The sequence below is a fragment of the Vigna umbellata genome, chromosome 4, assembly GCF_029865625.1.
Source record: "Vigna umbellata cultivar VRB3 chromosome 4, Vumbellata_1.0, whole genome shotgun sequence".
Lineage (NCBI taxonomy): Eukaryota > Viridiplantae > Streptophyta > Magnoliopsida > Fabales > Fabaceae > Vigna > Vigna umbellata.
The window spans coordinates 31,255,108-31,306,672 of record NC_142168.1 but is presented as its reverse complement, the minus strand read 5'-3'; the positions used below and the strand labels follow the sequence as shown (position 1 = coordinate 31,306,672).

The following is a 51,565-nucleotide window of genomic DNA, read 5'->3' as shown; positions in this document are numbered from 1 at the left end:
AACATTTAAGTTCAATAAGGTCTATGGTCCAACCTCAACTCAAGGTTATATTTCTCTATAATCTCCATTTTATCATAAGGTTTTGAATGCATGAACTTTTACAACTTCATAATATAATATCTATGCATGTTGACTCCATTTCTTCATTTGGATTTTCTCACTTGAATGATGTAGCTGGGGTGTATGCTGACATACAAGCCTTCATACGATCAGTATTGGATGGGTATAACGTATGTATATTTGCTTATGGTCAAACTGGTTCAGGGAAAACTTTCACAATGGTATGCAACTTTTTCTCAGCATATTGTCATTGGGTTAACCATATATGTTTTCGTTTTCATCACTATCTCAAACTTTGATCTTGTTATGTTTTTATATATGTTGCCATTGTTTTTCAGAGTGGTCCAAATAATGCAACACCCGAGACTGTTGGTGTTAACTATCGAGCTCTTAATGATCTCTTCAGCATATCTACAAGTAGAAAAAGCTCCATAGAGTATGAGATTGGTGTTCAAGTAATTGAGATATACAATGAACAAGTTCGAGACTTATTAACAACTGATGCTTCAAAGAAATATCCTTTTTCTAGCATGAACTTCTTTTCTCTTTCTCTTACTTTTTTAGAGAAAAAAAAATAGCATGTGATGTCTCTGAACGATGATTTCCTTGATTTACACACACTTGGGATACTGAGTAATGCTCAACCAAATGGATTAGCAGTGCCTGATGCTACCATGCAACCTGTGAAATCACCTGAAGATGTCATAAAGCTAATGGACATTGGTCTGAAAAATAGAGCTAAGGGTTCGACAGCTATGAACGAAAGAAGTAGTCGTTCTCACAGGTTTGTGTTTTCACTCTCTTCACAATTTAACAATGTAATAATAGCTTTCTACCATAATGTTTCATTAAATGTGTGTATACAGTGTTGTCTCAATTCATGTTCGTGGGATGGATAAAAAGGCTGGTTCCTCTCTTCATGGTAATCTTCATTTGGTAGATTTAGCAGGAAGTGAAAGAGTTGATCGCTCTGAAGTAACTGGGGATAGACTCAAGGAAGCACAACATATCAACAAATCACTATCTGCTCTTGGAGATGTCATTTTTGCACTTTCTCAGAAGACTGCTCATGTGCCATATAGAAATAGCAAGCTCACTCAACTTCTGCAAACATCTCTTGGTAAAATCATCATTTCTTGTTGCCAAGATGTCTTGTCTTGTCTAACTAGCATCCTCAAAAAAAAGTGAAAAATTAAGGTTTTCTGTATCAATTTTTTCTGATGAGGTAACATTCTATTTTTCGTCGCACAGGTGGTCAAGCAAAAACACTCATGTTGGTCCAAATTAATTCTGATGTAAAGTCTTTTTCTGAATCTTTGAGTACTTTAAAGTTTGCTGAGAGGGTTTCCGGAGTTGAGTTAGGAGCTGCTAAAAGTAGCAAAGAAGGAAGAGATGTTAGAGAATTAATGGAACAGGTGCTTAAATTTATTTAGATGGTTCTTACTTCCTTTTCAACCGTCTTAGAAGAAAGATACCATGAGATACGCTTCCATTCATTTGATACAAAATACAAAAGTAAAATGATATAAAAAAATAAACTTTTATATTTAAGAAACGGTATCATAAGGCACTTTTACATTTATTTTGTTAGAAATCCAAGTATGAGTCTTAAGTCTCACATTGGATAGAAATAAAAAAGTAAAACATTATATAAAGATAAAAGACCCATTAATCCATTGTCTTAATGTTTTGGATAAATAATGATATCATTCAGATATATAATTGGTTAAATATAAAAAATTTATGTATGTCAAAATATAATTATAATTTCCTATCGTTTATGAATATATCAAATACATTATGATATGGCATCTATTTTTTCGTAGTCTCTTATAAGAACTTGTTCAAATTTATACTTGAATTTTCAGGTGGCTTCTTTGAAGGACACTATTTCGGTTAAAGATGAGGAGATTGAGAAGTTACAATTACTTAAGGATCTAAAAAATGTATATCCTGGTGCTAATTCTGAGAACGTTGAAACTGCCTAATCAGTTATGAACTTTTCTCAATCAAACAGGATCATTTAGAAAGAGAAACCAAAACCATAAAAAAGTGGAAAAGGTAAGAACTTTGAAGGTAGGTTTATGATTATTGATTTGCACATGATTAGGGTTTTTTTTTTCTTTCAAAAAGAGCATACAATTATCTAATATAGTAACGACTTTTAGTTTGCTTATTTGTATTTGAAGTTCAACCCGTAAATATTATATATATTTAATCCTGATGTCAATAATAGTTTTAAATATGTTTTATATATCCTAATTTTGAAATTGTAGAGAGGAAAAAGTGTAGATCTAAGGACTACAATTTGATTTTAAAAAAATGTGAGAAAAAATCTTTTAATTTTAATATGTTGAGAATTAAAATAAAAAATTAAAATTTCTAGTTATAATTATGAAGCTTTTATTTGTTAAATGCTAATAATTCTTCCCTTCCCAATAACTACAATGGTTATAGAATTAGATTCTATCACATTTGTAACTAAAATTTTCACCGTGTTTAACTTTTTTTATAAACTCTTCTAAAATAGAAAAAAAAAATCTTTCTCGTTAAATTGAGTTTATATTTAAATTATTTTTTATAAATTTCCTCACCTAATTTTTATGAATTTTTATTTTTTTAACTTGTGCACATAAAAAACTCAAATATTTTTTTTTCTGTTTTAAAAATATTTATGGAAAAAATTGTTTTCTAGATGTCTGCTAGTTCTTTGTTTGTTAGAAAATTCTGCTAATAAAGAATTCAACTTATTCCACAGTTTTTTTTTTCATTTCAGGTATTTGAAGCAAACTTTAGAACTGAACACACCATATCTTCAAAACTGTAGCAGCAAAGTAGGAGGCAATGTACATATCTTCAAAATTGTAGCAGTGTATATATATATATATATATATATATTGAATTGTCAACACAAGTTTTTATATACATCTGAATTTTTCTCTCACTTACCCTACTTCATCGTACATTTATTTTCTAAAAGAAAACGATTTAAGTTTTTCTAAATAATTAGAAAAATAACTATGCGTTTTAGAGAACTAAAATGATAATTTGTTGAATGACTACAAATTAATTATTTTCAATTAATTAACTAAAAATATATTTAACCCAATTAAGTATATTTACCTTAAGAAAATCATATAGTTATAAAATTATGGCAATATAATAAAATTTTCCTACATATAATTTTTCCGCTTATTAATGCAACATTTATTTATTTAGTTTCTTTTTCCTTGTTTTGAATTTAAAGTATTTTTAAAGAACTTTTCCATGAAATCGTAAATTTTTAAAAGATAATTTTTTTCATGAACTAAAAATAACTTATTAACAAACTAAAAATAATTTTTTAAAAAATATACGAAATAATTTTTACAACTTAATTTATTATTAGCTTAATATGAACATACTAATTTTATTTTTTTAAAATTATTTAAAAAAAATTATCCAAACAAATAGTATTCTCATTAAAAATTATCAAGTACATCTTATTTAACATAAAAGTTCAACAAATGACATAAATATGTATTCTAATTTTAAATGTTAATATATTTAAATTAAGCATAGTTTTAATGTATAATTTACATGTAGAGTTGCTAAAGTTAATTTTGTTCATTATATACGAGTTTCATGATATTCCGGACAAATACTTTTATGATTGTGTTGTGTTTGTTGTGTCTTTTTCTCTTATAGTTATAAGAGACTAAAAAATAATAAATTTTATTAAAAATAAGATATAAATAGTAATAAATTTTATTAAACTAAAATAAATGTAATAAAATTAAGAATTATTCCTCCATAAACAATTTTTATCCATAAAATTAAGAAATCATAAAAATATGAACAATAGTAAAATAATTTATCTATTTATTTATTTTTTAATTATATTAAATATTTCTTACATTAACTTTTCTCTAAAAAAAACATTAAAATAAATATGTCCGGAATTCGAAATCTGGCTATCTCGCGGTTATGAGTTTCACTTGTGAATATGTATAATTTAAAAGTTATTCCAGATAAGAATCACGAACAACATGATTTCGTTTGAACATGTTCATGGTTTTTCTGAAATCAATGATTATATTATATAAATAAGATCAACTAGCAATTTAAATGCTAAGTAACACAATGATTATGTAATGGTGTTATACAGTAAAATGGCTTCCAAGTATTTACGGAAAGCCATTCCCTATTATTAAATGTTGCATAGCTAATTTAGTTATTAATAACAACATAATTAGGAGAGTGTGTTTTAAGTCTCTTTCATCCTTATAAATGTTTGTATATATTTTTTTAAAAAAATTAATTAGATAAAAAAACAAATTAATACATCAACAAACAATACATTTTATTATGATAAATTTTAATTCATGATTTTTAATATCATTTAAAAAATAAATTTAGATAGTTTAATTTTAAAAAACTTACTAATAAAATAATAATTTCATTCACTTATTATAAATTAATTTTATCTTTGAAATTTTCAATATTTTACACATAAATTAATATATAAATCTTCATTTTTTTAACTAATCGATTATGATAACTTCCATGAATATACGCATATAGTTAATCAAATATCTAATTAGAAAATATTTCTTTTAGGCAATTAAAAACTCGTTTTTTCTTACTTTTTGAAAAAAAGAGTAAAAGATAATTGACAGAGAAAGACACTCTGAAAACTTCACAAAAATGCTACAAAAGGTCATATATATTGTTTTAAAATATTCTCGTAGTTATTTAAAAATAATGCATAGAATATTTGAAAAAAAAAAAATAATTGTAAAGGTTACTTAGAATTATTGATAGTCCACAATGTTTATGAATCCGTGTGTCTATATAATTGATAAGATGGATAAAAAAAATTTTAAAAAAATATTTGTAAAATTTTGTAGGCGGTTTAATTGATAGGATAGACAAAATATAAATTTTTAATTAATAACTTTTAAGATTATTATTTTATTTTTGTATTTAAAATCAATTTAGAATAAATGATATTAAATTATTTATACATACTATTTATGTTTAGTTATAGCGTCATTTCCATTAGAATCTAGAAAGTCGAGTAAAAAATAACTACGAATTATTATCTTAAAACACTCTAAGATTGTGGTGTTTTGCTCTCAATAGTAACTTTCACTTTCATGCATATCAAGTATTGATTTAAATCTTTTTAAGAATACATTATGATAATTTAAAGATGATTAGTTTTAAGCTATGTTTAATGTTCAGTTTATGTGTCTTCATCAATGTAAGTTTATTTCTCTTAGTAAACTCAATTTGAAATGAAAGCTCTAAAAACTTATGTTTCAAAATGAAGAGCATTGAATATATATGTTTTTGCAAATTATTATGAACTATTTTTATTCATTGTTTTAAAAATTCAACATTAAAAAAAGGGAAATAATCATAATTATTTAAGAAAAGGACATAACTATCAGAAGACGCCAAAAGAAATAATGAAGAAAATAATTGAACACAAATAATATAATCAATGCTTATTATTAGTTTCTTAATCATTTCCTCTATAGTATTTCTTTCTCCCTCTTTTAAAAGCAATATAGTATTGATATATGGGAGAAGATAAACACATATTTTTTCTCCCATTTCCTCTATATAGTTATCTATCTTTAATTAAGAACAAGATAATTATATATATATAAGAGTAATATTTGTTGATGAAAAAAACACCTACTAATTAATTTACTTATAATTTGTTAACAAAAAAAAATCATCAATTTTTTAATTGACCTATAAATAAGAATTCAAGAATATAGAAATGACAATGTATTTTTTTTAAAATAATATACTTTTCTATGAATGCATTTTTAGAAGGTAAAACTTAATTAATTTAAAAAGTGATGAGTGTTTTCCTATTTCTTCTATACAAACTTTTCTTTAAACAAAAAGGAACTCATGCAAGGTAGAGGAAAAATAAACATATTTAGTAATTGACCTATCATTTTTTTAAGGAAAGATGACCTATCATTACTTAATTAAGAATTCAACTACATAGAAATGGTAATGTATTAACATATTTTTAATGTAATTTTTGTTATTAATTCCTTTTAAAAGGTGAAGTTATTTTAGAAAGTTATTTACTTTTCTTCAAAAATAACAAAAACAAACCATACTATAAAAATACGCAAGCTTAATTATTCATTTCCTTCCCATAGCCGGATAAATTTAACCTTTTAGATTTTACACTCAATTTTAGTATATACACATACTATTTTCGTTTTTTAGTATCTATAAATTTAGAATATAGAAATTAAAAGAGAATAAAATAAATTATTTTACGTAGAGATATTAAAAAATAAAATTTATGCATCCTCAAGAATTAAACGTTAAGAATCTGAACTTTTGTAAACTTCTTGATATAGGTTTAATTAATCTCTACAAATAAAAAAAAAACAGTAATTAGAAAAAGGAAACAGTTTTGTGATAGATTTTACATGTTTTAATTAATAATTATCACGTAACTCCTATGATATAGTCGCAATCTAATCTTACACACTCATTTTTGTATCTTTCTAAGAAGATGATAATGACACGATGTTACCAAAAAGAAAGAAGATTATTCAACTTGAATAGTTAATTGCAATGCAAAAATTCCTCAGAAATTTCTCAGAAGCAATTAAGACAGTAGCAGCAAGCACCACCAAACAACGCGCTTTCTCAACTTGCTTCTGTAAACCCTTTATTTATACTAATAAATAAATGAATGCATCATATCACAACCATCACCCACCAAACAAACAAACCCTTATGCATGCCACTTCCTTCTTAACCACTTTCCACCCATCACAATAAAGTAACAAGCACACGTTTCTGCATTTGTGCTTGTCACATTACATACCCCACCTTCTTTTTTTCTCTCTATATGCTTCAAAATCACTTTTTTCGTCATTTATCCAACCAAACAGAACTTACTTATTTCTCCCACTCACCCTTTCACACCATTGCACAGACACCTCTTCACATCACCAAATAGTTATCAATCCACATTCTTGCATCCTCAAAAATTCAAAAGAAAAGTCTATCATAGTATCTATCAAATGAATTTGCAGACAATGAATAAAATATTAGCAGACAAAAGCCTCCAAAGCTGACCATATCATGGTCTATGAAGCTTCCTATGATTCTCTTACAATAACAATTCATTATTATTATTATTATGATTATTTAGTTTTCCTCATTAGACTAATGACCCGTTACCAGTTGTAAGACAAGCAATATTCATCTCTGTCTTTTGATCTTAAAGTTTTGATCTTTTAAAGGAATACCATGAATAAAGTATGAACAATATTTCTTTCATATATTGAAACAGGTGACACCTGCAAATAGGGCACCCACAAAAAATATATTTTACAAAGATTCCAAAGATAAGTCCTCAATTTCTCCTCCACAATACAATTACAAAAGGAGGAGCTGAGCTTGAAATGACATGAAAGTTACAAACTCTGGATCCATGAAACTCACAAGAAAGTTTCATTCCCATCATATATATAGACCTAACAAGAGAGAAGAAGAAGACTTTTGCTTGCCTTTTTCTTTTCCTTGATTTGTTGTTGTTGTTGTTCCCTTTTCTTTATTATTCTTCAAAAAGGATAAAACTAGGAAGAAGAGAAAATTTCCACCATCTCTCTCAATTATACATGACGACACCTTAATTAACTCATCAACAACTTCCATAAGACCAGTATATACATATAATACAAATAAGATTTAAAATTAAGATTAGCTCCTTAGTCCCAAAAATCTCCTCTGCTCTTAGAACTTTGGTGATTCTTAATCCTCCTTTCTGACTCTTCTGCTTTCCTTTTTCTCTGTTTAAAATTGAATTAAGCAACGGCAGAAATGCTGCAGTTGCGCCTATCCCTGCTGAGGCAATCAAAACCTTCGATCCTCACTGCAGCTGGTGTGTGACCAAACTTCATCCTCACACAACCTCTGGCTGAGGAAGATGGTGAAGGGGGTGCCAAGCTGAATGGACCAAAATTCTCAATACCATTACCAAATTGCTCATCTTGAATCACAGGGTTTGAGGCTCTGCTGGGTGGAGATCCACAATAAAATGGGGGTGATGAGGCCAATTGCCCTCCAGATCTCTGCAAAACACACCAAATTAAACCAATCTTTCGTTAGATTTCACACTTCTTTCACTCAACAACAACAAAAACAACACCCAAACCACATGATGGAGATGTTATCTCAAAGAAAGAAACTTTCTTTTCAGATTGAGACAGAAAAAAAAAATATACCTTAGGGAGAATGATGTCCATAAGCTCAGCCCCAACTCCTGAATCTTCAATTTCTGATTGGTAGCTGTTGATTTTAGCCAACAATTATAAAGTCAGAAATTTTACAAAATGAATTGATTAGACCAAAAAAATCCACAGCAAAATTAAGAAATTAGATATATATTTTTTAATTAAAAAAAGAAAGAAAACAGAAGAGTGAATACTTGATAAAGGGTGGCCTGAAGGGTCTGATGTGGTTATCAAAGGTTGAGTGGTTCATGAGGCCCAATCTTCGAGGTTTAGGGCACACCACTGATTCCATCCTCATCTCCTCGCAGGTTGTCAAGGTCTTCTTCTGCTGATAACCACACTGATTCATGTTTTTTCCTTTTTTCCCTTCACAACTCAACCGAGGATCTTGACAAGGAACACCTGCAACATCAAACACAAACAAATCAATTATTTTTCCCCAGGTTGCTCTCAAATCTGAACAAAAATAAACCAAATCTAAAAAATTCATCAACCAAAACACACAAAGAAACCCCTTTCTTCGAAATTTTATTTCTTTTCTCCCCAAAACTTCTTGAACACAACAAAATCGTAGAATTTGAGACAAATAACAAAATACTCAAAGACCCTTTGTTAAAAGCCTTTAAATTCAAGACCTTGAAGCAAACAAAATATTCCCAACAACCTTAACCCAGATTTGAAATCTTTGCAAAAGCATAAGCTTTCAAAAGCTGCCTTAGTTTTAGAGAGAGAAAGAGAGAGAGAGAGAGAGTACCTGAGCAGACTCAGAGGCTCCTCCAAGAGGAAAAGAGGACAGAAAAACTGGGTGAATGTATCAAGGGAACAACCAGAGCGAGAAAGGGAAAAGAGGTGGCTGGGTATTCATAGCAGATGACTGTGGGAAAAAGAGAAGAAAAACACGGGAGAATGATAAAGTGAAACAGGGTGCAGGGGTTATAACATGAGACCGCATTCATAGACCATGTGATAAATCAACAGTGGGGTTAGACTTTTGATAGGGTGACGTGGCAATAGATGAGACATGTGATGGAAATGGCAAGGGACAGGGAGTGTGTGTTTTTTCCTTTTTGACCTTCCTATATTCATGAACCTCTGTGTTGTGTTGTGTTCTCTGTCCTCTTCTTGTACGGTGCATAAGGAACACCGCAAAATATAGAGATATCAATGACAACAAGATGCTCTTTCCTATTATCATAAAACCTTTTTTTTCTAACATTTATTTTTATATATTCACTCTGATTGTAGTATATTAGACCTATGTCTAACTTCACATCAAATATAAATTTAATTTTACATGATACTAACAATTTTTAATGTGAGATTGAGAAATAAAAAAAAAGAATAATGAAAAATCTAATTATCATAAATTGAACAATTATTTAACACAATTTTTTTCGCAAAAATTTATTCAATAAATATAAAGTGTTACGTACAAGGTATTTTAAATTCGGATTTACTACACATGCTAAATTACTCTATTTACAACTAATAATTTCCTTTTTCGTATTGTAACAAATGTAATTGGAAAACATTAATGATTATTTTGCTTTTATAAGCATTTAAAACGAGAAAGAACTATATAGAGTGCGCATTGAGTTGTCTGTATCTTTTGCTGATGACAATTTTGGAAACATCATCATAACGTATAAAGGAAATTATGCTTATCAAATCTCTTTAGTGACATTTCCTTTGAATTAAAACATGCTAAATTGATTATATGCACAATTAATCTATGTAAAAGGCATTGTAATCTATTATAAGTTCTAATTAATTTACCTTCTAATACATTCTACACTTCATTGATGTTAAATTTAATTGCTCATTTTTCATAAGAATTGAAGATTTAATATATTTTTTCCTTTCATATATCCTGAGCAAATTATATGTATAAACTAATAGAAAGATGTAATTATATATCTATAAAAAGTAGTAGCTGAAAAGGAAATATAATTACACTCTATTTACTGACTCAATTAATTCCTGACACTATTATTCACATTCAATAACGTGTAAAATAATTATATACACAGTACCTTCGAATAAAATTTATAATGATAAAAAAAATATTAATAGATAATAGATATAAGTAATTTTGTAACGGGAGGAATAAAAACTAACTCATCTTCATATCAAATATTCTTAATCTATTTATTAACTAAGTTGATTTTGTAATATTCAATTAAATTTTAATTTTAATTTTAACGTTAACATGATATCAAAATTATAAACTAGAGTCTATAATAAGTTTTTTATTAGATTTATTGTTTTATCAATTATCAAATTGTTTAGTCACACGTTATATATATATATATATATATATATATATATATATATATATATATATATATATATATATATATATATATATATATATATATGAGGTTTGCTAAAGCGCGTACGCCTGTTTTTCAGTTGGTACATTTTAGCAATGTGTACCGGATTTTAGTAGACAAAAATATACTTATATGCCATGGATTCTAAAAAAAAAAAAAAGAAACCCCCAAACCCTTACTCACCTCTCTCATTCCTCTCAACCCTTTCTCTTTCATCTTTCTCACTCCAATCTTTTCTCTGTCATCCTACTGTAGTCCCAATTGAAAAAATCAGAAACACCCTACTGTAGCCCCAATTGAAAAAATCAGAAACACCCCAATTGAAAAAATCAGAAACACTTGCCGTTAAACAATCTTACAAAAAAATGATTTTATAATGAGTTTTGATCTTATGATTTTTGTCTCATCTAATTTTATCCAATTTTCACAAACATAAAGTAATTGGTAATTGACCTGGAAAAGATCAGAAATACTTGTTGTTAAACAATTTCTTACAAAAAAATGATTTTATAATGAGTTTTTATTTTATAATTTTTGTCTTATCTAATTTTATCTAATTTTCACAAGCATAATGACATCAGAGGAATTGGTAATTGGCCTGGAAAAAATCAGAAACACTCGTTGTTAAACAATTTCTTACAAAAAATGACTTTATAATGTGTTTTCATTTTATAATTTTTGTCCTATATAATTTTATCTAATTTTCACAAGCATAATGACATCCGAAGGAATTGGTAATTGGCCTGGAGGGTTTTTTTAGAGATGATGATTCAACGTATGCAGATAATGAAATTAGAGAAATTAGTGAAGATGTTGAAATTGAAGAGATCTTGAATGAACCTTTGCCTAAAGGTGAATATGTCAATGACTCAACTCTTTACAAAGGCAAATTGTTTAAAGGTAAGTATTTCTGATTTTTTCAATTGAGGCTACAGTAGGGATGACAGAGAAAAGGTTGGAGTGAGAGAGATGAAAGAGAAAGGATTGAAAGAAATGAGAGAGGTGAGTAACGATCCGGTACACATTGCTAAAATGTACCAACTGAAAAACAAGTGTACGCGCATTAGCAAATCCCTATATATATATATATAATATTATAAAATTATATTCACATTAATTGTTAATTATTTTATGTATATTTTTTACGATAAATAGTTAGAATAAAGTTGCTAATGGGAAAAATATCATCAATTGAAGATTATACTTAGAGTTTATTTTTGCTAATTTATATGATATTTAAACTAATGAAATTAATTTTTTTTAACAAAAATAAATATATTTACATTAATTTTATTTTGTATTATATCTTAAGATAAATTTTTTATTTAAATTTGTATTTTAAAGAATAATTTTTGAATTATTTTAAAAATTTATAAAAGAAAATTAAAATATGTGTAAAAAATACAAAAAAAAATGAAATTAAATTATTTATAATTTAAAAATAATTATGTGTAAACTGATTTGTAATATCTTAGGTAATTTTTTCAAAATTTTATTTTTTATTTATTTATAAAATATTTTCTTTCAAAAAACACTTACATCTTAGAAAGAAAATCTCTCAAACCCATTATACAATTTATTTATGGTATATTTGAAAAGAAAAAAAAAAGCATTAATTAAGCACATTCAATTTTGTAAACAATCACATCAGGTGTATAACACCTCTTAACCTATTTATGTAAAATGCTAAACATTTTATAATTTAAACTTTTTATTTTCAAAATTGAAGAACTATAAATGTATTATTATTATTATTATTATTATTATTATTATTATTATTATTATTTTAGTCTGTACCTAATTTTGAAGTTGTATAGACATAGTCGATCCATATGGTAAATGAATATATATTATAAGCAATAATATATAATGTGTGATGTACTGAAGAAAAGGAACCAAACAACAACCAGATGTTAGGAAATACATATCAATAGTCACTACATGTTATATAATAAGCCATTGAAGTCCAATCAATACAAACTCCAACAATTAATTTCTCTTTATGTGACTCTGTATTTTACTTTATTTTTTTATTTTGTTTTTCTGTTGTTCTTGTTATAGAAGAATATACTGAGAATGATTTGTAAAAACAACAATATTATTGAATTGAAGATGTAATAATGAGTAGAGGAGTGTGGGAACACCAAGCACAAAAAAACAAAATGAAAAACATCGAATCTCTTATCTGCAAAACCAAAGCCACCATGGTCGCATAAATTAAAGGCAAAAGTAGCATCCCTGCTTAGTTTAAAAAGCTTGCTTCACATATCAACCAATCTTTCATTTAGGTATATCAGTTAAGTAAACCATTCCAAAAAAATAATATCTACATGTTCAATCAATAATGACATTTTTTTTACGGATTATTTATATTTTTGTTAATTTAAATATAATTATACTTATCACACTCGATAGTCTTACATCGGTTAATAGTCAAAATTAAATATACTTTTATTTCTAGTCACTTTTTGAAACATTTTTTTAAAGACAAAAATCGTAATGAACAAATTTTCAAAATAGGCAATTTAACTAGAAGTATGTCAGATTTGGAATAATAATATTTATAAATATACTTTTATTTTAGTTCTCTTATTTCATTTTAAAATAGTGATTACATGTTATAATTTATTGGTGTAATACATGTTGATAATTCAAGTCTGAGTCCAACCATATAAGGTTGAAGATCCATTAACCTATTGTTTCAAGGGATTGACACCACTTTTTATCCAAAATCTTAAGACAATAAGTTGATGAATCTTCAACTTTATAAATACACTTAACACTTTAGTTATCGAAGTTATATTTATTATTATTATTATTATTATTTGGATTATGTTCTCGTTGAGAGGAATTTGTAAGGTTGATTTTTAATGTATATGTGTTACTTTTTCTCATTATTATCAGGGACAACGATAGCTTTTAAATGTTTTGTGTGTTAAGTTTAATTTAACAGTTAGTCTAATCTAATTGTAGTGTTGCAATGTTTCTTATATTTTATATATTTTATTTAATTTTGCAAGTACTACAATCTTCATGGAAAGCTTTCAACAATAAGTCTTTTGAATATAAAATTGTCTATATATCACCGTAAAGCATTTGAAATTGTTTCTATGATAATTTCAATGTTATTTATTCTTACGTTACATTTAATGTTACGTTACATTTTCGACCACCCATTTTGGACATTTTGTGTTTCATAATGCACCTAATGTCCATTGTGTATTTTTTCTATTCCAGCCTTTGTGTTATTGCACATTTTAGATTGTTTGATTTATTGGTGTTCTTAACAAAATTATTGGTTAGAATCAAGTTTCAAACAGAAAAGAAAAAACTCAAGTAATATAATATGAGATACTACTTAAAGTCCTCATCCCTTTCATTAAATCCAATACTCCGAAATGAGTATTGATTTTTGAGGTATTAATTTATTCTTAAGAAAAAACTTATCAATTACAGCCTCCTTAAGTATTAACTTTTTAGGTAATACACAATTGATATCTAGAGACTTTCATATTTAAAATCACTTATGTATGTTTAATTTGGACATATAGTATAATTGATGATTGTATGATTTTCTTATTAAAATACATTGTTATATGGTTATAAATCATATTAATACTAATAATAATACTTCATCAGTCTTGTTGGAAGTCTCACGTCGACTAGAGATAAGGTTAATTCATACTTTATAAGTGGATGCAAACCTTACCCTACAAGCCGGTTTCGTGGGGTTGAGTTAGGCTTAAAGTCCACTTCTAACAAGTCTTGCAAAAATAGTTATTATATGGAAGTTAAAACCATCGTCATTTTGATCAATTTTGAATGACAATTGAATCAACAATAATTTGACTAGTATCATCTAAGAGCTTATTTCAACCATAATTAAAAACTTTTTTTTTTGTTAGATTCTCTTTAATTACTTGTGATAATTTTGTTGATAAAGAAAACTAATAGAAAACGATATTATATTTACGACCCAGACATTTAACAAAATTTAGAATACTAATTAGACATAAGTGAAAGAAGTAATATGAATTATATGAAATTATAGAAATATATATAAGTTGGTCAATTTTGACCCTTTCAAGAAAAAAAAAATCAAGATTGACAATAAAATAAAAAATTAATAGAAACACATAGTTGATGAAAGAATTTACTATTGTCATGAAAAAGAATAAAAAGGAATAAAATGAAAAAAAAGTTATAATAGTTTTTGTAATGTATATGACCAATTACTTTTGGTCCTATTAATATTGATTTCATCCTAAAACAATTTAATGTATAATATATTCTAAGTATCGTCTATCGAGGATTATCACCTACTGAAAGTTATGTATTGTCTATTAGAATCAAGTATTGTCTATCAAGAGTTATGTGCCACTTACTAGGATCATGTGTCACCTATTAGGATCATCTTTCGTCTACCAAAGCTAATAGTGAACTCCTTACTAAGTAGTCTAACCGAGTACATATCGGCTTGTTCGACTACCAATCGATCTATCCGACTACTAATTTGTCTATTCGACTACTTAACGGTTTGTTCGACTACCGGTCGATCTATACGCCTACCTGACTACCTATCGACCTGTATTTTTGGTGAATTTTTCCTTAAATTCTTTTATTATAATATTTTTAGAAGCTTAAAGATAATATTATTCCTTATCCTCACTTTTCTTCCAAATTTAGTATATTTTGGTACAACAAAAAAATGGTTAGTAGCAATCTAAGAATTCTTTTTTCGATTTAAAATTCTTGCTTTTTTTTTAAGGAGAAAGTAGAGGGAGCAATGAACAATGGAAAAGTTTGAGAAGCAATGTGATTATTTGGCTTGACATGGAAAGAAAATTGAGTGTGGAATAAAGAAGAATGTGATGGTACAAAATGATGTATAACTGCATAGACCTAACTTGTGTTAGCTAAGAAATGAGTCCACCATGTTAGGTAGGTGATTGAAGTTCATGTTTCTACCCCCAACAACACCTCACATGATTGCACTTCACACCCTTTCTAATATGCACATGATTGATAATCACAATAAGAAAAAAAAGAAAGAAGATTGTATATAGATATATAGATGTAGGAAAATAAGTTATTTTATGAAGGATATTAATGAGGCATGAAAAGGAATCCAAAGTGTAAAGTGGGGCTTATATATTCTATTTCAAAAGTGGAAATGAAATGACAAATAGCACTTTGAATGTTGGCAATGGCATGTGATTCTCGAATGCACACTCTTTTCTTTTCTCCCATTTCTTCTCTTTTTCTATTGCTTTTATATTCACATCGATTCAATTCCTAGGGACAACTTCCTTTCTACCTTTCACCTAATACTTTCTAACTTATATTATAACTATTATGTTTATTATTCTATATATTTCTCACACATTTTTTACAATTTATATTATTATGTTAAATTTCTACGGATATTAAAACATTTTTATTTCATGAAAACATTCAAAGAAGTAGTAAACAACGTACCTTTTGCAAATAATAATAAAATAATGATATCATTTTAATTTCGTACTAACAAAATTAAAACAGCAATTTATTACATAAGTTAAAATCATGTTACTATTTTGATATGGTATCAGAATAATTTAAATCCTATTTTAATAACAATTTCACTTTGTCTTACCAATTGTATTTGAATCTTTTTTATTCTCACGATCAATGTTCTCGATGTGAACACATATTGTCTTTGATTTAAAAAAATGTTTTAAAAGTTCTATATCTAAAAATTAAACCAATTTATAATAGTCGGGACAAACTTCTTTTATTAAGCTTATCTAATTAATATTGAGTTAAACTTATATTCTATTATTTTAATATGAACCATTCAAAGTTTATGATAGTCAAAATTTAAATTTATTGGACTAATCTAAACAAACTTTATCAGGTAAATTTTATAAAATTGAGTACTTATTTTGTAAAATAGATATATACTTATTTTATTAAAAAAACACTTTTCAAGGACAAACAAACCATTCTAATATTATAATAATTTTAATTAATTGAGAAAATATGTAAAAAATGAAAATTTTAATTATAAATTCTGTTAAAGAAGTTGAATAATTGAGGGCAAAATATATAATTAAGATTAATGTATTTCATTTTTTTAATCTTTGTCTCGAAAAAATATTTAAGTTTATCGTACTACGAAGATTTTTCTTAATTATTTTTATCATATAGGCAACATTTCCATAGATTTCTACCCACCTTACTTCCTATTGTTTATTATATTTGTTCTTTAGAATAAAATGTGACACGTCTAAATCTAATATCTCTTATTTAAAATGAAATTCCTTTTATTTTTTTTTTCTAAATAATTGATGGGCCATCATCTAGCACGTTGGAAGGATTTGTAAGATCTAATTAGTTGAATATTAGATTCCGTCCATCAAATTAAGTGTTGTTTAAAGTCCATAATTATTTTTAGAAAGAAGCTAGTGGAATTTAGATTGAGTCCAAAAGCACTTTTGGAAGAGTCAAACGTGCTTTAATATTCTAATGAATCAATAATTTCGTCGAGTTTCTTTGACTTAATGGTCGTACTTTTACTTATTCAATCTATAAAGCTAAGGGACAAAATTATTCACAAATCATTTTAAAGTTTGATTGGAAAACCTAATTTGAAGACTGAAAAGATTATCTTGTTCCGTTTAGGGTTTTTCATTACCATTTTTTATATTTCTTTTATTTTTACCGAAAATTATAAAAATAAAATTTGTTCAACCAAAAGTACACAAATCCAAGAAATCTTACCTCAGATATCATTACATATCTAAATATCTTCCAAAAAGCTATTTCTTCATATCATATAACATCATAGAAAAATTATGTTCCTAATAAGTCCTATTGAACGAATAAATAGAGTTTCCAATCTTAGAGTGTTTTTTATTTATTTTCTTTTTATGTCTCTTAATTTTATATTTTTATAAATTTTATCATTATTTTACTATTGAATTTTCGATTTTTATTGATCTGTGAAATTTCTAACAGACAAGAAGTTTAAAAAGAAAATGAAAACAATTTTATTACTAGTTACTATTTTTTTAATGGACGTCATATTAACCTTGTTAATTTTACATTATATTTTTCATGACCCGTTATTATTCTGTTCAGAAATTAATGGGACAATAAAGTGTATGAAAATAAAATTTTGATAATAAAATGCTTGGACAAAATTTAAATAGTAAAATGAACAAAATAATATGTAACTAAATATTTTATTCTCACTTTTTATTTCTCATTCCATTTTATTTTGTGAATTTTCAAAGTGAGATTATTTAATTATATTTTCAAAGCTAAAAATAAATTGAAAAAGTATAAATTAAACACACTTTTAAAAGCTTTTTTCAAGGACGATTTCTTTCTTGAAGACAATGCTACATTTGTGGGCTGGGAAAAACATGGTTTAAAGATGGGCCTCAATGGGCCGTCTCAGCTCTTTTTTGTATTGTTTTTTTGTTTAATTTTTTTTTCTGATTAAAAAATAATTATATTTCATTAATTTTGCATGGTTTTGGAATCAAACAAAGGGCACTGATTGAACTTTTACTTTTCTGGTTGCAGGCAATTCAGACTTAATATATTTAAGATTTTTTTTTTATAAAGATAAAGAGTGATTTGATGATTAAAGAAGAAAGATAAAAGAAATGTAAGATTGTAAGAGCACTTGATTGAAGGCTGCTCTCTAAAAAGCTCCTACAAGGAGCTGTTGTTGCTCCTTTTGTTTTATAAACAGTGAAGAAATTTTAAAGTATGGAAGTCTGAGTATCTCAAATACATAAGCAACATTTCACAATATATAGATTTAAGAAAAAACAAACTTGGTCACTAATTAATTCAAGTAATAAACAAGATTATGCACTATTATACAAAATGTGAAACATGATATAATATAGTACTTAAGTTGTTACATTTTATAGTTTTTTTTTAATCTTTGTTGAGAAATCTCATTGATACTCTAAGAATTTTTTAATTATTATTATTTTTTTTTCATTTACTAAACTTGAATTAATGAAAGATTTTGCTTATAGATTTAATTAAAAAGTAAGCGACATGAAAAAATGTATATGACATAGATATATTAGTTGATACCCTACATGCTACGTACTTTGATGCATGATTTATTCCTTTATTATCACCAACTTTTTTCTCTTTGACAGAACTAAGTGGCATACCTTCTGTAATATTATTTTGAAGAAAAAAGAATCACTAACCCTACCATTCCTTAATCTTATGATATACTACTTTTTATTCAATTACATGTGCTTCAGTCTTGTTCGTTCTTCTTTTGATTCAGCTCAAGAGCCTTATAGATAAACCCTAAAAGCTAAAGCACACTAAAGCTGTTCATTCTTGTCTCTATCTTCATTCCTTGCTTTGTCTCTGCTCTTTCACTTTCAACATTCATCAAATGACATAAGCATTCATCTTTACCCTTCTTTTCCTCTCAGTTTGAGGCTCCAAAATCCATGCCACCCCACATGTTTCACTTTGATCTGTAGGGTCCCTCCTTCTCTTTAACCACAAACATATATTTTATTTACAAAACAAAAGGGTGTGTTGTGGATATTCCTTTGGTGCAGCCATGCACATTCATGATCCAGTCACCAAGCAATATACATAAACCTTTTTTGTGGGTCAATGTGCAGGGAAAAAGAGTGGAGAAGAATCTCTTTGTAGTTTTCCTTCCACCACTCTTACTTTCCTCATCTTCTCTTCACACCAATGCAACTTTTCCTCACTTAACTCACTCATTCTCAAAACCCTTGACACCACTTTCAGGTCTATCAGTGCCATCAAAATCTCCATCTCTTCTTCTCCCTTCAGCTTTCTCTTCCTCAAGCATTTTCTCGAACGTCCAAGCTCCTTCACTTTCATCTTCTTCTGCATATACACACAGAAAAGTTGTTCGTGTCAGCTATCATTATTAAACTATAGGATATAAAGTTATACAGATAATATATATAAATATAATGATATGAATACTGATCTGTATGGCACTTAAGAAAATGATTATTTTAGTTAATTAATTGCCTTTTGATTAGCTTTCTTGATGAGGCGTAGAAGTGTTGGATCAACCAAGGGTCTTCGGTTTCTCCGAAAGTAAGCTGCGAATATCTGACTTGGTTTCTCTTTATCAGCCTTCAGAAAACTCATGAATGTTCTGATCCCATCTTCCATTATCGTAAGAAATGAAGCTGATGATATTTTTGACTGAACACCGTTTTCTTCTCTCTCGTCATCTTCTGATTCTATGTTACAGCACACACAAAAGGAAGTCATTAATCAGTTAATCATGCATCACAATGCCATAGATAGTTATCATAAAAAATAATAAACTTATTGTGTATATATATATATCAACTTTTGACTTTAGTTTTAAAGCTAGTTAAAATGATAGTTTTTGTAAAGTTGACAGTCTCAAGAACCAAACAAAAGCTTTACCTCGATATTCTGGTACCAGTAGCAATTTTGGAGCTAAATGCCTCACTCTGGCATAGATCTCTGGTCTTCTACCATGCTCATAAGGCTCGGTTTCTATGTATCTCTGCAACAACACTTGAAATTGTTGTAATCTCTGTGCAATGGTGGCTGGACAACCCACATCAACATCATGACTTCGTGAAGCTCGCTTGGATTGAAAATTCTTGTAGTTCCAATTAAGAGCTTCCCATGTTGAGCAAATTTGTGCAACATATGCTGCCTCAAGTTCATGATATGGGTTGTTACGTGTATCATTTGGTTTCTTGTTCATACTTGAAAACTTGAACACAATGCGCTCTGAAATTGACCTTGGAGATACCTTGATAGACCTTAAAGATTCTGAAATTAATCAAGTTGTTAATATGACAGTGAGATAAAAGTAAGGCACTAAGATCACTTTCCACCAATATAATCCTTTATTTAATCTAAATTAGATGTTGTGCGTCTAATGATAAATGCATTAAAGAAAAAAGATTGGTGGAGATCTTCTTTGTTCTAAACATCTAGAGAGAAATAGCAAGGAATGAAGAAAAAAAAAGACAGTTGATTTACATGATTAGATAATAATGAAATGATAAAAAAAGAAATCAAGTATGTTAATTAAGTGCTTGTAACTATTTGAGTGTCCAAATATAAGAATTCTTATTTCTATCGGTATTTGTTCACATATATAATTCATATTTCTATCGGTATACTGATATTTTTTAGAAGTGAATGGACCGAAAAATGGGAAAAATTACCAATTTCTTGAAGTTTCTGTGCACTAATTCTATCTTGGAATGACATTTCTTCATCATACTTTTGGAAAACTGTGTATGATTCCCACTTGGGACAACTTCTTCTTGATGAGGAAGAAAAAGGGTCATCAGTTCCAGAATCTCTGCAGTTAATAGAGCTCCTCCACTCAGAGGAACTCTTAGAAGTGGATCCAACAGTGCATGAGTCACCGAATATTTCTTCATCATCCTTTTCCTGAACAATGAGCTTCTTGGCCTCCAATTGGGTATGATCATAGACCAAGAATCTCTCATCTCGTGTGAGGCTTTCCTCTTGCAGCTTCTTATTTTCAACAATTCCAATTCCAACACGATCTTCTGCACAGAAAATAGAATCAGCAAGAGTTGGACTGTGTGATAATGTTGCATGTGAATAATGTAACAAACTTTGGTACGTAGTAGATACCGTCACAGTTTTTGTCACGGTCTGGTGAGTCACTTTTGTAGAGGTTCAGGGTGATGGGCGATGTGGGCCTGCTTTCATCAGGGACAGAATTTGGAACAGAATCAGCATCTTCAGCTGGAAATTCTTCTACCTCTTGTACATTTTCTATGTCTGAGACCACAGGTGACTTGTGAAAAGACAAGGTTTCTGTTGAATAGTTTTCTTCTAACTCTTCTTCAACAACGCTATCACGGGGGCTTGTGAATTCATCAGAAGAAGAATGAGTCCTCAGAGGCTGGTCGTTGTGCACAAACAAAAGGGTTTCTCCACCACCAATGATGTCAGCTACCAGGTGATCTGACTCACCAGAATCATGCTCATAAGAGTATCTTTCTTGAATTTCTTCTTCTTCTTCTTCTTCTTCTTCATCGTACTCAGAAGACACATACTCATAGTGGTGATCTCTGCAACATGCAAAAAGAAAAGGTGAGTTAGGTGGTGGAGGCAAGTGAAGAAGAGAAAGATGTGGAAGAAGAAGAGCATAAGAAGACCTTTGGAAGATGGTGAAGCTGGCAATGAAGTTCAAGAAGTTGATAAGCAAAAGGGAAGAAGAGAAGAGGAGGAGGAAGAGAAGGTGGAAGGAGCTAGAGACATTGTAGAAGAGTCTAACAAGAGCTTCTTCTTTGGAACATGGCATTTTGTTTGTGGTTGATCCAAAGGACTCCTCCACTAAGCAAAGCAACTACTAAAAAAAAAGTGGACTTGGTTGCTTTCCTTAACATATTAACATCTATCACTCTCTGGCAACATAGGTAAAAAAAAACAACAGAAGTGTCTAGTATATCCCCACATGTGGTTTTATGTTCCAATTGTAAGATGAAAGAACAAGGGCAAATCTGTCATGTTGTCCTCAATTTTTAGAAGATTGGACAATTGTGGTTCCTCTCTTACAGTATGATCTGCTGGTCTTCTACAGCTGATATATTGGGACTTGGATATGCCTTTTATATGATGAAGGACATTCCCTTGTACAATAGCAAATTTGAGAATTCATTAGTGTGCTTTCACTTGTAAGATAAGTGTGTGTTGAATATTTCTCCTTTATAAAAGAAGTAAATTTTGCTAACCATTATATATTAAAAATTTTAGATGGGCACCCTTCATTCTTTCTATACCTATACACCATCTAACAAAAAAAAATATTTTCCCTTTTATAGCTAAAATAAAAATATTATACCAATGGGTAGGTGTATACTACAAACTCAAGTGTATCATCACTTATAATATACGTCAGAAACAAAATAAATAAAATAGTCTTTTTATTATAAATTTTAAGGGAATTATCTTGATGACATTATATGTTAGAATATTACCATTTATAATTTAATTTTCTAATCTTATTTGTATAGTTAAATGTTTTTGGTAGAGTTGCATAACCATGATCTAATATTGTTATTTATATCAATTTTGTGTTTATTTTTTATTTTGCACTCATAAAAAGGTTTTTTTTATGAAAAAAGATTAATCAATAAATTAAAAATAAATATAAAGGTATCCAAATTCATATACGAGTTTCCTTGTCAAATTTTTTAATTGTCTTCACATTCACTACCATAAATTATGTAATTATTTATGAAAAAAATTCACTAGTAAATCAAATTTTCACTAATGAATTTTACGGATATATTTAAAATGCGTTAATAAAATGTATTAGTTAGATTTTTTGACTAACGATATCTATCGATAATAAATTTGTGAGTACACTAATGTAGAATGGACTTTTCATGAAAGTTAAAACAGTTCTTTAATGATAGTTTTTGAATCATCGTAGATGTTGACGTTGTTAAAAGTTTAACAAAAATAACAACGATTAAAGTATTCGTCGTTAAAAGTCTTAAACGACGACGATTGTCCTTAAACCGTCGTTAAAAGTCACCGAAACAAAAAAAAAGAATAACGCCTTACATATCAAAATGATATTAACAAAAGGCAATTCAACCAGAGTAAAGCATAAAACATAAAACATCTCCATTTGACACATAAATTTTCCATGGAATAACCATTTGTTTGCTTGTGAAGTTGTAAAGATAAATTAGAAATAAGTAAACATTTTTGAATAAATGTAAAGTTCCAACCATAGGTGATGAAGAGGAGACTCACGGTGAGGGTTTTGCGGCACGATGGAGGAGCCTCACATCGTAGTGTGGAGAGCTTCATGAAGAAGCCTCATGGTGTGGGTTTTACAACTAGCATGATACGACAAAAACTTGTGGTGTGTAGAGAGCGATAGTGCTTTTCGATTGGTAGAGATTTGTGCATAGCAGTTTGTGACTAGTAGATGCTTTTATAGGTTCACCATTGGTAGTAGCGACATTGTGAGATGCCAAAGGAAGAAAAAATGAAAGTGAAGGAATAAGAAAGCATTTATTTTTTTTTATGAAAGTATTGCACATTCGATGACAATTATGTATATAACGGTCGTTATTTCTTATATTTTCCACTTTTAATAATGGATCTTTATATAATCGTCATCATTTCTACTTTTAACGATGATTATTTATACAATTATTGATAAAAAGTTAGCAGAAATTGTACTTTTGTCATTATGCATTTTTTTACTACGATGGCTTGTTAAACATCGTCAATTGATATTTTGAAAATTCCTTTTTACATTAGTAAATTCTGTTCGTAAAATTTGTTTATAATATTTGTTAGTAATTGAATGTTTTAGTAATTTGTTTGTAAATTTAGTAGATAAAATAAGTACTGAAGTTCCGTATTTTGGGCTTTGACTATTTTAAAATTCATGAGTAAAATAAACGCCAAACCTAACGAGAAGGAGAAAAAAGAGTAAAGAAGAAGAAGAATAACCAAATTGGGATAATTACCAAGTGTTTATTATCAACCGATTTTAATATTTAGTAATTACCGACATATAAAAAAATAATTTATTATATTTATTGAAAAATATTTTATTGATGAATTTTTTATTGTTATTTTTCAGTTAAAATTTTTATTTTACCTAGAAAATTTTATCATTGTTGACAAAATTTTCTTATTGGTAATTATATTTTTTTTTGTATTTTCTATCTAAATAATAATGAGTTTCATAAAATAGTTATAAGTTCCTCGAAAAAATATTTTACCGAAAAGAAGTAGAGTAAAATTAATGCTGTCAAAATGGTTTGTAATCCGCGAGTCAACCTGACTCACCACGGATTTGAACCGGGTTGAGTTTAAAAAAAATGTAATATTTTTATGGGGGCTAGTTTTCAACCCGGCTCACTTAGAACCCAGCTCACCGAATTGAACCCGTGGTGAGCCGGGTTAGCTCACCAACCCACCTAATTTAATTTAATTATTTTTTGTTTCAATTTTATTAGTTAATATTTTTTTTATTATATTGTAGATGGTGATAAAGAAGATGTTTCAAGAGAGAAAAATATCATAGATTTATCTTTTCAAGACTCTAATATTATAAATGGACAAGTGATACAAAAATTATTAATATTAAAAACTTATTTGTTCGCTTGGATGATATGATACTTTTTTTTTATTTTGAATTTTGTTTGGAGTTTAACATCATTTTAGTGTAACGTTTATTTAGATTTGAATTAAAAAAATTGTAATTTTTTTATTTAAAAAGAAAAACTTATAATTAAATGAGTCAGTGAGTCAAACCGTTTAACCCACCAATCCGTAGTGGAACAGACCGGGTTCGAATTTTTTCTGCTCGCTAATAAGTGAGCCGGGTTAGGTTGGCTCACTAAGTGACCAACTCGCGGATTGAGACAGGTTACACGTTTTGATAGCTCTAAATAAAATGTTGGTGTGAATATGTGAAATTTATAGTAAAATCTCTAAGAAATTGTTGGAGACAGACTCTAGTTATTTATACGATTTTTAGCACTTAATTGAGTTATCATGTGCTGATATAATTACATATTAGAATTTTAACTCAAGTGTTATTAGTAAAAATAGAATAACGAAATTAAAAATCAAAGTGGATGTGTTCGTGAATAAAATTGATAGGTAATATGATATAAAAATATATATTGACTCGTGCATGGCCATATGGTATTACATAATTATGTTCAAGTCTTTTCTCTTTTGTATTTTAAACCATGACTTAGGAATTGGTTTGAAACACAGTTTTCCTTATTAGCAGGAAAAAAAGAAAAGGAAAAACAATAATTTCGACAACACTTTCCACAAAAAACGGGTAAATATTGTTTTTAGTGCACACAATAGCCAAGTTTGTAACAGTGCACTTTTATTTTTATGTGTCACGTACAGAAACAAATGCAGAAAGAAGAGACCAAAACCAAACCAAACACTAAGGTTGACACGTATGAACTTTACTCTGTACAAACAATTATATGTTTTTTATTCGGCACGCTTGCATAAACATACTAAATAATGATATTTGAGAATATATTTTTGACAATATTTTAATACGTGTTCTTCTGTTATTAATTTATTTGATGTTTATAATTATTATTATTGACTCTGAAGTTATTTTGGATCAATCACATAATGACATATAGATAATATTAAAATATTGTAAAAAAAATATTGTTAAAGTAGGATTGTATATGTATTAAATGCTTTTTTTCACCAAATTAAAATATCTTAAAATTTTTGTCTGGCAAAGGTTTTGTCTGTGTAGAGTTTTGAGTGAGATCTTTACCTACCGAAGGAATAAAAGCCTTTTCAAAAAGATGACGTCAATTGCAAGTGCTTTTAGCATTATTAAGAAACTCCTTTAATGGCCACTTTTTAATTTATTGACTTTTATAGATTATTAGGAATTTTTTTTCTCTAAACTAATTTTTTTATTGTTCAAGTACAATTTTTTTTGAAAGACTGAATTTTAAATATTTTTTTGTTAATTTTACAGATTATTTACTACTAAAGTTCTGTTTTTAGAAACGAATTCTTAGTAATATATTTTTTTTTTAATTTTATAGATTTATACACTTATTCATAGTAATTAAAACTTAACTAAACCTAATTATTATTTTGTGATTTTATTTTATATCATAAAGTTTGTCTGGCTTATTAGTTGTTGACACAACTTTGTTTACTACTTTTAAAATGAAAAAGTTGGGTTCACTTGTGTATGACAAAGTCTCCTTAGCACCACAATGTTCCGATAATAGGAATTAAAACTGTGTAAAAAAAATATGAAAATAAAATTGTACTATATGACTGTTTAATCATATCGTCTTATCAGTGTTTATTCAAACAAACAATCATACCATACAAAAATAATATACATAATTTCAGAACCAGACAAAAGTTAATCAACAAGTCATCTATTTTAAATGTTTGGTATATATATATATATATATTCAGCTGTTTTTTATTTATTTCTTTTTCTAATTAAAAAATTGTTTTCAGAAATCAGAATCCAATTGGTTTTGCTAATTTCTCAGCCTGAAAAGGTAAGTCTATGAGTTTGTTCATTTCTTTTGTTAATTTATCAGCCTCTATTTTTCATCTCATTCTTTAATTCTTTTTTTATTTATTTTCTATTTTTTAATTTCACAGGAAAATTACATGAGATAACATCATTTCCCACAAATAGGTCGATTAAAAAATAACCATAATTTTTTCTTCTTTCTTTTGCTTAACCAGTACAAACATGTTTTAACCTTTAAACTATACAAACTCAACAATTTTCCAATTCAACAAAGTTTGTATTTGTTCAAGCTTACTACATAATATGCAAAGTCCAAACATCATAAGCTTTTTCATTTGTAAGTTTTAATTTCCATTCTAAAACTACTAACAATTTTCACCACAATTAAAACATGTTCACAAATTCATATATTTATCCACCATCTAAAAAAGACATTAAATTTTCATCATCATAATCTCATCATTTATATATGTTTATATATTAATATCTCGAAATACAATCCAGTAAATGTTCACAATAATATTTTATTCCTGCTCAAAATCCATCATTATATCAAGCTACACTCACATTATCTAGGTCTTCTATCACAAAGTATTCACAAATTTTAATTAGTTTTTCTTAACTAAAATTCTAGTAATTCTAAACAAAGTCTCAACAAGTCTTAGTTTAACATAAGAAACTCAAATCTGCTCATAGAAAACTTCTTTTTTTTTTTGACAAAAAAATAAAATACAATTATAGTACTTAAAAGTACTCCAACCCATGTACATAATTATAAAAATGTACAAAAACAAACAAACAAACTATAATTATATAATTCTTTGTTGAAAATAAAAAAAAATCATTATTTTAAACAACATATGTTTGATATGCCGATTATCATATATAGAAAAATAACAATGAAACTTATATTTAGTGTGGATGCTTACTTTGAAGCTTAAAACTATTTTGATTGGTGAATGTGCATAAATATTCAAACTTTGAACTTTGAAGCATTTTTTGATATTATAATTATCTGTACTGAAAACAAAAGGTGAATATAATATCACATATACATACATGTTTATGAGCACTCAAACATGCACCACAATCATATCGAAATCAAGAAATTAATATTACCTCCCAGTTGGGGAAATAAAATTATCTATAAAATGAAACACGTTTGACGAAATTTCAGGTGAAAAAAAAGTACAATATTAAGCTGATAGAAGGAAGATTTGTTGTAGTTTAATACGTTTAATTTGAACTTCGAAAGAGATAGAGAGAGAAAGGGTGAATGTTTGAAAACTTGAATGAAGACAAAAAGATAGAAGGGAAGTGAAGAATTAAGGGAAGAAATTAGAACTAATGCTCAATTTTAATTAGGTTTAAAATTTGGAAACACGATAATACTAAAGGACAGATGTATGATTAATTTCAGCTTGAACTACCAGCAAACATGTGCCAAATAGAACAATTCCTAATTTGATGTCTGGCTTTTTGACTTTGTGGTTTATGCTTGAGTTCCCAATTGCCAAATTTATTAAAAAATAAAGGTATTATTGTTAGAGAGAGAAGAGTATGGATACATGTGTTCTTCTAGAAACCCTAATGTATGCATGATTACGTAGAACACTCACAAATTCCTTGTTTAGGATTGACATTTTAGGAGAGGCCATAGTTAAATATTAACACATGAAATCCTGGTCAAAGAGAAAGGGTTACCTTAAGAATATGAACACAGTGTCGCGGGTTGGTCACCATTTTAACCACTCGGTAATATTAGTCACAACACGCACATGAACATTGGAAAAAAAAACTTAGGTACATATGAACAGGAAATCAACATTTTCGTAGGTAATACCGACATTTTTCACATAGTCTTTTTGTTTGATTTTACATTTTCTCTTTTTAATTACGATTTCTGTTTGTACATGCTTCCCATACAATATATGCATGCATCATTTTTATCTTATATAAGTTGCTGTTTAAACTTTGGTTAATCATAACTGATACATTGTTAAATATGTGATATACATCAGCAGTTTTCCTTCACTGAATATATAAAATTAAGAAAATTAAACAGCCTTTGGAAAAAAAAATTATCTGATCAATTACTGGTTTAGGTGATTTGTTGGAGAAGAAGAAATGAAAATTTTAGTAGTAGAAAATTGTTAAATATAGATAAGTTACGAGTAACTTTTAATTATAGTGTATAGTATAACTCTCCCGTCAATGTACTTTTTTACTCACCGAACAATCAATTCTTCTAAAAGAATGAACATTTTTTCAAACTCCAGAGCACCATTGATCGATCGACTAACATTTCCACACATGACCGATCAGTAGTACATATTAAAACCATCATCATAAATCCAACATGTTTAATAAGATTAAACATGTTTATAAACTCTTGGACAGTAATTGGGTCAATCCTAATTAAAAGTTTACTTCGAAATCTATAAATATAGAGATAAGATAAAGAAGGATATGATTGCATTTATTGTGAAATTAAAACTTTACTACAATAATCAATCAAATTCATTAACTAACTTAATTATTGACCCATAATTCCAAACACATAAAAAAAACTTTAAAATTGATTTTTTAAAAAAAAAATAATAATTGATTATGATCTTTCCATAATAGTTAATTACTTCGATTTATCTCATCTTTCTAACTTATTTTTCTCTATTTTTCAAACCAAACCACATATATTTTTCCTTTTATTTATTTTTTCTTTTCTTCTCGACTTATTTTCTTCTCTACGTATCAAATACACCGTCAAAATAAATACAAAACTTGTAATTTTAATTTCCCTGATGACGGTGTGAGTGTGGACAACACAGAAGATAAAAGTTGAATATTTAAAAAATAATTAAAGAGAATATGATTCAGATGAGTCGATGTTCCCATTGGGATTAGCGTGAAAGATTTATGTGGTGGGTAGAAATGGGTGAAGGTGGTTGGACAGGATCATAGAAAATATATTTGTGGAAATTAATATATCTCAAATATGGTGTAACAGAGACTCAACCCCCTCGTGCACAGACATTATCATATCCACTAGTCTTCCCTACAATTTCTCAAAAATATAACATCTTTTCACATTACATATGTACATAAATATTGAAATGACACGTAACACAACATTGATACAGTCAATGTTTAGGTTTGTTCAGTATATTCAACCAAGATATATGAAGAAGAGTGTGTGTGAAATGCTTCTGGTTGAAGGGTGAATAATAAAACCTTAAAGTGAAAGGTTTTGATGGTGTTTTTCCCATATATTTGAGGTACACCCTCTTCACTTTCTTTAAACTATAGCTTCTTCAGTTGAAGAGGTATCAGAAGCTGCTATACTGCTGCTGGTTTGATCAATCTGATGGAGGAAAATCTGCCTCCTGGATTCAGGTTCCATCCTACAGACGAAGAACTCATCACATGTTATCTTACAAAGAAGGTTTCTGATTCTAGCTTCACATCCAAAGCTATAGCAGTCGTTGATCTCAACAAATCTGAACCATGGGACCTACCAGGTCATTAACTTCACATCACAATTCTTTTCTCAGCATAATCTCTCCTCTTATATCTATCCATGATTTCTTCTTATCTAACTCTCCTTCAATTACTAGCCATAGCTTCTGTATTTTGTTGTATATGGCTAGATGAGAGGCTTTGATTTTTCTGGACAAAATCTCTTTGTATATTTATGACGTAACTTGTTAATTTAAAAATATTTATAGAGAGAAATTTGAAATTGATTACAACGGAAAAACAGAATGGAAGGAAGTCATTGATTTCATAATAGTTTTTCAGTTTCTTTCACCCCAGAAACTTCAAATTTCTAACTGATGCATAAACATAGAATAGAAGTTTGATCCATTCTATTTCTGCGGCGTGGCTTACCAATCATGCATATGATATATATATATATATATATATATTATTTGAACTCTTAATTATAGAGAGAACATAAAATAATGAAATAATGATAAGGATGATTGACATATTGATGTTGTGATGGAACAGGTAAGGCTTCAATGGGTGAAAAAGAGTGGTACTTCTTTAGCTTAAGAGACAGAAAGTATCCAACTGGACTTCGGACAAACCGAGCGACTGAATCAGGTTACTGGAAAACAACAGGAAAAGACAAGGAAATTTATCGTACTGGTGTTTTGGTCGGAATGAAGAAAACCCTAGTCTTCTATAGAGGTAGAGCTCCAAGGGGAGAGAAAAGCAATTGGGTCATGCACGAATATAGACTCGAAAACAAGCATCACTTGAGACCTTCCAAGGTTAGTAACTTCATGCATGCATCAGATTTCACCAATAATATTTCAAGTCATATATGATCATTAGGTTTTTGTGGTTTGAGAAATCAACTTTTGCTATGATATGTTTCCTTTTGTAGGATGAATGGGTGGTTTGCAGGGTTTTCCAGAAGAGCTTACTGGTGAAGAAACCACAGCAAACAAACTCATCACAACCAGATTCTCCATGTGACACAGTCTCAGTGGTCAATGAATTTGGTGATGTTGAGCTTCCTAATCTAAATAGCATTGCAAATTCTTCAGGTGGACTCACTGACAATATTTCAGGACACAGTTTCATGAATGCTGATATGAGTAATAGTGTTAACACAAGCATGAACTTGGCAATGAATTGGGCAGTTGCAAATGATGTTCATCAGGTCCCCTCTCTTCCATCACTACCATGGCCTTCTGGGTTGCTAAGTCCAAGCATTTCTTCTGTAAATTCTTTGCTTCTCAAGGCATTGCAACTTAGAAGTTATCAACAAAGAGAAGCAGCAGCAGCAGCAGCAGCAGCTACAGATCAATTTGCATCATTTATGGGTCAAGGAGTTTCCCAAGTTGGAACTGACCTAAGTTCAAATCTGACAGCATCTTCTTCAAAAGTTCAAGAATGTATGCCACAGCAGCAGCAACAGGAGCAACCATTCAATTTGGACTCCATTTGGTGAATCTGTTTAAATCAGGAAACTAACATTGTGTAATTACATCAACCCTCCAATTTCCATAAATAAAACACCACCGTTTCCAAACTGATATGTTGTAAAACCTGTCTCTTCTATTGTAATTATGTGTCAAAAATAGACTGTTTTTAATCACTGTTAAACTCCTTCAATGTTTTATCACGTAGAGTATTTCAATTATCTTGAAATTTCATGTTTTAGAATCAATTTCGACATAAAAAATAGAGAGAAAAAAACTTGTTCGTATATTTAAATAATTCATAAAATGGAAAATGATGTTCTAACAACCATATAATCCATTTCTATCTTGTAACCTCAGCATATGAAAATAAAGGATATGGATGAATATTTATGTGATTTAAAAAAATAAAATAAATTTATATATATGTAAGTTAAAATCATTACATACAAATTACAAAAAAAAATTAAAGAAGTTTGGATAATCAAAATTTACTTTCTTTAGAGAAATTTAATATAAATCCTGAAAGGGATGTTGAAAGAGAGAATAATTAGGTAAGTGAGATTTGGATTTAGAAATGTTTATTATTTGTTTGTATTAATATTGTGTACACTGGCGGATCTATCAACCCTTCAAAGTTTTGAACTGCTGGTTACAAGAGAAGGAATTTTAATCTATAATTAATTAAGGAGGTTTGGGAGATGATACGGGTCAACAAAAGAAGGATTAAGACTTAAAACAAAAACTAAAAAGACTGAAAGTCAATTAATAATAATAAATTTGGTAATATACAAATTAAACAAAAAAAGTTGATCTCGAACATTAATCTTTTGGATAGAAAAGAGGAAAGTATGAGTGTTAGTTATAGATATGGATGAAAGGAGATATAATAACTAAATGTTTTCATATCAACACTAAATTAGATAAGAAGGACAAATTTAAAGATAAATGAGGATAATATACTTTTTTTTATTAAATGTCTTATAAAGTGTAACATATTGTTATAGATGGGTAAATTTTGGCAAAAGACTGTTTTAGTGATTTTTTTTAAATGATTGAAATCGATAGATTTGAAAAAAAAACTTATTGATACGAGTGACATCATTTCATTAATGATAGGAGAAAACAATTTTAGTGTAAAGTATTTTTAAATTGAAGTCGTGTTGATGTAACACGGTTTTAGTTTATTGTATTTTAACTGAAGTAGTCTTATTGATACAATTTTATAGTTGAATTTTAGTAAAAGTTGTATCAAGATAATATAATTTTAGTTTAAAATATTTTTAATTTAAAATTGTAACACCTTTGACATAACTTTAATTATAAAAATATTTTAAACTAAAGTTGTGTTATATTCACTTAATTTCTTCACATTTGTGTCATCTTATTTACTTTCATGATTATTTTTTTATTTGTCTGTTTCAATAAATTTTCTAAAAAAGTACTAAAATGGTGCCTTTTCCGTGAATTTAAGCAATACATTATCCTTTGGTCCAAATAATTTATTAAATTTTTATATTAAAATTATATAAATCATAAATGGAAACTAAGACCAGAGCCAAATTATTTGATAAAGTAATGGCCCATAGTTGTGAAGTGTTTACAGGATCATCAAAAACTTGTTTTAATTCTTTTTAAGAAAATGTCCAAGAAAAATACTTTTTAAAATAAAGGGTTAAATATGTTTTTAGTCCCTGAACTATCAAGCGATTTTGGTTTTAGTCCCTACTCAGAACTTTGATGGTTTTTAGTCCTTATTGTTTTGAAACTCTGATTAATAGTCCTTAAAATTGGACGGTGTTAAGTTTCAGTGGATGTGGCAAACGGCGTTGCCACGTGATCACTCATCTGCTCTATTCTCTGTCTGCCAGTTGGATGTTTAAGTGTTTAGGGTTTGATTAAGTTAGTTAATTACGTTCTTCATTGAAATCAGATATAGGGTTCACAATTTGTGAAATTAAATTTTTGAATTGGGGGAAAATTAGTTTTACTTTAACCAGTTCAAGAGTCGCTTGACGACATCCTTGGAGTCCTTTTGAATTGGGGGAAAATTAGTTTTACTTTAACCAGTTCAAGAGTCGCTTGACGACATCCTTGGAGTCCTTGACAAAGCCCACCGCATGTTCTTCCTCCACGTCTCTTCTTAGCTTGTGCAGCGATTGCAACCTTTTCTCCTCCTCCTCATCTTCTGCTGCGGATTGATTAGTGGCTTCTCTGAAAGCATCATATTTGTCCTTGTTGTCGCGTATCTCGTTGAGAGTGGTTTTGAGCTTGTCTATTTTGTCGGCTACGTGGCGGAGCAACCTTGCTTGGCCAAAGCCACGGAGCATCCTCCCCAGAAGGGTTCTCCTTTTGTAAATGGAAACTTTGGCTACGAAAATGTCGATGACATCCTCAGCTAAGTGGGCCACATCTCTGATTTGGTTCACAACAGTATGTTCCATTCCCTTCGTTCTCTTTGTGGTATTGAAGAGGTCTTTGATCATTTGAAGTTCGTACTGTAGGGATTGGACTCTGACCTCCACGCCATAGAGCAAGTTAGCTTCGCGTGCGGCAAGCTGGGCTAAGTGATCTAAAACAAAGGAAATTTTTGAATTAGGGATTGGACTCTGCCATTACAGGGTGGACGACCGTGTAGATAGTGATACTGGGTTTGTGGTTGGTGATGGAAGAAGAGTAACAAGATTTACGAAGGCACCAGAAAAAACCCTAAATCAGATATAGGGTTCATAATTTGTGAAATTAAATTTTTGAATTAGGGGAAAATTAACTAACTTAATCTCAGATCAAACACTTAAACATCCAACGTGGTAGACAGAGAATAGAGCAGATGAGTGATCACGTGGCAACGCCGTTTGCCACATCCACTGAAACTTAACACCGTCCAATTTTAAGGACTATTAATCAGAGTTTCAAAACAATAAGGACTAAAAACCATCAAAGTTCTGAGTAGGGACTAAAACCAAAATCGCTTGATAGTTCAGGGACTAAAAACATATTTAACCCTAAAATAAATGATTAAAAAAATTTACTTTTAAATAAAAAAACACATGAACCAAATAAAAAAATTAAATAAATGTATAATTCATAGTGTTCAAAATTATTAAAAGAATACATGAAATAATTATTAATTAGAAGTAGATGTGTACATTTAAATCAAATTTAACGAAGAAATCGATTTTATATATCATACCAAAGACATTATTAAACGAAGGGATAACGATACTTTAACAATATTTTTTTATAATATTTTAATTTGTGTGTTATTCTTTATTCATTCAAAATTATTTCATAATCAATAATAATAATTATAAATATTAATATAAATCAATAAATAACACGTAAATAATATTAAAATATTATAAAAATGTTTTGAAAATATAGTTATCATAAATCCATACTAAGAATGGTTCCTTTTTGTTGACAACATAATCAAACATGGCTAATCAATTTCAATTTTCTAAGGTTTTAAAATGACTGATTTCTAGAAACACATAATTGAAAGCTAGCTATAGGGAGATAAGGGCATTTATTAAGAATGCAGTGAACTGAGTCAAATTGAAGAAAAGAAAAAAAGGGTGTTGGGAAGAAGAATATATACAATAAATAGTAATGTTGTACAATACCTTTGAAAATGGCATCAATGGAAAAAAAATTATACAATGTCTTTCTCAACACTAAATAAGGAAATTACAGTAATTGATTACTGATGGAAGCACATGCATGCTCAGACCAACTCAGAAAAGTCTTCAGAGTGTCAGTTTTTCAGACATCTTCATCTGAATCAAAGGTTCCATTTTCAAAGGATAGAGTAAAATATTTTTATAATTTAAGTTAGTTGTTAATTCTTTCATAATTTATAATTTGTACTTTTATGTTGAAATTGTTTTAGTTACTGACTTTTAATCATGAATTAACACTACAAAAATAACATAATATAATAGAGGTTATTTTCTGTCTGTTTTAAACTGAGTGAAAACTTTCGTAAATGACTGCACTTTAGAAATTCCTGTAAGTGACGATGACTTTTGTAAAATTCTCTGACGGTTACAAACAAATTCATTGGAAATTTTTACAGATAATAATTTTTTTGCTAATTTTTCTAATCATGAAAAATATATTTATCAGAGTTAAAAACCATTAATAATATGAAAAAAAAATCTCTAATAAAATCACATATTTTTATAGTATAAGTGTGAAGTAATTGTATGCCCTAAGTGTTATGAAGTATTTGGGAAAAAAATGAAAATATTTCTAAAATCAAACTTTTGACTAAATAAACGATTACAAAATAAAAAATTGTAAATACATATGTTTGATGCATTGTATATGGTTAAATTAAAATGGGTGGAGTTTTTAATAAGCCAACAGAGCTAGATGGACGAGAAGTGTCTATGATGCATTGTATATGATTATTTATTATTAAATTCAGTCTTTATTCTAACACTAATATTATAAAGCCAAACAAACAATACTTTATAATTTTTTACTTATTATTTATCTGTGTCGACCATTAAAACGAAACATGAACTTTAATATTATTTTAGATTCTTTTAAGAAGATATACATAAAGAAAAATTAACACTAACGAATTATGAGCAAAGTCATAATAAAAGATTGTGATATTATTTTTATTTTAATATCCTAAACGAATGAACGATGAACGTTTTTATATATATTCTTATAAGATCGAACGTATTTTTTAAAATTGTTTTTCATTCCGCAAATTCTTATTATCCAATATTTGTGTTTTAAGTCTTTTTTAAGTCTTTTTATCAAATGATGGGATATAGGCAAAATTCTCCTATACAAATTAGTATTATAGTCAAATATTTTAGTTAAATTTGAATTAATGCAAAAGAGTGAAATTAAAGTATGAGTGAGATAATATTTATAGAAATATTTTATTGATTATAGACGATGATTTTAATTATGAATTCATTGGTCCAAAATCTAATGGTCAACTTATTTGTGAAAAATTGTATTTGTTTTTTATTAAGTTATTCATCGTGAAAATATCTCGAACAAGAAATAGATATCAATAGATTTTAGTTATGTAGTCTTTAATTCGAAAAAAATAATATTCAATACCCGATATTTCGTACTTACTAGTAAATATTGAACTTACCCCTTCGTACGTACAACCCAAAGTATCTCTGATAAGTATTCCATATGTATCAGTAACTTATCGTAGAGTATCTCATAGTGATCCTGTCAGTTTTACTAATTACAATAATCTAGTACTAGTACCCAGTAAACGGTATCATATTTAAAAACTATAAGTAACATGATCCAATACCACATATATAATATAATATTATATTACATTGTATGCTTATTGTTAAATTTCTAAAAGTGTGTTCAATTTGTTTCTCTTGTTCCTTATCTCCTCTTTTAAGCACCTAAAAAAACAAAAGGTACTGAGCTTGATACATGCACATCCAAATTACAGAAACAGTATAGTAATCATAGAGTGCATTTAAGATGTTTAGTGATTTGATATTTATACATATATAGTATATAGTACGTAAAGAGCTAGGTAGCACATTAATTAGCAAGAGTGGTGAAGAAGAGTGGATCCAATGTAATAAATGAATAAGGTGAGAAAATATTAACTCCGCAGCAGCTTGTAATTAAATTCTGGAACCAAACTCCTCTGATATACTGACCTAGCCACTACCATCTAACCAAATGTAACTTAATGCATGTCACCCTTTTCTTCAGGAACCTCTCTTTCACTCCTTCGTACTATAAACTTTTCCTTCTTTTTCTTCTTCACATACATTACCATAAGCCATGGTTGGAAGCAAAAACCAAGAAATTAAATATATGAGTGATGACTTGCAAACCATTTTTCTGGCCAACTTGGATGAGGCACCTGCTAGAAGGCGTGCTCGTGAGGCTTTTAAGGATATTCAACTTGCCATTGATCATTGCTTGTTTAGGGTAAGTATATTGTATTTTCTCTTTATCACATTAAGCTATGCTTCATTTCACTTATATTCTCTAAAATATCATCTTGAAAGTAATGTTGGTTAACATATTCCACAAAATCATATATTGTAGTTGAACTAACTTCTTTTTTGTCTTCCTCATGAAAAACAATGGATTATTTATCACTGTGAAACTAGTCCAAGTACATTGCTTTGGTTGAAAAAATGAATTTTGAGTTGAAATTATACATTATACAGTTTTTGTCTTGATAAATTTTTTTTTTACCGATTTGTTTTTGTAATGAAAACATGAGCATAAGTTAATGTAAAATCAACTTTGATAAAAATTAATTTTATCAAAAACATATACTAAATTTTGAAAGAGACTTATATGAACAATGCTCAAACTCATCTACTTGTACGTCTTTTGTTTAGAACAATGAGGGCCAAAAAGGATGATATTCTGCATATTAACTTCATCACATTGTAGCTCATACTTTTATTTCCTACAATAAAATGTAAAAAAATAAAATAGAGAATATTATTGTAGCTCATTTCTGTTTTTGAAATTTGCTGCAGTTACCATCAGATGGGGTGAAGACGAAAGAGGTAAAGAACTATGATTCTTATATGCTCTCATTCCATTTATGCTCAATCTTTATGGCTCTAGTTAAAGTTGACTTAGAATTTAAATTTGGAGGGTGAAGAACAAATTATAAAAGTGGGATGAGAAATTTCCAATACAAAAAAGTGTGTTCATGTGTAATTAAGCATATTTAGTCATTAATTACATTTTATGAATTTCTAATAGTATGACACAAGACTTATCATTAATTTGATGAAATAATTTCAAATATTTGTTTGTGTACAGGTTTATGAAGTGAACTCCAGAGGAATAAAAATATTCTCTAAAAGTTGGCTTCCAGAAAGTTCTCCTTTGAAAGCAATCATTTGTTACTGTCATGGATACGCAGACACCTGCACATTTTACTTTGAAGGCATGAAAAGATCTATAATAAATGAGAGATTAGTTTAATATGTTTATGCAGAAAAAGAGATAGATCATCATGTGTTTCTTGTTTTTAGGAGTTGCAAGGAAGTTAGCATCATCTGGATATGGAGTATTTGCATTGGATTTCCCTGGATTTGGCCTATCAGATGGTCTTCATGGTTATATTCCTAGCTTTGAAAATCTAGTCAATGATGTCATCGAACATTTCTCAAAAATTAAGGGTAAGATCTAATTTTCCATTATTTCAAATAATTCTTTATAGTGTCATTATGGGTTTTCTCAAATGTTTACATGAAGTCATTCATTTAGAACTTTTAATTAGAAAACTTTAGTATAATTGAAGAACAACACAGACAATATTTACAACATTTAGCACTATCACATTCTATCAAATCATAACTAGAGTTTTATTTAAAAAGTTTAATGCTAATTGAAGAACAACACTGGAAATAGTTAACGAATTGTATTTAAATTTTGTCCTAGCACAAATCCATGCAGTGGTTTGTCATTTTCAGTTGAATAATGGTTAAAAGTTTCACTTCGACTAGAGATAAGACCAATTTAAAATATATAAGTGTATACAAACCTCACCTTACAAGCCGATTTTGTAGAGTTAAGTTAGGTTTAAAGTCCACTTCTTAACCATAATGTGTAATAACCGTTGAATTTGGATGACAGAACAAAAGAAGTATCAAGATGTGCCAAGCTTCTTGTTGGGTGAATCAATGGGAGGAGCCATTGCCTTGAATATTCACTTCAAACAACCTACTGCATGGAATGGTGCTGCACTTATTGCACCTTTGTGCAAGGTTGAATTTAAACAACTATAATTATTACTTGATTGCTCTATCCATATGCAAGAATACTAACCAGTTTTCTTGAGTAGTTTGCTGAGGATATGATTCCACATTGGTTGGTGAAGCAAATACTAATTGGTGTAGCCAAAGTTCTTCCCAAAACTAAGTTAGTTCCACAAAAGGAAGAGGTGAAAGATAATATATTTAGAGATCTGAACAAGAGAAAACTGGTTGGTGTACCACATCATGTTTGAAATTATATGAAATTAAATACAGTAAATAACCCATTTTCGTTTTCTGTTCATGATCTTTATGTGATTTTCTCCAGGCACCCTATAATGTGTTACTCTACAAGGATAAACCAAGACTGGGAACTGCATTGGAGCTGTTGAAAGCCACACAGGAGCTAGAACAGCGTTTGGAAGAAGTATATGATATCTTTCCCCTTGACTTTCTTTTTAATATGAAGAGATAAATTATATATTTGAAATGCTGAATGAGATTTCATAAAGTAAACAAACAACCAAATTCCTTAAAACAAAAGAAACAAGCAAACAACATATCAAGTTGGTTGTAATTTTCCTGATATTTTGGTGATTGCACGAATAAACCAAAGCTAATGCATAGTTATAGGAAAAAACTTGTGGTATCAAAGTCTTGTAACTTCCTTGAGCTATTGCACATGTTTCATTTTAATAATAACTTCCTTGAGATAGGGGACATGGTTCTGGTGGAACTTTCTGGTAAAGAGACTGACGGAAGAGTTTTAATTGCTAGGTTTCTCTGCCATTGTTGATCATGCATGGAGAGGCTGATATAATTACTGATCCATCAGCTAGCAAGGCTTTGTATGAGAAAGCTAAAGTTAAGGACAAGAAACTCTGTCTCTATAAGGATGCTTTCCATACTCTACTTGAAGGTGAACCTGATGAAACTATATTTCACGTGCTTGGTGATATTATAGCTTGGCTTGACGAGCATAGCAGCAGAAAAAACACATATCAGGCACCTTAGCATACTGGTTTGCCACAAAAGTAGCCGTTAAATTCAGTTTATGTAGTGTTTTATTGCAGGAATTAGAAGGTTAAATGGACTAGATATAAAAATCAAATGTAGACTTTAATGTTCGAAGCTTGAATATCAATTTACACGTGTTTGGCTGCTTGAATGTCGATTTTCTCTCTTCTTTGGTTTCAATCCAATCAATTGACGTTGCATGATACCGTGACAATGAGTACGTGCGTTTGGTTTCTTATCATATTTAAACTAAGTAGCGTGCCTATGTTGTAAGCAGTAGTTTTTACATTTATCCAAACACATGCTATACTACTCCTTTTAGGTTGATCACTTTCAATCAACCCTTTTTGCTTTTCACGTAATTAGAGTATGAAAATGATGTACGTACACCCTTTTTGGTAAGTGTAAGTGAAAGGAAAAATAAATTAAAAGAAGAAAAATAAAGCAAAGAAAAGGGTTGATAAGATATATTTTTGGTTCTTTTAAAATAAGTTGAGCTTCTGTTTTTCAAAATATAGTCTCTATTTTAGGGTTTAGGGCTATTTACCTTTTCTACCGTTCTAATTTTGATATGCATTTCCTTAAATTCTTGTAGGATTATCTAAATTACTTGTTATCCCTCTATAAAGTACCATCTACATACTAGAAAGACTTAAAAAGTGGTATATTTCAAGGCATTTTTTTGCCCCTAAAATTGAGATGAATGCAAAGAAAACCAAGGCTTGACTCAGTTTGCACTTCAAATGGGATCAAAGGTCTTCAACATGAAGGAGAATCAAAACTGCCCACTTTGCTAGTATTTGTTTATTCTAATTCTGGTGATGATTCTGTTAGTATTCATCAATAGTTATCACAGGAACATATTGCAAGTAGCTTTGACAGACAACTATGTATAATACTACCAAGTATTTTTAGCACTCTTTACAATCAAAATTGGAACATTTAATAATATACTCTTTTTTGAAAGATTTGCAACATGCAGCTTTAGATTGAACATCCTTCTTCTCTCCGGTACATATATCTGTATAACAGTCTTTACTACAAATAAGCCAGCTTAGCATGTGTAATCAAATTACATTTGGAGAATTTGATCTTCAATAAGTGCACGGGCAATCACTACTTGTTATTCCATACAAAATTATGATAAAACACCTGGGAATTGGACACCTAAGCTAGTAAGGGATCAGGTTTATGGTTGATTATTGCACGAACCTATTTTCCAAATTCCTTTGTGCCTTCTTTCACATTCAGTATTTATCATTAAATTTCTCTTAATAGTTTTTACATTAATACCAATGTTAACAAAGAGTCAAGCAAAAATTGTAAGCAAAAATGAACAGTTGAGCATGTTTAATAGCTATAACCAAAATTGTGCATCTTATCCCATTAAATCAGCCTAGTACATTTATTGTCTACTTAACTGAATTGAAAGAACAAAAAAAACTCAGTAAGGCATAATAATATCAATATAGTAAGTACAGGAAAAGAATTATCCTTTACCAAATAGCCTATTACGATGTGAAGATTTACAATAATCAGCTCAGCCACAATGTCGGGGCATAGACTCATGCAGCTCAAAAGTCAGCCAGCATGCTGAAAGATGGTAGTAGAAAACCAGAGAGAAGTAGATAATGGATGATGAACTTTTTCTGCTGCAAGACCACGAATCTAGGCACATCTTTGTACAAGTTTGAATAAATGAACACCATATTCTCATCTCAAAAGAATGCGCTAATAGAGGAAGAACCATACAAGTTGCTTTTAGCCTGCCTCTTGATTATCCTACATACATGTAGGGAAAATTACTGCATTTAATCCCTATAAAGGGATAAAAAAATGCCTCAACCGTAGAGAAAAATTGAGAATTACAACCAGCGCATTTGGTCAACTACTTTTAGTATTGACGATGAAAGAATCACAGAGCTATGGCATGACATCCAAATTGCATAACTCGGGATTATTATGCTTTCCTAAAATGAAGGATGTTGCAAATGCAAACTTATGAGCTACATGATCAGTATCAAAGCTAATACCTTTAAGCCACATGTAACGGAAGATGTTATCCAGGAAACTTCAATACAAATATGTCAACCGCTCTTCAAGAATGCTCATCACTTATGAATTTGGAAAACTCGGGTCTTCGTCATCTTCCCAATCACTTTCTTCCCCATCATCTAACCAGTCACTTTCTTCCTCATCATCAAAACCATCAGAATCTTCATTTTCACTCTGCATTCCAAATAACTGGACAAATTAGTTGTCATTGAAGTTAAAAATTAAGTTTGCTCTTATTTCTTTCTTTCAATTTTTTCCCCCTTACCCTCTTTCAACCGATAAAAAGTAAATATTATTATAAGCAGTACCAAATTCCATATTAATCATTTAATAGTACAGAAAATTATAAATACAGGAAATTGTAAATGCCCGAGCTACCATTTAGAAATAGTATTAAATTGGTAAAAGCTATTTGATAGCCTTACCAAAATCAAGCAGACAAGAGAATAAACTTACTAGGGTCAATTCTGAGATGTTGTCTATTTGGTTAAGATCCTCTTCCTCTGCGCTGGCCCCATCTTCATCTTCCAAGTCTTGAGGCTTATCCTGATTAAATTTAAAAAACTTAGCTAATATAGCCCTGTTTTATTTTAAAATTAGAAAATCAATTCTCACATTTTCCAATGAAAAGCACATTCTAATGTGCATATGTAGTTCAGATTAATTTAGACATGCGTCTAATCACATTCAACTGTTCAAAGTTAATTTCCTCAAAAATCAATTCTACCTAACTTAGAATCAAAAGGGCGTATATAAACCACAGTTCTGACCTATTAATAGGCTGTCAAGTTCACATTTAATTAAGCAGAGTGAAATTCTAGAAAGATACAAATGCTACGATTGGAACAAAGAAGAAGTAGGGGCTAAGAACATAAGATTATCAGATATGGACCATTCCAAACTAAGTCTGGAGCCACTTGACGGCTTCATAATATGACCAATCTCACATGTTCAAAATATCGAAAGCAGACCCCGTAACATAATGTCAGTCTAGGCACAGGAAGCAGATGGGTTTCAATGGTTAAGATTGATTTAAGAGTCTATAACTCGAAATATGGAGAATCGATATTCTTGGGAGGGGGTAGTTGCTGTCTTGTCAAGTGGTAATAATGAAGAAACCATTTTTAAGGACAGTGACCAATCAAGTCATTTCTGTCTAACTGTTAGCAGTGACCTCTCCACTACATCAAAATAATACTAAATAATTTCTGATAAGTCAACAATACTTACAAGTTCTTTTTTCAGTTGTTCTATAGTTTTTTCCAGTTCAGTAATATGCTGACTCAGAGCCTGCACAATTCACACAAGACCAAATGTAACATTATAGATATGAAGTCAGAAATAGATCAGTAATTCTCATATAGAAAACAGGAACCTCGTGTCGTTGCATGGCTACATGTCGCTTTAGTGCCTTTCCCTTCGTTAGAAGGTTTCTTGGCCTTAGATTAATTGGCCGCTTGTAATTCTTTCCACGATAGTAAATAAGAGCAAATTCTTTGGAAACTTTTTCTATTGCAACCAGTATTCCACCACTCTCATATTCAAGTAACCTTGCTGTGTCTTCCACAAAAGCAAGAGTCTTTTGTTTTGTCATCAATTTTACAAGTTCTCGGTGTTTCCAATGCAAATGCATATTCTCGACAACACCATCAAAAACACCACGTATGCCTGGAGATTATCAAAGAAAGATATCAGCTTTGCATTGCTAGACAGAGCAACTTTTGTATAGTTCAAAATTACTCACCAAGTGGTAAGTATGGTTTCATTCTTAAACCAACTTTACGGAACATAACACGTTCTTCATCTGTGATTGTTTCCTGGTCATAATCAGGACCAGCTGGAACCATCGACGCTTCTATTTTAGCTAAGAGCCTTTCTGCTCTATGCTTTTTGGTCTGGGCCTGTTCAGACAATAGAATAGTAAATATGATGAACAAAGAAAGTCCAGTTTTGTAAAGACAACCAAACAAACAACTGTTATCCTATTATGCTGCACTCCTATACGCAAATATTGTAGAAATAAACTACAGCCTACTGCAACCAGACAATCATAGCTAAAATTAAAGGTGAAAAAAACTGGCAGGATTTATATTCTAATCAATCCAGAATTCCAATCTGAGGACTACTAAAATAAATAATGTGAATAAGTTATATCCACCAATGCACTACAAACCAAGTCTGACTTTCAGGTGAAATGAACCAAGTACTATCACTATTATATAGAAATATATAGATACTTACTAAAAATAGTTTATGTTCAATTTTTCTGACAAGCTTAGCAGTCTTGGCTTTGGCAGCTTCTTCCACCATCTTCTCCCGTTCTTCAGGAGATATTTCCCTTCCCCATCGAGCCTGGGCCTCGTAGAACTCTGCTAGAGTCCCAGCCTGTGCTGTTGCTTCACCTTGCCCTGATGGAATTGCATCAACTGCTCTGCACCGGAACTTGTCTTCAACATCCTGTACTTGCTTTGTCATTTCCTCTCTTTCAGCTAAAACAGTAGCCACACTTGTTGGAACGAAGTCTTTCCCACGGTATATAACAATGAAATATTTATTCCTTAGCAGCAAGGTACCTCCTGTTAACATCTGTAGCAAAACAAGAAAAAATCACTCTTTACAAACTGAAATTGACAGAGCTAGCAGTGCATCATGTCTAAGCAATAAAATGAACATGGTGGAAAAAAAAAATTAGCCACATTACACAGATTAAGCCCAGAGAATATGTTAAATCTTTAATATCACATAATTGATTTGGGATAACATTAAAAAATAAAATGGCTCTAGTGGTGAATAATGTTTTGGCAAAAAAAGTGAAGGCCTGTTAATTGTGAGAGTATAGTAGCCTTTTAATTATTCCCTACTAGCTACACTTATTTCTGATAAAATTACCGAAAAAAGAAAAGCAATGGTTTCCTCAAAGATACATGCAAAAACAAATCATAATTCTGATTACTGACTGTAGCTGAATAAAAGCAAAGCTAGCAGCTTCAAGGAACAATTAGATTAGATCCAAAAACTTAACATAAGATTTACATCCAAGTGTGTATATATTGAAAGGTCAAGACCTCGATGGAATGAAATGTATAAGATCTGACACAAGCACATGATTGCACTAGTCAAAATTTCCAAATTTCAAATAACCAAACCTTCAGCTCCTCAGACATCAGTTCATTGTTTGTGTTCTGGATGCCAGGTTTGACAGCAATCTTTACAACTAAACTTTTCTCCCAAAGCTTAAGAATAGCACATGCTAGACCTTGGTGATTTCTATTTCTCCCTAGCATAAAATTAAGAAAAGGATTTATATAAGCACAAAGGAAAATAAACTCAATAAATATTGCAGTAGATGAACTTACCTAAGGCAAAATGACAAGGAAGTGATTTTGCAAGTTTCCTTAAATTGGTCATCTCTGCATTTGTTAGCCGAGAACGCATTCCTGTAGGAAGAAGCCTAAACGGTGTTTTGTAACCTGGAACGGTTCTTGGAAGTAAATCAGCATCAACAGGAAGTATCCCCGTACCCCACCATCCAACAAAACGGGGACCTAATTCATCAAGAAGTGCATTGTACTCTGCTTCCGCCTCAGTCACATTCTTAGACTGTTCTTGCTCCCTCTCCATCACGTCATTCTTTTCTAGAGATGACACTGCATTACTGACTTCACTTTTCAACAAACTTCCTGATGAAACATCAGGCACAAAAAAGTCATTACCTTTCTTGTCATTAACTTCCTTCCTCGAGTCAGGCCCTTGGTAATCAATACCACGATACACCATCATAACACTCCCTGCCCTCCAAGTAACCAATCCTCCAGTTCGACGCTGCACACTACAACTAATCAGTCCATTGTTCCTCAAACAAAATACAAAGTCAACATCAGCATTAAACATACACAGAATCACACAGCAAGTAGCAACATTCTAAATTGACAGAAAAGGAAGAAAAACAAATGCACACTTACAATGCAACTCAAAACTCACCAAGACCCAAATTGGAGAGAAATCTCCACAAGCAAATACAAGAAGCTCAACTTATGCATGTAAACTTTATAAAGGTTCTCTCCTCTGACTTAAGTAAAATAGTAATGTACATGAGCTCATTTAAACTTCTAGAAGAAGTTCAATTCATTGGTTTTTATTTTCTTCTCCAACGCATTATATCGAGCCTAGGACAAGAACAACAATGAAGTCAAGTAACTCGTAAATAATACTTTTGGACATTCCAACAATGCAAACACTCAATTGACATCTCTATCTCATTTCTTGTCAAATTATAAATGCATTTGGAAAACCATAGAGAATGTGAAAGATATAACTACTAGCCTTTTAGTAAACATGAAAAACCATATCTAGGAACCAAACACATTATACATCACTTTTTTCACATCTAAACTTCACTCTCGTTCTCCCACACTTGATGTTCATGAATCACTTTTGAAACAGTAATTGGTGTCTATGACATGCTATGTGTTTATGTTAAGTGTTTGAGAAAGGATAAGAATTGAACCTCAACAATCTCATGAGCCTTCCTCATATCCTTCGCAAGTTCCTCGTGAAACTTGAGCCTCACCAATTCTTCCTTCATCCACCTCTTATGAATCTTCTCCATCACCTCCTGAGTGAGTCCAGCCTTGGGAACACTCACCCTCTCCCTCACACGCATCCCCTCTCTCCTCAACCTCCTCAGCAACTCATCCTCAAGGGTCAAATCAGCCAAACTAGGAGCCGTAACCCTCCTCTTTTTCAACCCTTCTTCATCCCTTCCACTCCCAACCACAACCACCTTCTCCTCCTCCCTCTCCCACGGCAGCATCATCTCATCCTCCCCATCCTCGCCCACCAGTCCAACGTCCGGCCGAACCCACTCCCGCCGGAGCAACTCGCTCAGCCTCTCATCTCCGGTCACTGTCGCCGTACTACTTGCCGGAAGTTCTTCCTGTTGTTCTTGTTGCTCTTCTTCTTCTGAAGGCAGACCCAAGTTGCGCAACCGAAGGACGATCCTCTCGACGGCGTTCTGCGGTTGTTTTGGGGTTGCCCGGTGAATTGGGTCGTCGGCAGTGAGGGATTCGGTGACCTTTTTGGGAGAAGGTGATTTGGTTAGCCAGGGTGCAGACACGTTGGATTTAGGGGTTGGGAGAGAAGCGAAGGTGAGTGTGCGAAATGGGAATTTGTGGAAAGAACGATAAGGAGGAGAAGGAGGATTGAGTGCTGAGAAAGAAAATTCTGATAGCTTGTAAGCATTAGAGAACGCCATTGTTGAGGTACTGTGTTAGTGTTAGTTTTTGTGAAACATTGTTTGAGTATGGATGAAGAGAAAGTTGCAGAGGATGAGAGTGACGAGGAGGGTCACAAGGTAACATGATAAGATGTTTTTGTTTGAGAACTTTTTTTAACTTACGTAAAATTAATTAATTTTAAACTATGAAATATTAAAGAAACATATTTTTATTAATTCATTTAAATATTTATTTAAGATAGATTAAATATTAGTCCTCTAATTTTCTTAATAATTTTAATATTTATTTAAGATTTGTTTAAATTTAAAATACTATTTTAAATAATTAAATTTCAGATTACAGAACTTTCAATTTATCAATTAAATATTAAAATGTAAAAGAATTTTTTTATATAAAAAAAGAAAAATAAGCTGTATTTTAAAGATTTTAATTAACATTAAAGAAGTCCATTAAATATAAAAAAAAAAGAAAAAAAGAAAAAAAATATAAATTAGAAATCAATGTAAGTGCCGAATTGTAATAAAAAGTAAAAAATAGAATGAAGTATATTATAGAATTGCAATTAAAATAGGATACACAGAACAAAGAAATTTTTTATATATTTGTATTTGTAGAATATTATTAAATATTATTACTTTTTTCTATACTTTCTCATTCTTTGTAATCATATTTCTTAAAGCAAATAATTGTGTAACATTCTAAAAAATATAGTACAAAATTATATGATAGAATAATCACATTAATTAATAATTCAGATCAGTTTTTACTCTAAGAAAAACGTACGGTTACGGCCGAACGGCCTTACACAAAGGTTATAGCTAAAACTGTACAGGATAAGCAAAACTGACCGATCGGTTTACAAAAGAAACTATTGAACAGTCAAATATAATCAAAAGAGAAGGTGATCAAACGACCACACTACAATCAAAATAAACTACTGACCGAACGTCCTATTGTTCGGTCTTTACTTCTATTTCTACCAAATTTTCTTCTTTCAGCGTCTCTTCCAGCAGCTCGTCTCCTTCTGCTCACATCCACACGGATGATCATTGCAACGATAAGGACGGACGTACAAAACGAGACAACACAAGAAAACACAGGGTAAGCTTATGTAATTTAATTCGTACATACACATACATTTCATACAATCCAACACAAGATAAATTTCATCATACGAATCATACAAAGCCTATCACTAGACTGACTGTCCGGATTGTATGAAATTTGTGTAGCTACGACGTTCGTGCATCCGGGTGATGTAGTAACTGGAATACTCTCATCAGCTGCCACCCCGAGGTTAGTCCTATCTGTCCAAAGTACCCCTAAGGACTAGGACCTCCTGCCGTTCCCACACATGACCTACCCTCCTCTACGTGAGGACGAGTACTCACGGAACATTAGGATGAACCGCCAGCTAAGCATTGCCACATTCATACTTTACAATTTAAATATTCATCCATGAGTCGTTCCTCCCTGGAACGCTCGTTCAAAATCCACAACATTTCATCCATCCCGTATACTCTTCATCTTTCATTATCTATCATTTTAATTTCATCTTCATCACCAATTCTAAAAACATCAAATACCGAACGTTCAGTCCTCACTCAGAACGAGGATGAATACTAGGAACGAGACAGGGAATTCTCCCGTTCCAGAATAGAATAAGACCAAGAGGGTTACCGTCAGATTTAGGAATAAACCGAATACAATTTTATAAGGTATGACGAACGTTACTTACAACATGAATCAGTTAAATGAACTGACTCTCGTGAGCTCAAACCAACACTTCAAAGAACATATCAAGTACGGTGGCTCTAAGGCGGAGACAATGAATGTAGACACGTCAAGACGTTAAAGAACCATACTTAGAATAATTCACATATAGAAACCCAATGTCAGTCAATGACCGAACACGGTAAAAGGAAATTCTACTGAAGTTGGACGAACGCTATTTCATCAAGATGGATCAACTATAAACGTGTACAAGCGCTTGATAAAAGACCGAGCACCACTCATTACGAGAGCTTGGTGTGAGACCGAGCACTACTAAACTTATAATAAAAAGATTAAGAAATAACATGTTATCGGAATTGTGTTTTAAGAATAACTACCATATACAAATACATATATTTACAAGATTTAAGTTTATCACCGAATACTCAGATGCAAGTACGCTTGGCCGAACGCTCAAGCACAGTATTATCACAAGAAGACACTTGTCCTCAACTAGGATTCTTTCCAAATGAAAGAATCAAGTTTCAAACAAGATTACTAGAAACACCGAACGGTCAAGGACCGTTCAATGACAAACGTACATTATCATAGGGAAAGTTCATATTCAGAGTTCATTTACATTCAAACTCATTTCCCAGCATATAACTTCATAATTTCATACATTCATATCATAGCACATTTCATATTCCTCATACATCAGCTCATAATAATTATCATATATCAAATAATCAAATATCACAAAAATCATACTTCATGCAACTCAAAGAACGTCCTTGCAGCACAGTAAAACACACAAAATCAAATTAAATAAGCTTCCCTTACCTCTAGTGTGAACGATCGTCCTAGAGACAGAAGAATAGTTTGCCTGACTACAATTTCTTCTACCCTCAACGCTCAACCAACTCTTTAAACTAAAACAAATAACAGAAACCAGGATTGGTTTAGGCAAGACGACAGCATGCAACCAGAACTCGAGTTGCATGTTCCAGAGAACGGACGGCTAAAGTCGAGAAAACTTATCAGTTTCAGAACTCGAAACTGTTCGGTTCAATTTGAAGCTTGGGACGCCGGGAGTATTCCTACGGTGCCTGAACAGAGATCGGAGTAAAGAATTGGTGAGTTTTGGTAGAGAGAAGGAAGAACTTTTTAGAGAGAAGGAGGAGAAATTGAGAAGTTCAGAGTCTGGGAAGAAGGTGCATGCAGAAGAGAGTGGGACGGAAGTTTCAGAAAAATCATTTTCTTCCCACGTCAAAACGAGATCCGTTCTTCTGCTGACACCTGCATCCCACTATCTGATTTCTGATCCTCGTTGCTTGACACCTGGCATCCGTTCAGAGGAGTTTTTGGTGCATTTTAATGATTTTGACAGGAAGATTTTGGATGCGTTTTAATGAGGTCTGACAAATTGTATTTTAGTTTTATACACACTGTTTTTAAGGCATTTTTTTGTACTTTTTTTTACCATAATTTATACAATATTTATAATTTAAACTTTTTGAAATTGTTAATGTTTGTAAAAATAAAATACAAAATTTGACACCCAAAATATTCTTACACCCCTTTTCACTTCTTATTTTTTTTCTTACAAATACAAAAGATTAATTTTTTTATAATTGTTTTACTCCTAAGCGTCAAATGTTGTCAAAAAGATTTAAATAACATTTTTTTTATCATTTGGGACAATAGTATTTTGAAACACCCAAAATATTTCTACACTCATTTATCTCATTACAACTTTCCGTTTTTTCTTTTTCTTTATAAATGTCAAATGATATCAAATAACTTTGGCACTCATTTGACACCACATTTTACTGCTTTATGCTTTCTTTCTTTATGAATAAAAAAAATTTATGCCTATTTTATTCTTTCACTACTTTTATGTCAAAAGGTATCAAATAATATTTTTCATTTAAAATAATTATATTTTGACACCTAAAATATTTTTAAATTTATTTGACATAATATTTATTACTTTTCACTTTTTTTTTCTAAATACAAAAATTTTACTCTTTTTATAACTCCTTTACCGTTCCATAATTGGCAATTGGTTGTAAAAAGGTGTTAAATAACATTTTTTCTTTTGGATATGATATGTTGACTACTTTTAA

At 30.1% G+C, this 51,565-nt stretch overlaps 6 protein-coding genes across 8 annotated transcripts in view; 3 read left to right on the top strand and 3 right to left on the bottom strand.

Annotated features, from left to right (window-relative positions):
- The window catches only part of LOC124829631 (P-loop containing nucleoside triphosphate hydrolases superfamily protein), a 5,850-nt gene extending 3,802 nt beyond the window's left edge, over positions 1–2,048 (top strand). The window contains exons 10-16 of the mRNA XM_088112794.1: positions 1–44; positions 175–281; positions 399–574; positions 680–844; positions 927–1,180; positions 1,312–1,475; positions 1,929–2,048. The exon at positions 1–44 is cut by the window's left edge and continues 133 nt beyond it. Coding sequence (XP_087968920.1) covers positions 1–44; positions 175–281; positions 399–574; positions 680–844; positions 927–1,180; positions 1,312–1,475; positions 1,929–2,048 — 1,030 coding nt within the window. The remainder of the gene's footprint in view (positions 45–174; positions 282–398; positions 575–679; positions 845–926; positions 1,181–1,311; positions 1,476–1,928) is intronic.
- Positions 2,049–7,346: 5,298 nt separating this feature from the next.
- Positions 7,347–9,236, bottom strand: LOC124830772 (uncharacterized). Its single transcript, XM_047304579.2, has 4 exons — positions 9,082–9,236; positions 8,522–8,729; positions 8,319–8,382; positions 7,347–8,165 (listed from the first exon to the last, which is right to left on the bottom strand). Exons 2-4 carry the CDS (start codon positions 8,674–8,676, stop codon positions 7,899–7,901), a joined length of 486 nt encoding a protein of 161 aa, XP_047160535.2. The 5' UTR covers positions 8,677–8,729; positions 9,082–9,236; the 3' UTR covers positions 7,347–7,898.
- A 9,474-nt stretch (positions 9,237–18,710) lies between these two features.
- LOC124831922 (DNA ligase (DUF1666)) lies at positions 18,711–22,173 on the bottom strand. 2 transcript variants are annotated; one of them, XM_088111871.1, is made up of 6 exons: positions 21,865–22,173; positions 21,335–21,777; positions 20,893–21,243; positions 20,114–20,491; positions 19,703–19,920; positions 18,711–19,552 (listed from the first exon to the last, which is right to left on the bottom strand). In XM_088111871.1, exons 1-6 carry the CDS (start codon positions 22,008–22,010, stop codon positions 19,307–19,309), a joined length of 1,782 nt encoding a protein of 593 aa, XP_087967997.1. In that variant the 5' UTR covers positions 22,011–22,173; the 3' UTR covers positions 18,711–19,306. The 2 variants fall into 2 exon arrangements, with proteins under 2 accessions (XP_087967997.1, XP_047161980.2); XM_047306024.2 differs by having other exon boundaries at positions 18,712–19,552; positions 20,893–21,246; positions 21,865–22,170.
- Positions 22,174–29,858: 7,685 nt separating this feature from the next.
- LOC124831910 (protein CUP-SHAPED COTYLEDON 1-like) lies at positions 29,859–31,840 on the top strand. The gene is made up of 3 exons (XM_047306008.2): positions 29,859–30,256; positions 30,750–31,015; positions 31,132–31,840. The coding sequence occupies exons 1-3, from the start codon at positions 30,103–30,105 to the stop codon at positions 31,699–31,701; spliced, it is 990 nt and encodes a 329-aa protein (XP_047161964.1). The 5' UTR covers positions 29,859–30,102; the 3' UTR covers positions 31,702–31,840.
- Positions 31,841–37,355: 5,515 nt separating this feature from the next.
- Positions 37,356–40,588, top strand: LOC124831904 (caffeoylshikimate esterase-like). Its single transcript, XM_047306002.2, has 8 exons — positions 37,356–37,618; positions 38,185–38,214; positions 38,477–38,603; positions 38,692–38,838; positions 39,296–39,426; positions 39,504–39,644; positions 39,743–39,841; positions 40,192–40,588. The coding sequence occupies exons 1-8, from the start codon at positions 37,469–37,471 to the stop codon at positions 40,426–40,428; spliced, it is 1,062 nt and encodes a 353-aa protein (XP_047161958.1). The 5' UTR covers positions 37,356–37,468; the 3' UTR covers positions 40,429–40,588.
- Positions 40,589–41,751: 1,163 nt separating this feature from the next.
- LOC124831920 (CRM-domain containing factor CFM3, chloroplastic/mitochondrial-like) lies at positions 41,752–47,842 on the bottom strand. 2 transcript variants are annotated; one of them, XM_088113617.1, is made up of 11 exons: positions 46,994–47,842; positions 46,200–46,308; positions 45,843–46,121; positions 45,633–45,763; positions 44,728–45,072; positions 44,231–44,387; positions 43,862–44,154; positions 43,717–43,776; positions 42,943–43,032; positions 42,465–42,660; positions 41,752–42,213 (listed from the first exon to the last, which is right to left on the bottom strand). In XM_088113617.1, the coding sequence occupies exons 1-10, from the start codon at positions 47,738–47,740 to the stop codon at positions 42,547–42,549; spliced, it is 2,325 nt and encodes a 774-aa protein (XP_087969743.1). In that variant the 5' UTR covers positions 47,741–47,842; the 3' UTR covers positions 41,752–42,213; positions 42,465–42,546. The 2 variants fall into 2 exon arrangements, with proteins under 2 accessions (XP_087969743.1, XP_047161979.1); XM_047306023.2 differs by having other exon boundaries at positions 45,843–46,308.
- Positions 47,843–51,565: the final 3,723 nt, after the last annotated feature.

Coding starts and splice junctions, on each gene's coding strand:
- LOC124830772 (XM_047304579.2), bottom strand. CDS start 8,676: ATGAATCAGTGTGGTTATCAGCAGAAGAAGACCTTGACAACCTGCGAG. Junction 8,383..8,521: donor TTCAGGCCACCCTTTATCAA/GTATTCACTCTT, acceptor TAAAATCAACAG/CTACCAATCAGAAATTGAAG. Junction 8,166..8,318: donor TGGACATCATTCTCCCTAAG/GTATATTTTTTT, acceptor TGTGTTTTGCAG/AGATCTGGAGGGCAATTGGC.
- LOC124831910 (XM_047306008.2), top strand. CDS start 30,103: ATGGAGGAAAATCTGCCTCCTGGATTCAGGTTCCATCCTACAGACGAA. Junction 30,257..30,749: donor TGAACCATGGGACCTACCAG/GTCATTAACTTC, acceptor GTGATGGAACAG/GTAAGGCTTCAATGGGTGAA. Junction 31,016..31,131: donor ATCACTTGAGACCTTCCAAG/GTTAGTAACTTC, acceptor TTCCTTTTGTAG/GATGAATGGGTGGTTTGCAG.
- LOC124831920 (XM_047306023.2), bottom strand. CDS start 47,740: ATGGCGTTCTCTAATGCTTACAAGCTATCAGAATTTTCTTTCTCAGCA. Junction 43,777..43,861: donor TAGCCATGCAACGACACGAG/GTTCCTGTTTTC, acceptor TGAATTGTGCAG/GCTCTGAGTCAGCATATTAC. Junction 43,033..43,716: donor AACAACTGAAAAAAGAACTT/GTAAGTATTGTT, acceptor AAATTTAATCAG/GATAAGCCTCAAGACTTGGA.
- LOC124831904 (XM_047306002.2), top strand. CDS start 37,469: ATGGTTGGAAGCAAAAACCAAGAAATTAAATATATGAGTGATGACTTG. Junction 39,645..39,742: donor ATCTGAACAAGAGAAAACTG/GTTGGTGTACCA, acceptor GATTTTCTCCAG/GCACCCTATAATGTGTTACT. Junction 39,842..40,191: donor TAGAACAGCGTTTGGAAGAA/GTATATGATATC, acceptor TTTAATTGCTAG/GTTTCTCTGCCATTGTTGAT.
- LOC124831922 (XM_047306024.2), bottom strand. CDS start 22,010: ATGCCATGTTCCAAAGAAGAAGCTCTTGTTAGACTCTTCTACAATGTC. Junction 21,778..21,864: donor AGCTTCACCATCTTCCAAAG/GTCTTCTTATGC, acceptor TGCATGTTGCAG/AGATCACCACTATGAGTATG. Junction 20,492..20,892: donor ACAGAAACTTCAAGAAATTG/GTAATTTTTCCC, acceptor GATTAATTTCAG/AATCTTTAAGGTCTATCAAG.